The sequence below is a fragment of the Chrysoperla carnea genome, unplaced genomic scaffold (genome assembly GCF_905475395.1).
Source record: "Chrysoperla carnea unplaced genomic scaffold, inChrCarn1.1, whole genome shotgun sequence".
Taxonomy (NCBI): Eukaryota; Metazoa; Arthropoda; class Insecta; order Neuroptera; family Chrysopidae; genus Chrysoperla; species Chrysoperla carnea.
In genome coordinates, this window is record NW_025408233.1 from 650094 (window position 1) to 722182 (window position 72089).

A 72089-nucleotide genomic window follows, 5' to 3' on the forward strand; every position below is an offset into this window, starting at 1 on the left:
TCATAAAAGACCTATATATATGCATATCGACTTACCTGGATCAAAATTTCACTCTTTTGTATAGTCCTGGCACTCTAGATTCGACATCGAAAATTTTCAAAAAATTTGTTTTTTATCAAAAAATGTCAAATTATGATCATTTTTGGCTTATTTAGACTGGGACCAATCATAAAAGACCTATATATATGAATATCGACTTACCTGGATCAAAATTTCACTCTTTTGTATAGTCCTGGCACTCTAGATTCGACATCAAAAATTTTCAAAAAATTTGTTTTTTATCAAAAAATGTCAAATTATGATCATTTTTGGCTTATTTAGACTGGGACCAATCATAAAAGACCTATATATATGCATATCGACTTACCTGGATCAAAATTTCACTCTTTTGTATAGTCCTGGCACTCTAGATTCGACATCGAAAATTTTCAAAAAATTTGTTTTTTATCAAAAAATGTCAAATTATGATCATTTTTGGCTTATTTAGACTGGGACCAATCATAAAAGACCTATATATATGCATATCGACTTACCTGGATCAAAATTTCACTCTTTTGTATAGTCCTGGCACTCTAGATTCGACATCGAAAATTTTCAAAAAAATTTTTTTTTTATCAAAAAATGTCAAATTATGATCATTTTTGGCTCATTTAGACTGGGACCAATCATAAAAGACCTATATATATGCATATCGACTTACCTGGATCAAAATTTCACTCTTTTGTATAGTCCTGGCACTCTAGATTCGACATCGAAAATTTTCAAAAAATTTGTTTTTTATCAAAAAATGTCAAATTATGATCATTTTTGGCTTATTTAGACTGGGACCAATCATAAAAGACCTATATATATGCATATCGACTTACCTGGATCAAAATTTCACTCTTTTGTATAGTCCTGGCACTCTAGATTCGACATCGAAAATTTTCAAAAATTTGTTTTTTATCAAAAAATGTCAAATTATGATCATTTTTGGCTTATTAAGATTGGGACCAATCATAAAAGACCTATATATATGCATATCGACTTACCTGGATCAAAATTTCATTCTTTTGTATAGTCCTGGCCCTCTAGATTCGACATCGAAAATTTTCAAAAAATTTGTTTTTTATCAAAAAATGTCAAATTATGATCATTTTTGGCTTATTTAGACTGGGACCAATCATAAAAGACCTATATATATGCATATCGACTTACCTGGATCAAAATTTCACTCTTTTGTATAGTCCTGGCACTCTAGATTCGACATCGAAAATTTTCAAAAAAATTTTTTTTTTATCAAAAAATGTCAAATTATGATCATTTTTGGCTTATTTAGACTGGAACCAATCATAAAAGACCTATATATATGCATATCGACTTACCTGGATCAAAATTTCACTCTTTTGTATAGTCCCGGCACTCTAGATTCGACATCGAAAATTTTCAAAAAAATTTTTTTTTATCAAAAAATGTCAAATTATGATCATTTTTGGCTTATTTAGACTGGGACCAATCATAAAAGACCTATATATATGCATATCGACTTACCTGGATCAAAATTTCACTCTTTTGTATAGTCCTGGCACTCTAGATTCGACATCGAAAATTTTCAAAAAATTTGTTTTTTATCAAAAAATGTCAAATTATGATCATTTTTGGCTTATTTAGACTGGGACCAATCATAAAAGACCTATATATATGCATATCGACTTACCTGGATCAAAATTTCACTATTTTGTATAGTCCTGGCACTCTAGATTCGACATCGAAAATTTAAAAAAAAATTTTTTTTTTTCAAAAAATGCCAAATTATGATCATTTTTGGCTATTTAGACTGGGACCAATCATAAAGGCCTATATATATGCATATCGACTTACCTGGATCAAAATTTCACTCTTTTGTATAGTCCTGGCTCTCTAGATTCGACATCGAAAATTTTCAAAAAATTTGTTTTTTATCAAAAAATGTCAAATTATGATCATTTTTGGCTTATTTAGACTGGCACCAATCATAAAAGACCTATATATATGCATATCGACTTACCTGGATCAAAATTTTACTCTTTTGTATAGTCCTGGCACTCTAGATTCGACATCGAAAATTTTCAAAAAATTTGTTTTTTATCAAAAAATGACAAATTATGATCATTTTTGGCTTATTTAGACTGGGACCAATCATAAAAGACCTATATATATGCATATCGACTTACCTGGATCAAAATTTAACTCTTTTGTATAGTCCTGGCACTCTAGATTCGACATCGAAACCTTTCAAAAAATTTATTTTTAACAAAAAAATTTCAAATTATGATCATTTTTGGCTTATTTAGACTGGGAGCAATCATAAAAGACCTATATATATGCATATCGACTTACCTGGATCAAAATTTCACTCTTTTGTATAGTCCTGGCACTCTAGATTCGACATCGAAAATTTTCAAAAAATTTGTTTTTTATCAAAAAATGTCAAATTATGATCATTTTTGGCTTATTTAGACTGGGACCAATCATAAAAGACCTATATATATGCAAATCGACTTATCTGGATCAAAATTTCACTCTTTTGTATAGTCCTGGCACTCTAGATTCGACATCGAAAATTTTCAAAAAATTTGTTTTTTATCAAAAAATGTCAAATTATGATCATTTTTGGCTTATTTAGACTGGGACCAATCATAAAAGACCTATATATATGCATATCGACTTACCTGGATCAAAATTTCACTCTTTTGTATAGTCCTGGCACTCTAGATTCGACATCGAAAATTTTCAAAAAAATTTTTTTTTTATCAAAAAATGTCAAATTATGATCATTTTTGGCTTATTTAGACTGGGACCAATCATAAAAGACCTATATATATGCATATCGACTTACCTGGATCAAAATTTCACTCTTTTGTATAGTCCTGGCACTCTAGATTCGACATCGAAAATTTTCAAAAATTTGTTTTTTATCAAAAAATGTCAAATTATGATCATTTTTGGCTTATTTAGATTGGGACCAATCATAAAAGACCTATATATATGCATATCGACTTACCTGGATCAAAATTTCACTCTTTTGTATAGTCCTGGCCCTCTAGATTCGACATCGAAAATTTTCAAAAAATTTGTTTTTTATCAAAAAATGTCAAATTATGATCATTTTTGGCTTATTTAGACTGGGACCAATCATAAAAGACCTATATATATGCATATCGACTTACCTGGATCAAAATTTCACTCTTTTGTATGGTCCTGGCACTCTAGATTCGACATCGAAAATTTTTTCAAAATATTGTTTTTTATCAAAAAATGTCAAATTATGATCATTTTTGGCTTATTTAGACTGGGACCAATCATAAAAGACCTATATATATGCATATCGACTTACCTGGTTCAAAATTTCACTCTTTTGTATAGTCCTGGCACTCTAGATTCGACATCGAAAATTTTCAAAAAATTTGTTTTTTATCAAAAAATGTCAAATTATGATCATTTTTGGCTTATTTAGACTGGGACCAATCATAAAAGACCTATTTATATGCAAATCGACTTACCTGGATCAAAATTTCACTCTTTTGTATAGTCCTGGTACTCTAGATTCGACATCGAAAATTTTCAAAAAATTTGTTTTTTATCAAAAAATGTTAAATTATGATCATTTTTGGCTTATTTAGACTGGGACCAATCATAAAAGACCTATATATATGCATATCGACTTACCTGGATCAAAATTTCACTCTTTTGTATAGTCCTGGCACTCTAGATTCGACATCGAAAATTTTCAAAAAATTTGTATTTTATCAAAAAATGTCAAATTATGATTATTTTTGGCTTATTTAGACTGGGACCAATCATAAAAGACCTATATATATGCATATCGACTTACCTGGATCAAAATTTCACTCTTTTGTATAGTCCTGGCACTCTAGATTCGACATCGAAAATTTTCAAAAAATTTGTTTTTTATCAAAAAATGTCAAATTATGATCATTTTTGGCTTATTTAGACTGGGACCAATCATAAAAGACCTATTTATATGCATTTCGACTTACCTGGATCAAAATTTCACTCTTTTGTATAGTCCTGGCACTCTAGATTCGACATCGAAAATTTTCAAAAAATTTGTATTTTATCAAAAAATGTCAAATTATGATCATTTTTGGCTTATTTAGACTGGGAGCAATCATAGAAGACCTATATATATGCATATCGACTTACCTGGATCAAAATTTCACTCTTTTGTATAGTCCTGGCACTCTAGATTCGACATCGAAAATTTTCAAAAAATTTGTATTTTATCAAAAAATGTCAAATTATGATTATTTTTGGCTTATTTAGACTGGGACCAATCATAAAAGACCTATATATATGCATATCGACTTACCTGGATCAAAATTTCACTCTTTTGTATAGTCCTGGCCCTCTAGATTCGACATCGAAAATTTTCAAAAAATTTGTTTTTTATCAAAAAATGTCAAATTATGATCATTTTTGGCTTATTTAGACTGGGACCAATCATAAAAGACCTATATATATGCATATCGACTTACCTGGATCAAAATTTCACTCTTTTGTATGGTCCTGGCACTCTAGATTCGACATCGAAAATTTTTTCAAAATATTGTTTTTTATCAAAAAATGTCAAATTATGATCATTTTTGGCTTATTTAGACTGGGACCAATCATAAAAGACCTATATATATGCATATCGACTTACCTGGATCAAAATTTCACTCTTTTGTATAGTCCTGGCACTCTAGATTCGACATCGAAAATTTTTAAAAAATTTGTTTTTTATCAAAAAATGTTAAATTATGATCATTTTTGGCTTATTTAGACTGGGACCAATCATAAAAGACCTATATATATGCATATCGACTTACCTGGATCAAAATTTCACTCTTTTGTATAGTCCTGGCACTCTAGATTCGACATCGAAAATTTTCAAAAAATTTGTATTTTATCAAAAAATGTCAAATTATGATCATTTTTGGCTTATTTAGACTGGCACCAATCATAAAAGACTATATATATGCATATCGACTTACCTGGATCAAAATTTCACTCTTTTGTATAGTCCTGGCACTCTAGATTCGACATCGAAAATTTTCAAAAAATTTGTATTTTATCAAAAAATGTCAAATTATGATCATTTTTGGCTTATTTAGACTGGGACCAATCATAAAAGACCTATATATATGCATATCGACTTACCTGGATCAAAATTTCACTCTATTGTATAGTCCTGGCACTCTAGATTCGACATCGAAAATTTTCAAAAAATTTGTTTTTTATCAATAAATGTCAAATTATGATCATTTTTGGCTTATTTAAACTGGGACCAATCATAAAAGACCTATATATATGCATATCGACTTACATGGATCAAAATTTCACTCTTTTGTATAGTCCTGGCACTCTAGATTCGACATCGAAAATTTTCAAAAAATTTGTATTTTATCAAAAAATGTCAAATTATGATCAATTTTGGCTTATTTAGACTGGAACCAATCATAAAAGACCTATATATATGCATATCGACTTACCTGGATAAAAATTTCACTCTTTTGTATAGTCCTGGCACTCTAGATTCGACATCGAAAATTTTCAAAAAATTTGTTTTTTATCAAAAAATGTCAAATTATGATCATTTTTGGCTTATTTAGACTGGGACCAATCATAAAAGACCTATATATATGCAAATCGACTTACCTGGATCAAAATTTCACTCTTTTGTATTGTCCTGGCACTCTAGATTCGACATCGAAAATTTTCAAAAAAATTAGTTTTTTATCAAAAAATGTCAAATTATGATCATTTTTGGCTTATTTAGACTGGGACCAATCATAAAAGACCTATATATATGCATATCGACTTACCTGGATCAAAATTTCACTCTTTTGTATAGTCCTGGCACTCTAGATTCGACATCGAAAATTTTCAAAAAATTTGTTTTTTATCAAAAAATGTCAAATTATGATCATTTTTGGCTTATTTAGACTGGGACCAATCATAAAAGACCTATATATATGCATATCGACTTACCTGGATCAAAATTTCACTCTTTTGTATAGTCCTGGCACTCTAGATTCGACATCGAAAATTTTCAAAAAATTTGTTTTTTATCAAAAAATGTCAAATTATGATCATTTTTGGCTTATTTAGACTGGGACCAATCATAAAAGACCTATTTATATGCATTTCGACTTACCTGGATCAAAATTTCACTCTTTTGTATAGTCCTGGCACTCTAGATTCGACATCGAAAATTTTCAAAAAATTTGTATTTTATCAAAAAATGTCAAATTATGATCATTTTTGGCTTATTTAGACTGGGAGCAATCATAGAAGACCTATATATATGCATATCGACTTACCTGGATCAAAATTTCACTCTTTTGTATAGTCCTGGCACTCTAGATTCGACATCGAAAATTTTCAAAAAATTTGTATTTTATCAAAAAATGTCAAATTATGATTATTTTTGGCTTATTTAGACTGGGACCAATCATAAAACACCTATATATATGCATATCGACTTACCTGGATCAAAATTTCACTCTTTTGTATAGTCCTGGCCCTCTAGATTCGACATCGAAAATTTTCAAAAAATTTGTTTTTTATCAAAAAATGTCAAATTATGATCATTTTTGGCTTATTTAGACTGGGACCAATCATAAAAGACCTATATATATGCATATCGACTTACCTGGATCAAAATTTCACTCTTTTGTATGGTCCTGGCACTCTAGATTCGACATCGAAAATTTTTTCAAAATATTGTTTTTTATCAAAAAATGTCAAATTATGATCATTTTTGGCTTATTTAGACTGGGACCAATCATAAAAGACCTATATATATGCATATCGACTTACCTGGATCAAAATTTCACTCTTTTGTATAGTCCTGGCACTCTAGATTCGACATCGAAAATTTTCAAAAAATTTGTTTTTTATCAATAAATGTCAAATTATGATCATTTTTGGCTTATTTAAACTGGGACCAATCATAAAAGGCCTATATATATGCATATCGACTTACATGGATCAAAATTTCACTCTTTTGTATAGTCCTGGCACTCTAGATTCGACATCGAAAATTTTCAAAAAATTTGTATTTTATCAAAAAATGTCAAATTATGATCATTTTTGGCTTATTTAGACTGGAACCAATCATAAAAGACCTATATATATGCATATCGACTTACCTGGATAAAAATTTCACTCTTTTGTATAGTCCTGGCACTCTAGATTCGACATCGAAAATTTTCAAAAAATTTGTTTTTTATCAAAAAATGTCAAATTATGATCATTTTTGGCTTATTTAGACTGGGACCAATCATAAAAGACCTATATATATGCATATCGACTTACCTGGATCAAAATTTCACTCTTTTGTATAGTCCTGGCACTCTAGATTCGACATCGAAAATTTTCAAAAAAATTAGTTTTTTATCAAAAAATGTCAAATTATGATCATTTTTGGCTTATTTAGACTGGGACCAATCATAAAAGACCTATATATATGCATATCGACTTACCTGGATCAAAATTTCACTCTTTTGTATAGTCCTGGCACTCTAGATTCGACATCGAAAATTTTCAAAAAATTTGTTTTTTATCAAAAAATGTCAAATTATGATCATTTTTGGCTTATTTAGACTGGGACCAATCATAAAAGACCTATATATATGCATATCGACTTACCTGGATCAAAATTTCACTCTTTTGTATAGTCCTGGCACTCTAGATTCGACATCGAAAATTTTCAAAAAATTTGTTTTTTATCAAAAAATGTCAAATTATGATCATTTTTGGCTTATTTAGACTGGGACCAATCATAAAAGACCCATATATATGCATATCGACCTACCTGGATCAAAATTTCACTCTTTTGTATAGTCCTGGCCCTCTAGATTCGACATCGAAAATTTTCAAAAAATTTGTATTTTATCAAAAAATGTCAAATTATGATCATTTTTGGCTTATTTAGACTGGGACCAATCATAAAAGACCTATATATATGCATATCGACTTACATGGATCAAAATTTCACTCTTTTGTATAGTCCTGGCACTCTAGATTCGACATCGAAAATTTTCAAAAAATTTGTATTTTATCAAAAAATGTCAAATTATAATCATTTTTGGCTTATTTAGACTGGAACCAATCATAAAAGACCTATATATATGCATATCGACTTACCTGGATCAAAATTTCACTCTTTTGTATAGTCCTGGCACTCTAGATTCGACATCGAAAATTTTCAAAAAATTTGTTTTTTATCAAAAAATGTCAAATTATGATCATTTTTGGCTTATTTAGACTGGGACCAATCATAAAAGACCTATATATATGCATATCGACTTACCTGGATCAAAATTTCACTCTTTAGTATAGTCCTGGCACTCTAGATTCGACATCGAAAATTTTCAAAAAAATTTGTTTTTTATCAAAAAATGTCAAATTATGATCATTTTTGGCTTATTTAGACTGGGACCAGTCATAAAAGACCTATATATATGCATATCGACTTACCTGGATCAAAATTTCACTCTTTTGTATAGTCCTGGCACTCTAGATTCGACATCGAAAATTTTCAAAAAATTTGTTTTTTATCAAAAAATGTCAAATTATGATCATTTTTGGCTTATTTAGACTGGGACCAATCATAAAAGACCTATATATATGCATATCGACTTACCTGGATCAAAATTTCACTCTTTTGTATAGTCCTGGCACTCTAGATTCGACATCGAAAATTTTCAAAAAATTTGTTTTTTATCAAAAAATGTTAAATTATGATCATTTTTGGCTTATTTAGACTGGGACCAATCATAAAAGACCTATATATATGCATATCGACTTACCTGGATCAAAATTTCACTCTTTTGTATAGTCCTGGCACTCTAGATTCGACATCGAAAATTTTCAAAAAATTTGTTTTTTATCAAAAAATGTCAAATTATGATCATTTTTGGCTTATTTAGACTGGGACCAATCATAAAAGACCCATATATATGCATATCGACTTACCTGGATCAAAATTTCACTCTTTTGTATAGTCCTGGCACTCTAGATTCGACATCGAAAATTTTCAAAAAATTTTTTTTTTATCAAAATATGTCAAATTATGATCATTTTTGGCTTATTTAGACTGGGACCAATCATAAAAGACCTATATATATGCATATCGACTTACCTGGATCAAAATTTCACTCTTTTGTATAGTCCTGGCACTCTAGATTCGACATCGAAAATTTTCAAAAAATTTGTTTTTTATCAAAAAATGCCAAATTCTGATCAACTTTGGCTTATTTAGACTGGGACCAATCATAAAAGACCTATATATATGCATATCGACTTACCTGGATCAAAATGTCACTCTTTTGTATAGTCCTGGCACTCTAGATTCGACATCGAAAATTTTCAAAAAATTTGTTTTTTATCAAAAAATGACAAATTATGATCATTTTTGGCTTATTTAGACTGGGACCAATCATAAAAGACCTATATATATGCATATCGACTTACCTGGATAAAAATTTCACTCTTTTGTATAGTCCTGGCACTCTAGATTCGACAACGAAAATTTTCAAAAAATTTGTTTTTTATCAAAAAATGTCAAATTATGATCATTTTTGGCTTATTTTGACTGGGACCAATCATAAAAGACCTATATATATGCATATCGACTTACCTGGATCAAAATTTCACTCTTTTGTATAGTCCTGGCACTCTAGATTCGACATCGAAAATTGTCAAAAAATTTTTTTTTTATCAAAAAATGTCAAATTATGATCATTTTTGGCTTATTTAGACTGGGACCAATCATAAAAGACGTATATATATGCATATCGACTTACCTGGATCAAAATTTCACTCTTTTGTATAGTCCTGGCACTCTAGATTCGACATCGAAAATTTTCAAAAAATTTGTTTTTTATAAAAAAATGTCAAATTATGATCATTTTTGGCTTATTTAGACTGGGACCAATCATAAAAGACCTATATATATGCATATCGACTTACCTGGATCAAAATTTCACTCTTTTGTATAGTCCTGGCACTCTAGATTCGACATCGAAAATTTTCAAAAAATTTGTTTTTTATCAAAAATTGTCAAATTATGATTATTTTTGGATTATTTAGACTGGGACCAATCATAAAAGACCTATATATATGCATATCGACTTACCTGGATCAAAATTTCACTCTTTTGTATAGTTCTGGCACTCTAGATTCGACATCGAAAAGTTTCAAAAAATTAGTTTTTTATCAAAAAATGTCAAATTATGATCATTTTTGGCTTATTTAGACTGGGACCAATCATAAAAGACCTATATATATGCATATCGACTTACCTGGATCAAAATTTCACTCTTTTGTATAGTCCTGGCACTCTAGATTCGACATCGAAAATTTTCAAAAAATTTGTTTTTCATCAAAAAATGTCAAATTATGATCATTTTTGGCTTATTTAGACTGGGACTAATCATAAAAGACCTATATATATATGCATACCGACTTACCTGGATCAAAATTTCACTCTTTTGTATAGTCCTGGCACTCTAGATTCGACATCGAAAATTTTCAAAAAATTTGTTTTTTATCAAAAAATGTCAAATTATGATCATTTTTGGCCCATTTAGACTGGGACCAATCATAAAAGACCTATATATATGCATATCGACTTACCTGGATCAAAATTTCACTCTTTCGTATAGTCCTGGCACTCTAGATTCGACATCGAAAATTTTCAAAAAATTTGTTTTTTATCAAAAAATGTCAAATTATGATTATTTTTGGCTTATTTAGACTGGGACCAATCATAAAAGACCTATATATATGCATATCGACTTACCTGGATCAAAATTTCACTCTTTTGTATAGTCCTGGCACTCTAGATTCGACATCGAAAATTTTCAAAAAATTTGTTTTTTATGAAAAAATGTCAAATTATGATCATTTTTGGCTTATTTAGACTGGGACAAATCATAAAAGACCTATATATATGCAAATCGACTTACCTGGATCAAAATTTCACTCTTTTGTATAGTCCTGGCACTCTAGATTCGACATCGAAAATTTTCAAAAAAATTTGTTTTTTATCAAAAAATGTCAAATTATGATAATTTTTTGCTTATTTAAACTGGGACCAATCATAAAAGAAATATATACATGCATATCGACTTACCTGGATCAAAATTTCACTCTTTTGTAAAGTCCTGGCACTCTAGATTCGACATCGAAAATTTTCAAAAAATTTGTTTTTTATCAAAAAATGTCAAATTATGATCATTTTTTGCTTATTTAGACTGGGACCAATCATAAAAGACCTATATATATGCTCATCGACTTACCTGGATCAAAATTTCACTCTTTTGCATAGTCCTGGCACTCTAGATTCGACATCGAAAATTTTCAAAAAATTTGTTTTTTATCAAAAAATGTCAAATTATGATCATTTTTGGCTTATTTAGACTGGGACCAATCATAAAAGACCTTAATATATGCATATCGACTTACCTGGATCAAAATTTCACTCTTTTGTATAGTCCTGGCACTCTAGATTCGACATCGAAAATTTTCAAAAAGTTTGTTTTTTATCAAAAAATGTCAAATTATGATCATTTTTGGCTTATTTAGACTGGGACCAATCATAAAAGACCTAAATATATGCATATCGACTTACCTGGATCAAAATTTCACTCTTTTGTATAGTCCTGGCACTCTAGATTCGACATCGAAAATTTTCAAAAAATTTGTTTTTTATCAAAAAATGTCAAATTATGATCATTTTTGGCTTATTTAGACTGGGACCAATCATAAAAGACCTATATATATGCTTATCGACTTACCTGGATCAAAATTTCACTCTTTTGCATAGTCCTGGCACTCTAGATTCGACATCGAAAATTTTCAAAAAATTTGTTTTTTATCAAAAAATGTCAAATTATGATCATTTTTGGCTTATTTCTTATTTAGACTGGGACCAATCATAAAAGACCTATATATAAGCATATCGACTTACCTGGATCAAAATTTCACTCTTTTGTATAGTCCTGGCACTCTAGATTCGACATCGAAAATTTTCAAAAAATTTGTTTTTTATCAAAAAATGTCAAATTATGATCATTTTTGGCTTATTTAGACTGGGACCAATCATAAAAGACCTATATATATGCATATCGACTTACCTGGATCAAAATTTCACTATTTTGTATAGTCCTGGCACTCTAGATTCGACATCGAAAATTTAAAAAAAAATTTTTCTTTTTCAAAAAATGCCAAATTATGATCATTTTTGGCTTATTTAGACTGGGACCAATCATAACGGCCTATATATATGCATATCGACTTACCTGGATCAAAATTTCACTCTTTTGTATAGTCCTGGCTCTCTAGATTCGACATCGAAAATTTTCAAAAAATTTGTTTTTTATCAAAAAATGTCAAATTATGATCATTTTTGGCTTATTTAGACTGGCACCAATCATAAAAGACCTCTATATATGCATATCGACTTACCTGGATCAAAATTTTACTCTTTTGTATAGTCCTGGCACTCTAGATTCGACATCGAAAATTTTCAAAAAATTTGTTTTTTATCAAAAAATGACAAATTATGATCATTTTTGGCTTATTTAGACTGGGACCAATCATAAAAGACCTATATATATGCATATCGACTTACCTGGATCAAAATTTAACTCTTTTGTATAGTCCTGGCACTCTAGATTCGACATCGAAAATTTTCAAAAAATTTATTTTTAACAAAAAAATTTCAAATTATGATCATTTTTGGGTTATTTAGACTGGGAGCAATCATAAAAGACCTATATATATGCATATCGACTTACCTGGATCAAAATTTCACTCTTTTGTATAGTCCTGGCACTCTAGATTCGACATCGAAAATTTTCAAAAAATTTGTTTTTTATCAAAAAATGTCAAATTATGATCATTTTTGGCTTATTTAAACTGGGACCAATCATAAAAGACCTATATATATGCATATCGACTTACCTGGATCAAAATTTCACTCTTTTGTATAGTCCTGGCACTCTAGATTCGACATCGAAAATTATCAAAAAATTTGTATTTTATCAAAAAATGTCAAATTATGATCATTTTTGGCTTATTTAGACTGGGACCAATCATAAAAGACCTATATATATATGCATATCGACTTACTTGGATCAAAATTTCACTCTTTTGTATAGTCCTGGCACTCTAGATTCGACATCGAAAATTTTCAAAAAATTTGTTTTTTATCAAAAAATGTCAAATTATGATCATTTTTGGCTTATTTAGACTGGGACCAATCATAAAAGACCTATATATATGAATATCGACTTACCTGGATCAAAATTTCACTCTTTTGTATAGTCCTGGCACTCTAGATTCGACATCAAAAATTTTCAAAAAATTTGTTTTTTATCAAAAAATGTCAAATTATGATCATTTTTGGCTTATTTAGACTAGGACCAATCATAAAAGACCTATATATATGCATATCGACTTACCTGGATCAAAATTTCACTCTTTTGTATAGTCCTGGCACTTTAGATTCGACATCGAAAATTTTCAAAAAATTTGTTTTTTATCAAAAAATGTCAAATTATGATCATTTTTGGCTTATTTAAACTGAGACCAATCATAAAAGACCTATATACATGCATATCGACTTACCTGGATCAAAATTTCACTCTTTTGTAAAGTCCTGGCACTCTAGATTCGACATCGAAAATTTTCAAAAAATTTGTTTTTTATCAAAAAATGTCAAATTATGATCATTTTTAGCTCATTTAAACTGGGACCAATCATAAAAGACCTATATATATGCATATCGACTTACCTGGATCAAAATTTCACTCTTTTGTATAGTCCTGGCACTCTAGATTCGACATCGAAAATTTTCAAAAAATTTTTTTTTAATCAAAAAATGTCAAATTATGATCATTTTTTTCTTATTTAGACTGGGACCAATCATAAAAGACCTGTATATATGCATATCGACTTACCTGGATCAAAATTTCACTCTTTTGTATAGTCCCGGCACTCTAGATTCGACATCGAAAATTTGCAAAAAATTTTTTTTTTATCAAAAAATGTCAAATTATGATCATTTTTGGCTTATTTAGACTGGGACCAATCATAAAAGACCTATATATATGCATATCGACTTACCTGGATCAAAATTTCACTCTTTTGTATAGTCCTGGCACTCTAGATTCAACATCGAAAATTTTCAAAAAATTTGTTTTTTATCAAAAAATGTCAAATTATGATCATTTTTGGCTTATTTAGACTGGGACCAATCATAAAAGACCTATATATATGCATATCGACTTACTTGGATCAAAATTTCACTATTTTGTATAGTCCTGGCACTCTAGATTCGACATCGAAAATTTAAAAAAAAATTTTTTTTTTTCAAAAAATGCCAAATTATGATCATTTTTGGCTTATTTAGACTGGGACCAATCCTAAAGGCCTATATATATGCATATCGACTTACCTGGATCAAAATTTCACTCTTTTGTATAGTCTTGGCTCTCTAGATTCGACATCGAAAATTTTCAAAAAATTTGTTTTTTATCAAAAAATGTCAAATTATGATCATTTTTGGCTTATTTAGACTGGCACCAATCATAAAAGACCTATATATATGCATATCGACTTACCTGGATCAAAATTTTACTCTTTTGTATAGTCCTGGCACTCTAGATTCGACATCGAAAATTTTCAAAAAATTTGTTTTTTATCAAAAAATGACAAATTATGATCATTTTTGGCTTATTTAGACTGGGACCAATCATAAAAGACCTATATATATGCATATCGACTTACCTGGATCAAAATTTAACTCTTTTGTATAGTCCTGGCACTCTAGATTCGACATCGAAAATTTTCAAAAAATTTATTTTTAACAAAAAAATTTCAAATTATGATCATTTTTGGGTTATTTAGACTGGGAGCAATCATAAAAGACCTATATATATGCATATCGACTTACCTGGATCAAAATTTCACTCTTTTGTATAGTCCTGGCACTCTAGATTCGACATCGAAAATTTTCAAAAAATTTGTTTTTCATCAAAAAATGTCAAATTATGATCATTTTTTGCTTATTTAGACTGGGACCAATCATAAAAGACCTATATATATGCTCATCGACTTACCTGGATCAAAATTTCACTCTTTTGCATAGTCCTGGCACTCTAGATTCGACATCGAAAATTTTCAAAAAATTTGTTTTTTATCAAAAAATGTCAAATTATGATCATTTTTGGCTTATTTAGACTGGGACCAATCATAAAAGACCTTAATATATGCATATCGACTTACCTGGATCAAAATTTCACTCTTTTGTATAGTCCTGGCACTCTAGATTCGACATCGAAAATTTTCAAAAAGTTTGTTTTTTATCAAAAAATGTCAAATTATGATCATTTTTGGCTTATTTAGACTGGGACCAATCATAAAAGACCTAAATATATGCATATCGACTTACCTGGATCAAAATTTCACTCTTTTGTATAGTCCTGGCACTCTAGATTCGACATCGAAAATTTTCAAAAAATTTGTTTTTTATCAAAAAATGTCAAATTATGATCATTTTTGGCTTATTTAGACTGGGACCAATCATAAAAGACCTATATATATGCTTATCGACTTACCTGGATCAAAATTTCACTCTTTTGCATAGTCCTGGCACTCTAGATTCGACATCGAAAATTTTCAAAAAATTTGTTTTTTATCAAAAAATGTCAAATTATGATCATTTTTGGCTTATTTAGACTGGGACCAATCATAAAAGACCTATATATAAGCATATCGACTTACCTGGATCAAAATTTCACTCTTTTGTATAGTCCTGGCACTCTAGATTCGACATCGAAAATTTTCAAAAAATTTGTTTTTTATCAAAAAATGTCAAATTATGATCATTTTTGGCTTATTTAGACTGGGACCAATCATAAAAGACCTATATATATGCATATCGACTTACCTGGATCAAAATTTCACTATTTTGTATAGTCCTGGCACTCTAGATTCGACATCGAAAATTTAAAAAAAAATTTTTCTTTTTCAAAAAATGCCAAATTATGATCATTTTTGGCTTATTTAGACTGGGACCAATCATAACGGCCTATATATATGCATATCGACTTACCTGGATCAAAATTTCACTCTTTTGTATAGTCCTGGCTCTCTAGATTCGACATCGAAAATTTTCAAAAAATTTGTTTTTTATCAAAAAATGTCAAATTATGATCATTTTTGGCTTATTTAGACTGGCACCAATCATAAAAGACCTCTATATATGCATATCGACTTACCTGGATCAAAATTTTACTCTTTTGTATAGTCCTGGCACTCTAGATTCGACATCGAAAATTTTCAAAAAATTTGTTTTTTATCAAAAAATGACAAATTATGATCATTTTTGGCTTATTTAGACTGGGACCAATCATAAAAGACCTATATATATGCATATCGACTTACCTGGATCAAAATTTAACTCTTTTGTATAGTCCTGGCACTCTAGATTCGACATCGAAAATTTTCAAAAAATTTATTTTTAACAAAAAAATTTCAAATTATGATCATTTTTGGGTTATTTAGACTGGGAGCAATCATAAAAGACCTATATATATGCATATCGACTTACCTGGATCAAAATTTCACTCTTTTGTATAGTCCTGGCACTCTAGATTCGACATCGAAAATTTTCAAAAAATTTGTTTTTTATCAAAAAATGTCAAATTATGATCATTTTTGGCTTATTTAAACTGGGACCAATCATAAAAGACCTATATATATGCATATCGACTTACCTGGATCAAAATTTCACTCTTTTGTATAGTCCTGGCACTCTAGATTCGACATCGAAAATTATCAAAAAATTTGTATTTTATCAAAAAATGTCAAATTATGATCATTTTTGGCTTATTTAGACTGGGACCAATCATAAAAGACCTATATATATATGCATATCGACTTACTTGGATCAAAATTTCACTCTTTTGTATAGTCCTGGCACTCTAGATTCGACATCGAAAATTTTCAAAAAATTTGTTTTTTATCAAAAAATGTCAAATTATGATCATTTTTGGCTTATTTAGACTGGGACCAATCATAAAAGACCTATATATATGAATATCGACTTACCTGGATCAAAATTTCACTCTTTTGTATAGTCCTGGCACTCTAGATTCGACATCAAAAATTTTCAAAAAATTTGTTTTTTATCAAAAAATGTCAAATTATGATCATTTTTGGCTTATTTAGACTAGGACCAATCATAAAAGACCTATATATATGCATATCGACTTACCTGGATCAAAATTTCACTCTTTTGTATAGTCCTGGCACTTTAGATTCGACATCGAAAATTTTCAAAAAATTTGTTTTTTATCAAAAAATGTCAAATTATGATCATTTTTGGCTTATTTAAACTGAGACCAATCATAAAAGACCTATATACATGCATATCGACTTACCTGGATCAAAATTTCACTCTTTTGTAAAGTCCTGGCACTCTAGATTCGACATCGAAAATTTTCAAAAAATTTGTTTTTTATCAAAAAATGTCAAATTATGATCATTTTTAGCTCATTTAGACTGGGACCAATCATAAAAGACCTATATATATGCATATCGACTTACCTGGATCAAAATTTCACTCTTTTGTATAGTCCTGGCACTCTAGATTCGACATCGAAAATTTTCAAAAAATTTTTTTTTAATCAAAAAATGTCAAATTATGATCATTTTTTTCTTATTTAGACTGGGACCAATCATAAAAGACCTGTATATATGCATATCGACTTACCTGGATCAAAATTTCACTCTTTTGTATAGTCCCGGCACTCTAGATTCGACATCGAAAATTTGCAAAAAATTTTTTTTTTATCAAAAAATGTCAAATTATGATCATTTTTGGCTTATTTAGACTGGGACCAATCATAAAAGACCTATATATATGCATATCGACTTACCTGGATCAAAATTTCACTCTTTTGTATAGTCCTGGCACTCTAGATTCGACATCGAAAATTTTCAAAAAATTTGTTTTTTATCAAAAAATGTCAAATTATGATCATTTTTGGCTTATTTAGACTGGGACCAATCATAAAAGACCTATATATATGCATATCGACTTACTTGGATCAAAATTTCACTATTTTGTATAGTCCTGGCACTCTAGATTCGACATCGAAAATTTAAAAAAAAATTTTTTTTTTTCAAAAAATGCCAAATTATGATCATTTTTGGCTTATTTAGACTGGGACCAATCCTAAAGGCCTATATATATGCATATCGACTTACCTGGATCAAAATTTCACTCTTTAGTATAGTCCTGGCTCTCTAGATTCGACATCGAAAATTTTCAAAAAATTTGTTTTTTATCAAAAAATGTCAAATTATGATCATTTTTGGCTTATTTAGACTGGCACCAATCATAAAAGACCTATATATATGCATATCGACTTACCTGGATCAAAATTTTACTCTTTTGTATAGTCCTGGCACTCTAGATTCGACATCGAAAATTTTCAAAAAATTTGTTTTTTATCAAAAAATGACAAATTATGATCATTTTTGGCTTATTTAGACTGGGACCAATCATAAAAGACCTATATATATGCATATCGACTTACCTGGATCAAAATTTAACTCTTTTGTATAGTCCTGGCACTCTAGATTCGACATCGAAAATTTTCAAAAAATTTATTTTTAACAAAAAAATTTCAAATTATGATCATTTTTGGGTTATTTAGACTGGGAGCAATCATAAAAGACCTATATATATGCATATCGACTTACCTGGATCAAAATTTCACTCTTTTGTATAGTCCTGGCACTCTAGATTCGACATCGAAAATTTTCAAAAAATTTGTTTTTTATCAAAAAATGTCAAATTATGATCATTTTTGGCTTATTTAGACTGGGACCAATCATAAAAGACCTATATATATGCATATCGACTTACCTGGATCAAAATTTCACTCTTTTGTATAGTCCTGGCACTCTAGATTCGACATCGAAAATTATCAAAAAATTTGTATTTTATCAAAAAATGTCAAATTATGATCATTTTTGGCTTATTTAGACTGGGACCAATCATAAAAGACCTATATATATATGCATATCGACTTACTTGGATCAAAATTTCACTCTTTTGTATAGTCCTGGCACGCTAGATTCGACATCGAAAATTTTCAAAAAATTTGTTTTTTATAAAAAAATGTCAAATTATGATCATTTTTGGCTTATTTAGACTGGGACCAATCATAAAAGACCTATATATATGAATATCGACTTACCTGGATCAAAATTTCACTCTTTTGTATAGTCCTGGCACTCTAGATTCGACATCAAAAATTTTCAAAAAATTTGTTTTTTATCAAAAAATGACAAATTATGATCATTTTTGGCTTATTTAGACTGGGACCAATCATAAAAGACCTATATATATGCATATCGACTTACCTGGATCAAAATTTAACTCTTTTGTATAGTCCTGGCACTCTAGATTCGACATCGAAAATTTTCAAAAAATTTATTTTTAACAAAAAAATTTCAAATTATGATCATTTTTGGGTTATTTAGACTGGGAGCAATCATAAAAGACCTATATATATGCATATCGACTTACCTGGATCAAAATTTCACTCTTTTGTATAGTCCTGGCACTCTAGATTCGACATCGAAAATTTTCAAAAAATTTGTTTTTTATCAAAAAATGACAAATTATGATCATTTTTGGCTTATTTAAACTGGGACCAATCATAAAAGACCTATATATATGCATATCGACTTACCTGGATCAAAATTTCACTCTTTTGTATAGTCCTGGCACTCTAGATTCGACATCGAAAATTATCAAAAAATTTGTATTTTATCAAAAAATGTCAAATTATGATCATTTTTGGCTTATTTAGACTGGGACCAATCATAAAAGACCTATATATATATGCATATCGACTTACTTGGATCAAAATTTCACTCTTTTGTATAGTCCTGGCACTCTAGATTCGACATCGAAAATTTTCAAAAAATTTGTTTTTTTATCAAAAAATGTCAAATTATGATCATTTTTGGCTTATTTAGACTGGGACCAATCATAAAAGACCTATATATATGAATATCGACTTACCTGGATCAAAATTTCACTCTTTTGTATAGTCCTGGCACTCTAGATTCGACATCAAAAATTTTCAAAAAATTTGTTTTTTATCAAAAAATGACAAATTATGATCATTTTTGGCTTATTTAGACTGGGACCAATCATAAAAGACCTATATATATGCATATCGACTTACCTGGATCAAAATTTCACTCTTTTGTATAGTCCTGGCACTCTAGATTCGACATCGAAAATTTTCAAAAAATTTATTTTTAACAAAAAAATTTCAAATTATGATCATTTTTGGGTTATTTAGACTGGGAGCAATCATAAAAGACCTATATATATGCATATCGACTTACCTGGATCAAAATTTCACTCTTTTGTATAGTCCTGGCACTCTAGATTCGACATCGAAAATTTTCAAAAAATTTTTTTTTTATCAAAAAATGTCAAATTATGATCATTTTTGGCTTATTTAAACTGGGACCAATCATAAAAGACCTATATATATGCATATCGACTTACCTGGATCAAAATTTCACTCTTTTGTATAGTCCTGGCACTCTAGATTCGACATCGAAAATTATCAAAAAATTTTTTTTTAATCAAAAAATGTCAAATTATGATCATTTTTGGCTTATTTAGACTGGGACCAATCATAAAAGACCTATATATATATGCATATCGACTTACTTGGATCAAAATTTCACTCTTTTGTATAGTCCCGGCACTCTAGATTCGACATCGAAAATTTGCAAAAAATTTTTTTTTTATCAAAAAATGTCAAATTATGATCATTTTTGGCTTATTTAGACTGGGACCAATCATAAAAGACCTATATATATGCATATCGACTTACCTGGATCAAAATTTCACTCTTTTGTATAGTCCTGGCACTCTAGATTCGACATCGAAAATTTTCAAAAAATTTGTTTTTTATCAAAAAATGTCAAATTATGATCATTTTTGGCTTATTTAGACTGGGACCAATCATAAAAGACCTATATATATGCATATCGACTTACCTGGATCAAAATTTCACTATTTTGTATAGTCCTGGCACTCTAGATTCGACATCGAAAATTTAAAAAAAAATTTTTTTTTTTCAAAAAATGCCAAATTATGATCATTTTTGGCTTATTTAGACTGGGACCAATCATAAAGGCCTATATATATGCATATCGACTTACCTGGATCAAAATTTCACTCTTTTGTATAGTCCTGGCTCTCTAGATTCGACATCGAAAATTTTCAAAAAATTTGTTTTTTATCAAAATATGTCAAATTATGATCATTTTTGGCTTATTTAGACTGGCACCAATCATAAAAGACCTATATATATGCATATCGACTTACCTGGATCAAAATTTTACTCTTTTGTATAGTCCTGGCACTCTAGATTCGACATCGAAAATTTTCAAAAAATTTGTTTTTTATCAAAAAATGACAAATAATGATCATTTTTGGCTTATTTAGACTGGGACCAATCATAAAAGACCTATATATATGCATATCGACTTACCTGGATCAAAATTTAACTCTTTTGTATAGTCCTGGCACTCTAGATTCGACATCGAAAATTTTCAAAAAATTTATTTTTAACAAAAAAATTTCAAATTATGATCATTTTTGGGTTATTTAGACTGGGATCAATCATAAAAGACCTATATATATGCATATCGACTTACCTGGATCAAAATTTCACTCTTTTGTATAGTCCTGGCACTCTAGATTCGACATCGAAAATTTTCAAAAAATTTGTTTTTTATCAAAAAATGTCAAATTATGATCATTTTTGGCTTATTTAAACTGGGACCAATCATAAAAGACCTATATATATGCATTTCGACTTACCTGGATCAAAATTTCACTCTTTTGTATAGTCCTGGCACTCTAGATTCGACATCGAAAATTTTCAAAAAATTTGTTTTTTATCAAAAAATGTCAAATTATGATCATTTTTGGCTTATTTAGACTGGGACCAATCATAAAAGACCTATATATATGCATATCGACTTACCTGGATCAAAATTTCACTCTTTTGTATAGTCCTGGCACTCTAGATTCGACATCGAAAATTTTCAAAAAAATTTGTTTTTTATCAAAAAATGTCAAATTATGATCATTTTTGGCTTATTTAGACTGGGACCAATCATAAAAGACCTATATATATGCATATCGACTTACCTGGATCAAAATTTCACTCTTTTGTATAGTCCTGGCACTCTAGATTCGACATCGAAAATTTTCAAAAAATTTGTTTTTTTATCAAAAAATGTCAAATTATGATCATTTTTAGCTCATTTAGACTGGGACCAATCATAAAAGACCTATATATATGCATATCGACTTACCTGGATCAAAATTTCACTCTTTTGTATAGTCCTGGCACTCTAGATTCGACATCGAAAATTTTCAAAAAATTTTTTTTTAATCAAAAAATGTCAAATTATGATCATTTTTTTCTTATTTAGACTGGGACCAATCATAAAAGACCTGTATATATGCATATCGACTTACCTGGATCAAAATTTCACTCTTTTGTATAGTCCCGGCACTCTAGATTCGACATCGAAAATTTGCAAAAAATTTTTTTTTTATCAAAAAATGTCAAATTATGATCATTTTTGGCTTATTTAGACTGGGACCAATCATAAAAGACCTATATATATGCATATCGACTTACCTGGATCAAAATTTCACTCTTTTGTATAGTCCTGGCACTCTAGATTCGACATCGAAAATTTTCAAAAAATTTGTTTTTTATCAAAAAATGTCAAATTATGATCATTTTTGGCTTATTTAGACTGGGACCAATCATAAAAGACCTATATATATGCATATCGACTTACTTGGATCAAAATTTCACTATTTTGTATAGTCCTGGCACTCTAGATTCGACATCGAAAATTTAAAAAAAAATTTTTTTTTTTCAAAAAATGCCAAATTATGATCATTTTTGGCTTATTTAGACTGGGACCAATCCTAAAGGCCTATATATATGCATATCGACTTACCTGGATCAAAATTTCACTCTTTTGTATAGTCCTGGCTCTCTAGATTCGACATCGAAAATTTTCAAAAAATTTGTTTTTTATCAAAAAATGTCAAATTATGATCATTTTTGGCTTATTTAGACTGGCACCAATCATAAAAGACCTATATATATGCATATCGACTTACCTGGATCAAAATTTTACTCTTTTGTATAGTCCTGGCACTCTAGATTCGACATCGAAAATTTTCAAAAAATTTGTTTTTTATCAAAAAATGACAAATTATGATCATTTTTGGCTTATTTAGACTGGGACCAATCATAAAAGACCTATATATATGCATATCGACTTACCTGGATCAAAATTTAACTCTTTTGTATAGTCCTGGCACTCTAGATTCGACATCGAAAATTTTCAAAAAATTTATTTTTAACAAAAAAATTTCAAATTATGATCATTTTTGGGTTATTTAGACTGGGAGCAATCATAAAAGACCTATATATATGCATATCGACTTACCTGGATCAAAATTTCACTCTTTTGTATAGTCCTGGCACTCTAGATTCGACATCGAAAATTTTCAAAAAATTTGTTTTTTATCAAAAAATGTCAAATTATGATCATTTTTGGCTTATTTAAACTGGGACCAATCATAAAAGACCTATATATATGCATATCGACTTACCTGGATCAAAATTTCACTCTTTTGTATAGTCCTGGCACTCTAGATTCGACATCGAAAATTATCAAAAAATTTGTATTTTATCAAAAAATGTCAAATTATGATCATTTTTGGCTTATTTAGACTGGGACCAATCATAAAAGACCTATATATATATGCATATCGACTTACTTGGATCAAAATTTCACTCTTTTGTATAGTCCTGGCACGCTAGATTCGACATCGAAAATTTTCAAAAAATTTGTTTTTTATAAAAAAATGTCAAATTATGATCATTTTTGGCTTATTTAGACTGGGACCAATCATAAAAGACCTATATATATGAATATCGACTTACCTGGATCAAAATTTCACTCTTTTGTATAGTCCTGGCACTCTAGATTCGACATCAAAAATTTTCAAAAAATTTGTTTTTTATCAAAAAATGACAAATTATGATCATTTTTGGCTTATTTAGACTGGGACCAATCATAAAAGACCTATATATATGCATATCGACTTACCTGGATCAAAATTTCACTCTTTTGTATAGTCCTGGCACTCTAGATTCGACATCGAAAATTTTCAAAAAATTTATTTTTAACAAAAAAATTTCAAATTATGATCATTTTTGGGTTATTTAGACTGGGAGCAATCATAAAAGACCTATATATATGCATATCGACTTACCTGGATCAAAATTTCACTCTTTTGTATAGTCCTGGCACTCTAGATTCGACATCGAAAATTTTCAAAAAATTTGTTTTTTATCAAAAAATGTCAAATTATGATCATTTTTGGCTTATTTAAACTGGGACCAATCATAAAAGACCTATATATATGCATATCGACTTACCTGGATCAAAATTTCACTCTTTTGTATAGTCCTGGCACTCTAGATTCGACATCGAAAATTATCAAAAAATTTGTATTTTATCAAAAAATGTCAAATTATGATCATTTTTGGCTTATTTAGACTGGGACCAATCATAAAAGACCTATATATATATGCATATCGACTTACTTGGATCAAAATTTCACTCTTTTGTATAGTCCTGGCACTCTAGATTCGACATCGAAAATTTTCAAAAAATTTGTTTTTTATCAAAAAATGTCAAATTATGATCATTTTTGGCTTATTTAGACTGGGACCAATCATAAAAGACCTATATATATGAATATCGACTTACCTGGATCAAAATTTCACTCTTTTGTATAGTCCTGGCACTCTAGATTCGACATCAAAAATTTTCAAAAAATTTGTTTTTTATCAAAAAATGACAAATTATGATCATTTTTGGCTTATTTAGACTGGGACCAATCATAAAAGACCTATATATATGCATATCGACTTACCTGGATCAAAATTTAACTCTTTTGTATAGTCCTGGCACTCTAGATTCGACATCGAAAATTTTCAAAAAATTTATTTTTAACAAAAAAATTTCAAATTATGATCATTTTTGGGTTATTTAGACTGGGAGCAATCATAAAAGACCTATATATATGCATATCGACTTACCTGGATCAAAATTTCACTCTTTTGTATAGTCCTGGCACTCTAGATTCGACATCGAAAATTTTCAAAAAATTTGTTTTTTATCAAAAAATGTCAAATTATGATCATTTTTGGCTTATTTAAACTGGGACCAATCATAAAAGACCTATATATATGCATATCGACTTACCTGGATCAAAATTTCACTCTTTTGTATAGTCCTGGCACTCTAGATTCGACATCGAAAATTATCAAAAAATTTTTTTTTAATCAAAAAATGTCAAATTATGATCATTTTTGGCTTATTTAGACTGGGACCAATCATAAAAGACCTATATATATATGCATATCGACTTACTTGGATCAAAATTTCACTCTTTTGTATAGTCCCGGCACTCTAGATTCGACATCGAAAATTTGCAAAAAATTTTTTTTTTATCAAAAAATGTCAAATTATGATCATTTTTGGCTTATTTAGACTGGGACCAATCATAAAAGACCTATATATATGCATATCGACTTACCTGGATCAAAATTTCACTCTTTTGTATAGTCCTGGCACTCTAGATTCGACATCGAAAATTTTCAAAAAATTTGTTTTTTATCAAAAAATGTCAAATTATGATCATTTTTGGCTTATTTAGACTGGGACCAATCATAAAAGACCTATATATATGCATATCGACTTACCTGGATCAAAATTTCACTATTTTGTATAGTCCTGGCACTCTAGATTCGACATCGAAAATTTAAAAAAAAATTTTTTTTTTTCAAAAAATGCCAAATTATGATCATTTTTGGCTTATTTAGACTGGGACCAATCATAAAGGCCTATATATATGCATATCGACTTACCTGGATCAAAATTTCACTCTTTTGTATAGTCCTGGCTCTCTAGATTCGACATCGAAAATTTTCAAAAAATTTGTTTTTTATCAAAATATGTCAAATTATGATCATTTTTGGCTTATTTAGACTGGCACCAATCATAAAAGACCTATATATATGCATATCGACTTACCTGGATCAAAATTTTACTCTTTTGTATAGTCCTGGCACTCTAGATTCGACATCGAAAATTTTCAAAAAATTTGTTTTTTATCAAAAAATGACAAATAATGATCATTTTTGGCTTATTTAGACTGGGACCAATCATAAAAGACCTATATATATGCATATCGACTTACCTGGATCAAAATTTAACTCTTTTGTATAGTCCTGGCACTCTAGATTCGACATCGAAAATTTTCAAAAAATTTATTTTTAACAAAAAAATTTCAAATTATGATCATTTTTGGGTTATTTAGACTGGGATCAATCATAAAAGACCTATATATATGCATATCGACTTACCTGGATCAAAATTTCACTCTTTTGTATAGTCCTGGCACTCTAGATTCGACATCGAAAATTTTCAAAAAATTTGTTTTTTATCAAAAAATGTCAAATTATGATCATTTTTGGCTTATTTAAACTGGGACCAATCATAAAAGACCTATATATATGCATTTCGACTTACCTGGATCAAAATTTCACTCTTTTGTATAGTCCTGGCACTCTAGATTCGACATCGAAAATTTTCAAAAAATTTGTTTTTTATCAAAAAATGTCAAATTATGATCATTTTTGGCTTATTTAGACTGGGACCAATCATAAAAGACCTATATATATGCATATCGACTTACCTGGATCAAAATTTCACTCTTTTGTATAGTCCTGGCACTCTAGATTCGACATCGAAAATTTTCAAAAAAATTTGTTTTTTATCAAAAAATGTCAAATTATGATCATTTTTGGCTTATTTAGACTGGGACCAATCATAAAAGACCTATATATATGCATATCGACTTACCTGGATCAAAATTTCACTCTTTTGTATAGTCCTGGCACTCTAGATTCGACATCGAAAATTTTCAAAAAATTTGTTTTTTATCAAAAAATGTCAAATTATGATCATTTTTGGCTTATTTAGACTGGGACCAATCATAAAAGACCTATATATATGAATATCGACTTACCTGGATCAAAATTTCACTCTTTTGTATAGTCCTGGCACTCTAGATTCGACATCAAAAATTTTCAAAAAATTTGTTTTTTATCAAAAAATGTCAAATTATGATCATTTTTGGCTTATTTAGACTGAGACCAATCATAAAAGACCTATATATATGCATATCGACTTACCTGGATCAAAATTTCACTCTTTTGTATAGTCCTGGCACTCTAGATTCGACATCGAAAATTTTCAAAAAATTTGTTTTTTATCAAAAAATGTCAAATTATGATCATTTTTGGCTTATTTAGACTGGGACCAATCAAAAAAGACCTATATATATGCATATCGACTTACCTGGATCAAAATTTCACTCTTTTGTATAGTCCTGGCACTCTAGATTCGACATCGAAAATTTTCAAAAAAAATTTTTTTTTATCAAAAAATGTCAAATTATGATCATTTTTGGCTCATTTAGACTGGGACCAATCATAAAAGACCTATATATATGCATATCGACTTACCTGGATCAAAATTTCACTCTTTTGTATAGTCCTGGCACTCTAGATTCGACATCGAAAATTTTCAAAAAATTTGTTTTTTATCAAAAAATGTCAAATTATGATCATTTTTGGCTTATTTAGACTGGGACCAATCATAAAAGACCTATATATATGCATATCGACTTACCTGGATCAAAATTTCACTCTTTTGTATAGTCCTGGCACTCTAGATTCGACATCCAAAATTTTCAAAAAATTTGTTTTTTATCAAAAAATGTCAAATTATGATCATTTTTGGCATATTTAGACTGGGACCAATCATAAAAGACCTATATATATGAATATCGACTTACCTGGATCAAAATTTCACTCTTTTGTATAGTCCTGGCACTCTAGATTCGACATCAAAAATTTTCAAAAAATTTGTTTTTTATCAAAAAATGTCAAATTATGATCATTTTTGGCTTATTTAGACTGGGACCAATCATAAAAGACCTATATATATGCATATCGACTTACCTGGATCAAAATTTCACTCTTTTGTATAGTCCTGGCACTCTAGATTCGACATCGAAAATTTTCAAAAAATTTGTTTTTTATCAAAAAATGTCAAATTATGATCATTTTTGGCTTATTTAGACTGGGACCAATCAAAAAAGACCTATATATATGCATATCGACTTACCTGGATCAAAATTTCACTCTTTTGTATAGTCCTGGCACTCTAGATTCGACATCGAAAATTTTCAAAAAAAATTTTTTTTTATCAAAAAATGTCAAATTATGATCATTTTTGGCTCATTTAGACTGGGACCAATCATAAAAGACCTATATATATGCATATCGACTTACCTGGATCAAAATTTCACTCTTTTGTATAGTCCTGGCACTCTAGATTCGACATCGAAAATTTTCAAAAAATTTGTTTTTTATCAAAAAATGTCAAATTATGATCATTTTTGGCTTATTTAGACTGGGACCAATCATAAAAGACCTATATATATGAATATCGACTTACCTGGATCAAAATTTCACTCTTTTGTATAGTCCTGGCACTCTAGATTCGACATCAAAAATTTTCAAAAAATTTGTTTTTTATCAAAAAATGTCAAATTATGATCATTTTTGGCTTATTTAGACTGGGACCAATCATAAAAGACCTATATATATGCATATCGACTTACCTGGATCAAAATTTCACTCTTTTGTATAGTCCTGGCACTCTAGATTCGACATCGAAAATTTTCAAAAAATTTGTTTTTTATCAAAAAATGTCAAATTATGATCATTTTTGGCTTATTTAAACTGAGACCAATCATAAAAGACCTATATACATGCATATCGACTTACCTGGATCAAAATTTCACTCTTTTGTAAAGTCCTGGCACTCTAGATTCGACATCGAAAATTTTCAAAAAATTTGTTTTTTATCAAAAAATGTCAAATTATGATCATTTTTAGCTCATTTAGACTGGGACCAATCATAAAAGACCTATATATATGCATATCGACTTACCTGGATCAAAATTTCACTCTTTTGTATAGTCCTGGCACTCTAGATTCGACATCGAAAATTTTCAAAAAATTTTTTTTTAATCAAAAAATGTCAAATTATGATCATTTTTGGCTTATTTAGACTGGGACCAATCATAAAAGACCTGTATATATGCATATCAACTTACCTGGATCAAAATTTCACTCTTTTGTATAGTCCCGGCACTCTAGATTCGACATCGAAAATTTGCAAAAAATTTTTTTTTTATCAAAAAATGTCAAATTATGATCATTTTTGGCTTATTTAGACTGGGACCAATCATAAAAGACCTATATATATGCATATCGACTTACCTGGATCAAAATTTCACTCTTTTGTATAGTCCTGGCACTCTAGATTCGACATCGAAAATTTTCAAAAAATTTGTTTTTTATCAAAAAATGTCAAATTATGATCATTTTTGGCTTATTTAGACTGGGACCAATCATAAAAGACCTATATATATGCATATCGACTTACCTGGATCAAAATTTCACTATTTTGTATAGTCCTGGCACTCTAGATTCGACATCGAAAATTTAAAAAAAAATTTTTTTTTTCAAAAAATGCCAAATTATGATCATTTTTGGCTTATTTAGACTGGGACCAATCATAAAGGCCTATATATATGCATATCGACTTACCTGGATCAAAATTTCACTCTTTTGTATAGTCCTGGCTCTCTAGATTCGACATCGAAAATTTTCAAAAAATTTGTTTTTTATCAAAAAATGTCAAATTATGATCATTTTTGGCTTATTTAGACTGGCACCAATCATAAAAGACCTATATATATGCATATCGACTTACCTGGATCAAAATTTTACTCTTTTGTATAGTCCTGGCACTCTAGATTCGACATCGAAAATTTTCAAAAAATTTGTTTTTTATCAAAAAATGACAAATAATGATCATTTTTGGCTTATTTAGACTGGGACCAATCATAAAAGACCTATATATATGCATATCGACTTACCTGGATCAAAATTTAACTCTTTTGTATAGTCCTGGCACTCTAGATTCGACATCGAAAATATTCAAAAAATTTATTTTTAACAAAAAAATTTCAAATTATGATCATTTTTGGGTTATTTAGACTGGGATCAATCATAAAAGACCTATATATATGCATATCGACTTACCTGGATCAAAATTTCACTCTTTTGTATAGTCCTGGCACTCTAGATTCGACATCGAAAATTTTCAAAAAATTTGTTTTTTATCAAAAAATGTCAAATTATGATCATTTTTGGCTTATTTAAACTGGGACCAATCATAAAAGACCTATATATATGCATTTCGACTTACCTGGATCAAAATTTCACTCTTTTGTATAGTCCTGGCACTCTAGATTCGACATCGAAAATTTTCAAAAAATTTGTTTTTTATCAAAAAATGTCAAATTATGATCATTTTTGGCTTATTTAGACTGGGACCAATCATAAAAGACCTATATATATGCATATCGACTTACCTGGATCAAAATTTCACTCTTTTGTATAGTCCTGGCACTCTAGATTCGACATCGAAAATTTTCAAAAAAATTTGTTTTTTATCAAAAAATGTCAAATTATGATCATTTTTGGCTTATTTAGACTGGGACCAATCATAAAAGACCTATATATATGCATATCGACTTACCTGGATCAAAATTTCACTCTTTTGTATAGTCCTGGCACTCTAGATTCGACATCGAAAATTTTCAAAAAATTTGTTTTTTATCAAAAAATGTCAAATTATGATCATTTTTGGCTTATTTAGACTGGGACCAATCATAAAAGACCTATATATATGAATATCGACTTACCTGGATCAAAATTTCACTCTTTTGTATAGTCCTGGCACTCTAGATTCGACATCAAAAATTTTCAAAAAATTTGTTTTTTATCAAAAAATGTCAAATTATGATCATTTTTGGCTTATTTAGACTGGGACCAATCATAAAAGACCTATATATATGCATATCGACTTACCTGGATCAAAATTTCACTCTTTTGTATAGTCCTGGCACTCTAGATTCGACATCGAAAATTTTCAAAATATTTGTTTTTTATCAAAAAATGTCAAATTATGATCATTTTTGGCTTATTTCGACTAGGACCAATCAAAAAAGACCTATATATATGCATATCGACTTACCTGGATCAAAATTTCACTCTTTTGTATAGTCCTGGCACTCTAGATTCGACATCGAAAATTTTCAAAAAAAATTTTTTTTTATCAAAAAATGTCAAATTATGATCATTTTTGGCTCATTTAGACTGGGACCAATCATAAAAGACCTTTATATATGCATATCGACTTACCTGGATCAAAATTTCACTCTTTTGTATAGTCCTGGCACTCTAGATTCGACATCGAAAATTTTCAAAAAATTTGTTTTTTATCAAAAAATGTCAAATTATGATCATTTTTGGCTTATTTAGACTGGGACCAATCATAAAAGACCTATATATATGCATATCGACTTACCTGGATCAAAATTTCACTCTTTTGTATAGTCCTGGCACTCTAGATTCGACATCCAAAATTTTCAAAAAATTTGTTTTTTATCAAAAAATGTCAAATTATGATCATTTTTGGCATATTTAGACTGGGACCAATCATAAAAGACCTATATATATGAATATCGACTTACCTGGATCAAAATTTCACTCTTTTGTATAGTCCTGGCACTCTAGATTCGACATCAAAAATTTTCAAAAAATTTGTTTTTTATCAAAAAATGTCAAATTATGATCATTTTTGGCTTATTTAGACTGGGACCAATCATAAAAGACCTATATATATGCATATCGACTTACCTGGATCAAAATTTCACTCTTTTGTATAGTCCTGGCACTCTAGATTCGACATCGAAAATTTTCAAAAAATTTGTTTTTTATCAAAAAATGTCAAATTTTGATCATTTTTGGCTTATTTAGACTGGGACCAATCAAAAAAGACCTATATATATGCATATCGACTTACCTGGATCAAAATTTCACTCTTTTGTATAGTCCTGGCACTCTAGATTCGACATCGAAAATTTTCAAAAAAAATTTTTTTTTATCAAAAAATGTCAAATTGTGATCATTTTTGGCTCATTTAGACTGGGACCAATCATAAAAGACCTATATATATGCATATCGACTAACCTGGATCAAAATTTCACTCTTTTGTATAGTCCTGGCACTCTAGATTCGACATCGAAAATTTTCAAAAAATTTGTTTTTTATCAAAAAATGTCAAATTATGATCATTTTTGGCTTATTTAGACTGGGACCAATCATAAAAGACCTATATATATGCATATCGACTTACCTGGATCAAAATTTCACTCTTTTGTATAGTCCTGGCACTCTAGATTCGACATCGAAAATTTGCAAAAATTTGTTTTTTATCAAAAAATGTCAAATTATGATCATTTTTGGCTTATTTAGATTGGGACCAATCATAAAAGACCTATATATATGCATATCGACTTACCTGGATCAAAATTTCACTCTTTTGTATAGTCCCGGCACTCTAGATTCGACATCGAAAATTTTCAAAAAATTTTTTTTTTATCAAAAAATGTCAAATTATGATAATTTTTGGCTTATTTAGACTGGGACCAATCATAAAAGACCTATATATATGCATATCGACTTACCTGGATCAAAATTTCACTCTTTTGTATAGTCCTGGCACTCTAGATTCGACATCGAAAATTTTCAAAAAATTTGTTTTTTATCAAAAAATGTCAAATTATGATCATTTTTGGCTTATTTAGACTGGGACCAATCATAAAAGACCTATATATATGCATATCGACTTACCTGGATCAAAATTTCACTCTTTTGTATAGTCCTGGCACTCTAGATTCGACATCGAAAATTTTCAAAAAATTTGTTTTTTATCAAAAAATGTCAAATTATGATCATTTTTGGCTTATTTAGACTGGGACCAATCATAAAAGACCTATATATATGCATATCGACTTACCTGGATCAAAATTTCACTCTCTTGTATAGTCCTGGCCCTCTAGATTCGACATCGAAAATTTTCAACAAATTTGTTTTTTTATCAAAAAATGTCAAATTATGATCATTTTTGGCTTATTTAGACTGGAACCAATCATATAAGACCTATATATATGCATATCGACTTACCTGGATCAAAATTTCACTCTTTTGTATAGTCCTGGCACTCTAGATTCGACATCGAAAATTTTCAAAAAATTTGTTTTTTATCAAAAAATGTCAAATTATGATCATTTTTGGCTTATTTAGACTGGGACCAATCATAAAAGACATATATATATGCATATCGACTTACCTGGATCAAAATTTCACTCTTTTGTATAGTCCTGGCACTCTAGATTCGACATCGAAAATTTTCAAAAAATTTGTTTTTTATCAAAAAATATCAAATTATGATCATTTTTGGCTTATTTAGACTGGGACCAATCATAAAAGACCTATATATATGCATATCGACTTACCTGGATCAAAATTTCACTCTTTTGTATAGTCCTGGCACTCTAGATTCGACATCGAAAATTTTCAAAAAATTTGTTTTTTATCAAAAAATGTCAAATTATGATCATTTTTGGCTTATTTAGACTGGGACCAATCATAAAAGACCTATATATATGCATATCGACTTACCTGGATCAAAATTTCACTCTTTTGTATAGTCCTGGCACTCTAGATTCGACATCGAAAATTTTCAAAAAATTTGTTTTTTATCAAAAAATGTCAAATTATGATCATTTTTGGCTTATTTAGACTGGAACCAATCATAAAAGACCTATATATATGCATATCGACTTACCTATATCAAAATTTCACTCTTTTGTATAGTCCTGGCACTCTAGATTCGACATCGAAAATTTTCAAAAAATTTGTTTTTTATCAAAAAATGTCAAATTATGATCATTTTTGGTTTATTTAGACTGGGACCAATCATAAAAGACCTATATATATGCATATCGACTTACCTGGATCAAAATTTCACTCTTTTGTATAGTCCTGGCACTCTAGATTCGACATCGAAAATTTTCAAAAATTTGTTTTTTATCAAAAAATGTCAAATTATGATCATTTTTGGCTTATTTAGATTGGGACCAATCATAAAAGACCTATATATATGCATATCGACTTACCTGGATCAAAATTTCACTCTTTTGTATAGTCCTGGCCCTCTAGATTCGACATCGAAAATTTTCAAAAAATTTGTTTTTTATCAAAAATTGTCAAATTATGATCATTTTTGGCTTATTTAGACTGGGACCAATCATAAAAGACCTATATATATGCATATCGACTTACCTGGATCAAAATTTCACTCTTTTGTATAGTCCTGGCACTCTAGATTTGACATCGAAAATTTTCAAAAAAATTTTTTTTTATCAAAAAATGTCAAATTATGATCATTTTTTACTTATTTAGACTGGAACCAATCATAAAAGACCTATATATATGCATATCGACTTACCTGGATCAAAATTTCACTCTTTTGTATAGTCCCGGCACTCTAGATTCGACATCGAAAATTTTCAAAAAATTTTTTTTTTATCAAAAAATGTCAAATTATGATCATTTTTGGCTTATTTAGACTGGGACCAATCATAAAAGACCTATATATATGCATATCGACTTACCTGGATCAAAATTTCACTCTTTTGTATAGTCCTGGCACTCTAGATTCGACATCGAAAATTTTCAAAAAATTTGTTTTTTATCAAAAAATGTCAAATTATGATCATTTTTGGCTTATTTAGACTGGGACCAATCATAAAAGACCTATGTATATGCATATCGACTTACCTGGATCAAAATTTCACTATTTTGTATAGTCCTGGCACTCTAGATTCGACATCGAAAATTTAAAAAAAAATTTTTTTTTTTCAAAAAATGCCAAATTATGATCATTTTTGGCTATTTAGACTGGGACCAATCATAAAGGCCTATATATATGCATATCGACTTACCTGGATCAAAATTTCACTCTTTTGTATAGTCCTGGCTCTCTAGATTCGACATCGAAAATTTTCAAAAAATTTGTTTTTTATCAAAAAATGTCAAATTATGATCATTTTTGGCTTATTTAGACTGGCACCACTCATAAAAGACCTATATATATGCATATCGACTTACCTGGATCAAAATTTTACTCTTTTGTATAGTCCTGGCACTCTAGATTCGACATCGAAAATTTTCAAAAAATTTGTTTTTTATCAAAAAATGACAAATTATGATCATTTTTGGCTTATTTAGACTGGGACCAATCATAAAAGACCTATATATATGCATATCGACTTACCTGGATCAAAATTTAACTCTTTTGTATAGTCCTGGCACTCTAGATTCGACATCGAAAACTTTCAAAAAATTTATTTTTAACAAAAAAATTTCAAATTATGATCATTTTTGGCTTATTTAGACTGGGAGCAATCATAAAAGAAATATATATATGCATATCGACTTACCTGGATCAAAATTTCACTCTTTTGTATAGTCCTGGCACTCTAGATTCGACATCGAAAATTTTCAAAAAATTTGTTTTTTATCAAAAAATGTCAAATTATGATCATTTTTGGCTTATTTAGACTGGAACCAATCATAAAAGACCTATATATATGCATATCGACTTACCTGGATCAAAATTTCACTCTTTTGTATAGTCCCGGCACTCTAGATTCGACATCGAAAATTTTCAAAAAAATTTTTTTTTATCAAAAAATGTCAAATTATGATCATTTTTGGCTTATTTAGACTGGGACCAATCATAAAAGACCTATATATATGCATATCGACTTACCTGGATCAAAATTTCACTCTTTTGTATAGTCCTGGCACTCTAGATTCGACATCGAAAATTTTCAAAAAATTTGTTTTTTATCAAAAAATGTCAAATTATGATCATTTTTGGCTTATTTAGACTGGGACCAATCATAAAAGACCTATATATATGCATATCGACTTACCTGGATCAAAATTTCACTATTTTGTATAGTCCTGGCACTCTAGATTCGACATCGAAAATTTAAAAAAAAATTTTTTTTCTTCAAAAAATGTCAAATTATGATCATTTTTGGCTTATTTAGACTGGGACCAATCATAAAAGACCTATATATATGAATATCGACTTACCTGGATCAAAATTTCACTCTTTTGTATAGTCCTGGCACTCTAGATTCGACATCAAAAATTTTCAAAAAATTTGTTTTTTATCAAAAAATGTCAAATTATGATCATTTTTGGCTTATTTAGACTGGGACCAATCATAAAAGACCTATATATATGCATATCGACTTACCTGGATCAAAATTTCACTCTTTTGTATAGTCCTGGCACTCTAGATTCGACATCGAAAATTTTCAAAAAATTTGTTTTTTATCAAAAAATGTCAAATTATGATCATTTTTGGCTTATTTAGACTAGGACCAATCAAAAAAGACCTATATATATGCATATTGACTTACCTGGATCAAAATTTCACTCTTTTGTATAGTCCTGGCACTCTAGATTCGACATCGAAAATTTTCAAAAAAAATTTTTTTTTATCAAAAAATGTCAAATTATGATCATTTTTGGCTCATTTAGACTGGGACCAATCATAAAAGACCTATATATATGCATATCGACTTACCTGGATCAAAATTTCACTCTTTTGTATAGTCCTGGCACTCTAGATTCGACATCGAAAATTTTCAAAAAATTTATTTTTTATCAAAAAATGTCAAATTATGATCATTTTTGGCTTATTTAGACTGGGACCAATCATAAAAGACCTATATATATGCATATCGACTTACCTGGATCAAAATTTCACTCTTTTGTATAGTCCTGGCACTCTAGATTCGACATCCAAAATTTTCAAAAAATTTGTTTTTTATCAAAAAATGTCAAATTATGATCATTTTTGGCATATTTAGACTGGGACCAATCATAAAAGACCTATATATATGAATATCGACTTACCTGGATCAAAATTTCACTCTTTTGTATAGTCCTGGCACTCTAGATTCGACATCAAAAATTTTCAAAAAATTTGTTTTTTATCAAAAAATGTCAAATTATGATCATTTTTGGCTTATTTAGACTGGGACCAATCATAAAAGACCTATATATATGCATATCGACTTACCTGGATCAAAATTTCACTCTTTTGTATAGTCCTGGCACTCTAGATTCGACATCGAAAATTTTCAAAAAATTTGTTTTTTATCAAAAAATGTCAAATTTTGATCATTTTTGGCTTATTTAGACTGGGACCAATCAAAAAAGACCTATATATATGCATATCGACTTACCTGGATCAAAATTTCACTCTTTTGTATAGTCCTGGCACTCTAGATTCGACATCGAAAATTTTCAAAAAAAATTTTTTTTTATCAAAAAATGTCAAATTATGATCATTTTTGGCTCATTTAGACTGGGACCAATCATAAAAGACCTATATATATGCATATCGACTAACCTGGATCAAAATTTCACTCTTTTGTATAGTCCTGGCACTCTAGATTCGACATCGAAAATTTTCAAAAAATTTGTTTTTTATCAAAAAATGTCAAATTATGATCATTTTTGGCTTATTTAGACTGGGACCAATCATAAAAGACCTATATATATGCATATCGACTTACCTGGATCAAAATTTCACTCTTTTGTATAGTCCTGGCACTCTAGATTCGACATCGAAAATTTGCAAAAATTTGTTTTTTATCAAAAAATGTCAAATTATGATCATTTTTGGCTTATTTAGATTGGGACCAATCATAAAAGACCTATATATATGCATATCGACTTACCTGGATCAAAATTTCACTCTTTTGTATAGTCCCGGCACTCTAGATTCGACATCGAAAATTTTCAAAAAATTTTTTTTTTATCAAAAAATGTCAAATTATGATAATTTTTGGCTTATTTAGACTGGGACCAATCATAAAAGACCTATATATATGCATATCGACTTACCTGGATCAAAATTTCACTCTTTTGTATAGTCCTGGCACTCTAGATTCGACATCGAAAATTTTCAAAAAATTTGTTTTTTATCAAAAAATGTCAAATTATGATCATTTTTGGCTTATTTAGACTGGGACCAATCATAAAAGACCTATATATATGCATATCGACTTACCTGGATCAAAATTTCACTCTTTTGTATAGTCCTGGCACTCTAGATTCGACATCGAAAATTTTCAAAAAATTTGTTTTTTATCAAAAAATGTCAAATTATGATCATTTTTGGCTTATTTAGACTGGGACCAATCATAAAAGACCTATATATATGCATATCGACTTACCTGGATCAAAATTTCACTCTCTTGTATAGTCCTGGCCCTCTAGATTCGACATCGAAAATTTTCAAAAAATTTGTTTTTTTATCAAAAAATGTCAAATTATGATCATTTTTGGCTTATTTAGACTGGAACCAATCATATAAGACCTATATATATGCATATCGACTTACCTGGATCAAAATTTCACTCTTTTGTATAGTCCTGGCACTCTAGATTCGACATCGAAAATTTTCAAAAAATTTGTTTTTTATCAAAAAATGTCAAATTATGATCATTTTTGGCTTATTTAGACTGGGACCAATCATAAAAGACATATATATATGCATATCGACTTACCTGGATCAAAATTTCACTCTTTTGTATAGTCCTGGCACTCTAGATTCGACATCGAAAATTTTCAAAAAATTTGTTTTTTATCAAAAAATATCAAATTATGATCATTTTTGGCTTATTTAGACTGGGACCAATCATAAAAGACCTATATATATGCATATCGACTTACCTGGATCAAAATTTCACTCTTTTGTATAGTCCTGGCACTCTAGATTCGACATCGAAAATTTTCAAAAAATTTGTTTTTTATCAAAAAATGTCAAATTATGATCATTTTTGGCTTATTTAGACTGGGACCAATCATAAAAGACCTATATATATGCATATCGACTTACCTGGATCAAAATTTCACTCTTTTGTATAGTCCTGGCACTCTAGATTCGACATCGAAAATTTTCAAAAAATTTGTTTTTTATCAAAAAATGTCAAATTATGATCATTTTTGGCTTATTTAGACTGGAACCAATCATAAAAGACCTATATATATGCATATCGACTTACCTATATCAAAATTTCACTCTTTTGTATAGTCCTGGCACTCTAGATTCGACATCGAAAATTTTCAAAAAATTTGTTTTTTATCAAAAAATGTCAAATTATGATCATTTTTGGCTTATTTAGACTGGGACCAATCATAAAAGACCTATATATATGCATATCGACTTACCTGGATCAAAATTTCACTCTTTTGTATAGTCCTGGCACTCTAGATTCGACATCGAAAATTTTCAAAAAATTTGTTTTTTATCAAAAAATGTCAAATTATGATCATTTTTGGCTTATTTAGACTGGGACCAATCAAAAAAGACCTATATATATGCATATCGACTTACCTGGATCAAAATTTCACTCTTTTGTATAGTCCTGGCACTCTAGATTCGACATCGAAAATTTTCAAAAAAAATTTTTTTTTATCAAAAAATGTCAAATTATGATCATTTTTGGCTCATTTAGACTGGGACCAATCATAAAAGACCTATATATATGCATATCGACTTACCTGGATCAAAATTTCACTCTTTTGTATAGTCCTGGCACTCTAGATTCGACATCGAAAATTTTCAAAAAATTTGTTTTTTATCAAAAAATGTCAAATTATGATCATTTTTGGCTTATTTAGACTGGGACCAATCATAAAAGACCTATATATATGCATATCGACTTACCTGGATCAAAATTTCACTCTTTTGTATAGTCCTGGCACTCTAGATTCGACATCGAAAATTTTCAAAAATTTGTTTTTTATCAAAAAATGTCAAATTATGATCATTTTTGGCTTATTTAGATTGGGACCAATCATAAAAGACCTATATATATGCATATCGACTTACCTGGATCAAAATTTCACTCTTTTGTATAGTCCTGGCCCTCTAGATTCGACATCGAAAATTTTCAAAAAATTTGTTTTTTATCAAAAATTGTCAAATTATGATCATTTTTGGCTTATTTAGACTGGGACCAATCATAAAAGACCTATATATATGCATATCGACTTACCTGGATCAAAATTTCACTCTTTTGTATAGTCCTGGCACTCTAGATTTGACATCGAAAATTTTCAAAAAAATTTTTTTTTATCAAAAAATGTCAAATTATGATCATTTTTTACTTATTTAGACTGGAACCAATCATAAAAGACCTATATATATGCATATCGACTTACCTGGATCAAAATTTCACTCTTTTGTATAGTCCCGGCACTCTAGATTCGACATCGAAAATTTTCAAAAAATTTTTTTTTTATCAAAAAATGTCAAATTATGATCATTTTTGGCTTATTTAGACTGGGACCAATCATAAAAGACCTATATATATGCATATCGACTTACCTGGATCAAAATTTCACTCTTTTGTATAGTCCTGGCACTCTAGATTCGACATCGAAAATTTTCAAAAAATTTGTTTTTTATCAAAAAATGTCAAATTATGATCATTTTTGGCTTATTTAGACTGGGACCAATCATAAAAGACCTATGTATATGCATATCGACTTACCTGGATCAAAATTTCACTATTTTGTATAGTCCTGGCACTCTAGATTCGACATCGAAAATTTAAAAAAAAATTTTTTTTTTTCAAAAAATGCCAAATTATGTTCATTTTTGGCTATTTAGACTGGGACCAATCATAAAGGCCTATATATATGCATATCGACTTACCTGGATCAAAATTTCACTCTTTTGTATAGTCCTGGCTCTCTAGATTCGACATCGAAAATTTTCAAAAAATTTGTTTTTTATCAAAAAATGTCAAATTATGATCATTTTTGGCTTATTTAGACTGGCACCACTCATAAAAGACCTATATATATGCATATCGACTTACCTGGATCAAAATTTTACTCTTTTGTATAGTCCTGGCACTCTAGATTCGACATCGAAAATTTTCAAAAAATTTGTTTTTTATCAAAAAATGACAAATTATGATCATTTTTGGCTTATTTAGACTGGGACCAATCATAAAAGACCTATATATATGCATATCGACTTACCTGGATCAAAATTTAACTCTTTTGTATAGTCCTGGCACTCTAGATTCGACATCGAAAACTTTCAAAAAATTTATTTTTAACAAAAAAATTTCAAATTATGATCATTTTTGGCTTATTTAGACTGGGAGCAATCATAAAAGACCTATATATATGCATATCGACTTACCTGGATCAAAATTTCACTCTTTTGTATAGTCCTGGCACTCTAGATTCGACATCGAAAATTTTCAAAAAATTTGTTTTTTATCAAAAAATGTCAAATTATGATCATTTTTGGCTTATTTAGACTGGAACCAATCATAAAAGACCTATATATATGCATATCGACTTACCTGGATCAAAATTTCACTCTTTTGTATAGTCCCGGCACTCTAGATTCGACATCGAAAATTTTCAAAAAAATTTTTTTTTATCAAAAAATGTCAAATTATGATCATTTTTGGCTTATTTAGACTGGGACCAATCATAAAAGACCTATATATATGCATATCGACTTACCTGGATCAAAATTTCACTCTTTTGTATAGTCCTGGCACTCTAGATTCGACATCGAAAATTTTCAAAAAATTTGTTTTTTATCAAAAAATGTCAAATTATGATCATTTTTGGCTTATTTAGACTGGGACCAATCATAAAAGACCTATATATATGCATATCGACTTACCTGGATCAAAATTTCACTATTTTGTATAGTCCTGGCACTCTAGATTCGACATCGAAAATTTAAAAAAAAAATTTTTTTCTTCAAAAAATGCCAAATTATGATCATTTTTGGCTATTTAGACTGGGACCAATCATAAAGGCCTATATATATGCATATCGACTTACCTGGATCAAAATTTCACTCTTTTGTATAGTCCTGGCTCTCTAGATTCGACATCGAAAATTTTCAAAAAATTTGTTTTTTATCAAAAAATGTCAAATTATGATCATTTTTGGCTTATTTAGACTGGCACCACTCATAAAAGACCTATATATATGCATATCGACTTACCTGGATCAAAATTTTACTCTTTTGTATAGTCCTGGCACTCTAGATTCGACATCGAAAATTTTCAAAAAATTTGTTTTTTATCAAAAAATGACAAATTATGATCATTTTTGGCTTATTTAGACTGGGACCAATCATAAAAGACCTATATATATGCATATCGACTTACCTGGATCAAAATTTAACTCTTTTGTATAGTCCTGGCACTCTAGATTCGACATCGAAAACTTTCAAAAAATTTATTTTTAACAAAAAAATTTCAAATTATGATCATTTTTGGCTTATTTAGACTGGGAGCAATCATAAAAGACCTATATATATGCATATCGACTTACCTGGATCAAAATTTCACTCTTTTGTATAGTCCTGGCACTCTAGATTCGACATCGAAAATTTTCAAAAAATTTGTTTTTTATCAAAAAATGTCAAATTATGATCATTTTTGGCTTATTTAGACTGGGACCAATCATAAAAGACCTATATATATGCAAATCGACTTACCTGGATCAAAATTTTACTCTTTTGTATAGTCCTGGCACTCTAGATTCGACATCGAAAATTTTCAAAAAATTTGTTTTTTATCAAAAAATGACAAATTATGATCATTTTTGGCTTATTTAGACTGGGACCAATCATAAAAGACCTATATATATGCATATCGACTTACCTGGATCAAAATTTAACTCTTTTGTATAGTCCTGGCACTCTAGATTCGACATCGAAAACTTTCAAAAAATTTATTTTTAACAAAAAAATTTCAAATTATGATCATTTTTGGCTTATTTAGACTGGGAGCAATCATAAAAGACCTATATATATGCATATCGACTTACCTGGATCAAAATTTCACTCTTTTGTATAGTCCTGGCACTCTAGATTCGACATCGAAAATTTTCAAAAAATTTGTTTTTTATCAAAAAATGTCAAATTATGATCATTTTTGGCTTATTTAGACTGGAACCAATCATATAAGACCTATATATATGCATATCGACTTACCTGGATCAAAATTTCACTCTTTTGTATAGTCCTGGCACTCTAGATTCGACATCGAAAATTTTCAAAAAATTTGTTTTTTATCAAAAAATGACAAATTATGATCATTTTTGGCTTATTTAGACTGGGACCAATCATAAAAGACCTATATATATGCATATCGACTTACCTGGATCAAAATTTAACTCTTTTGTATAGTCCTGGAACTCTAGATTCGACATCGAAAACTTTCAAAAAATTTATTTTTAACAAAAAAATTTCAAATTATGATCATTTTTGGCTTATTTAGACTGGGAGCAATCATAAAAGACCTATATATATGCATATCGACTTACCTGGATCAAAATTTCACTCTTTTGTATAGTCCTGGCACTCTAGATTCGACATCGAAAATTTTCAAAAAATTTGTTTTTTATCAAAAAATGTCAAATTATGATCATTTTTGGCTTATTTAGACTGGAACCAATCATAAAAGACCTATATATATGCATATCGACTTACCTGGATCAAAATTTCACTCTTTTGTATAGTCCCGGCACTCTAGATTCGACATCGAAAATTTTCAAAAAAATTTTTTTTTATCAAAAAATGTCAAATTATGATCATTTTTGGCTTATTTAGACTGGGACCAATCATAAAAGACCTATATATATGCATATCGACTTACCTGGATCAAAATTTCACTCTTTTGTATAGTCCTGGCACTCTAGATTCGACATCGAAAATTTTCAAAAAATTTGTTTTTTATCAAAAAATGTCAAATTATGATCATTTTTGGCTTATTTAGACTGGGACCAATCATAAAAGACCTATATATATGCATATCGACTTACCTGGATCAAAATTTCACTATTTTGTATAGTCCTGGCACTCTAGATTCGACATCGAAAATTTAAAAAAAAATTTTTTTTCTTCAAAAAATGCCAAATTATGATCATTTTTGGCTATTTAGACTGGGACCAATCATAAAGGCCTATATATATGCATATCGACTTACCTGGATCAAAATTTCACTCTTTTGTATAGTCCTGGCTCTCTAGATTCGACATCGAAAATTTTCAAAAAATTTGTTTTTTATCAAAAAATGTCAAATTATGATCATTTTTGGCTTATTTAGACTGGCACCACTCATAAAAGACCTATATATATGCATATCGACTTACCTGGATCAAAATTTTACTCTTTTGTATAGTCCTGGCACTCTAGATTCGACATCGAAAATTTTCAAAAAATTTGTTTTTTATCAAAAAATGACAAATTATGATCATTTTTGGCTTATTTAGACTGGGACCAATCATAAAAGACCTATATATATGCATATCGACTTACCTGGATCAAAATTTAACTCTTTTGTATAGTCCTGGCACTCTAGATTCGACATCGAAAACTTTCAAAAAATTTATTTTTAACAAAAAAATTTCAAATTATGATCATTTTTGGCTTATTTAGACTGGGACCAATCATAAAAGACCTATATATATGCATATCGACTTACCTGGATCAAAATTTCACTCTTTTGTATAGTCCTGGCACTCTAGATTCGACATCGAAAATTTTCAAAAAATTTGTTTTTTATCAAAAAATGTCAAATTATGATCATTTTTGGCTTATTTAGACTGGGACCAATCATAAAAGACATATATATATGCATATCGACTTACCTGGATCAAAATTTCACTCTTTTGTATAGTCCTGGCACTCTAGATTCGACATCGAAAATTTTCAAAAAATTTGTTTTTTATCAAAAAATATCAAATTATGATCATTTTTGGCTTATTTAGACTGGGACCAATCATAAAAGACCTATATATATGCATATCGACTTACCTGGATCAAAATTTCACTCTTTTGTATAGCCCTGGCACTCTAGATTCGACATCGAAAATTTTCAAAAAATTTGTTTTTTATCAAAAAATGTCAAATTATGATCATTTTTGGCTTATTTAGACTGGGACCAATCATAAAAGACCTATATATATGCATATCGACTTACCTGGATCAAAATTTCACTCTTTTGTATAGTCCTGGCACTCTAGATTCGACATCGAAAATTTTAAAAAAATTTGTTTTTTATCAAAAAATGTCAAATTATGATCATTTTTGTCTTATTTAGACTGGGACCAATCATAAAAGACCTATATATATGCATATCGACTTACCTGGATCAAAATTTCACTCTTTTGTATAGTCCTGGCCCTCTAGATTCGACATCGAAAATTTTCAAAAAATTTGTTTTTTTATCAAAAAATGTCAAATTATGATCATTTTTGGCTTATTTAGACTGGAACCAATCATATAAGACCTATATATATGCATATCGACTTACCTGGATCAAAATTTCACTCTTTTGTATAGTCCTGGCACTCTAGATTCGACATCGAAAATTTTCAAAAAATTTGTTTTTTATCAAAAAATGTCAAATTATGATCATTTTTGGCTTATTTAGACTGGGACCAATCATAAAAGACATATATATATGCATATCGACTTACCTGGATCAAAATTTCACTCTTTTGTATAGTCCTGGCACTCTAGATTCGACATCGAAAATTTTCAAAAAATTTGTTTTTTATCAAAAAATATCAAATTATGATCATTTTTGGCTTATTTAGACTGGGACCAATCATAAAAGACCTATATATATGCATATCGACTTACCTGGATCAAAATTTCACTCTTTTGTATAGTCCTGGCACTCTAGATTCGACATCGAAAACTTTCAAAAAATTTGTTTTTTATCAAAAAATGTCAAATTATGATCATTTTTGGCTTATTTAGACTGGGACCAATCATAAAAGACCTATATATATGCATATCGACTTACCTGGATCAAAATTTCACTCTTTTGTATAGTCCTGGCACTCTAGATTCGACATCGAAAATTTTCAAAAAATTTGTTTTTTATCAAAAAATGTCAAATTATGATCATTTTTGGCTTATTTAGACTGGGACCAATCATAAAAGACCTATATATATGCATATCGACTTACCTGGATCAAAATTTCACTCTTTTGTATAGTCCTGGCACTCTAGATTCGACATCGAAAATTTTCAAAAAATTTGTTTTTTATCAAAAAATGTCAAATTATGATCATTTTTGGCTTATTTAGACTGGGACCAATCATAAAAGACCTATATATATGCATATCGACTTACCTGGATCAAAATTTCACTCTTTTGTATAGTCCTGGCCCTCTAGATTCGACATCGAAAATTTTCAAAAATTTGTTTTTTATCAAAAAATGTCAAATTATGATCATTTTTGGCTTATTTAGACTGGGACCAATCATAAAAGACCTATATATATGCATATCGACTTACTTGGATCAAAATTTCACTCTTTTGTATAGTCCTGGCACTCTAGATTCGACATCGAAAATTTTCAAAAAATTTGTTTTTTATCAAAAAATGTCAAATTATGATCATTTTTGGCTTATTTAGACTGGGACCAATCATAAAAGACCTATATATATGCATATCGACTTACCTGGATCAAAATTTCACTCTTTTGTATAGTCCTGGCACTCTAGATTCGACATCGAAAATTTTCAAAAAATTTGTATTTTATCAAAAAATGTCAAATTATGATCATTTTTGGCTTATTTAGACTGGGACCAATCATAAAAGACCTATATATATGCATATCGACTTACCTGGATCAAAATTTCACTCTTTTGTATAGCCCTAGCACTCTAGATTCGACATCGAAAATTTTCAAAAAATTTGTTTTTTATCAAAAAATGTCAAATTATGATCATTTTTGGCTTATTTAAACTGGGACCAATCATAAAAGACCTATATATATGCATATCGACTTACCTGGATCAAAATTTCACTCTTTTGTATAGTCCTGGCACTCTAGATTCGACATCGAAAATTTTCAAAAAAAATTTTTTTTTTTTTTAAAATGGCAAATTATGATCATTTTCGGCTTATTTAGACTGGGATCAATCATAAAAGACCTATATATATGCATATCGACTTACCTGGATCAAAATTTCACTCTTTTGTATAGTCCTGGCACTCTAGATTCGACATCGAAAATTTTCAAAAAATTTGTTTTTTATCAAAAAATGTCAAATTATGATCATTTTTGGCTTATTTAGACTGGGACCAATCATAAAAGACCTATATATATGCATATCGACTTACCTGGATCAAAATTTCACTCTTTTGTATAGTCCTGGCACTCTAGATTCGACATCGAAAATTTTCAAAAAATTTGTTTTTTATCAAAAAATGTCAAATTATGATCATTTTTGGCTTATTTAGACTGGGACCAATCATAAAAGACCTATATATATGCATATCGACTTACCTGGATCAAAATTTCACTCTTTCGTATAGTCCTGGCACTCTAGATTCGACATCGAAAATTTTCAAAAAAAAATTTTTTTTATCAAAAAATGTCAAATTATGATCATTTTTGGCTTATTTAGACTGGGTCCAATCATTAAAGACCTATATATATGCATATCGACTTACCTGGATCAAAATTTCACTCTTTTGTATAGTCCTGGCCCTCTAGATTCGACATCGAAAATTTTCAAAAAATTTGTTTTTTATCAAAAAATGTCAAATTATGATCATTTTTGGCTTATTTAGACTGGGACCAATCATAAAAGACCTATATATATGCATATCGACTTACCTGGATCAAAATTTCACTCTTTTGTATAGTCCTGGCACTCTAGATTCGACATCGAAAATTTTAAAAAAATTTGTTTTTTATCAAAAAATGTCAAATTATGATCATTTTTGGCTTATTTAGACTGGGACCAATCATAAAAGACCTATATATATGCATATCGACTTACCTGGATCAAAATTTCACTCTTTTGTATAGTCCTGGCCCTCTAGATTCGACATCGAAAATTTTCAAAAAATTTGTTTTTTTATCAAAAAATGTCAAATTATGATCATTTTTGGCTTATTTAGACTGGAACCAATCATATAAGACCTATATATATGCATATCGACTTACCTGGATCAAAATTTCACTCTTTTGTATAGTCCTGGCACTCTAGATTCGACATCGAAAATTTTCAAAAAATTTGTTTTTTATCAAAAAATGTCAAATTATGATCATTTTTGGCTTATTTAGACTGGGACCAATCATAAAAGACATATATATATGCATATCGACTTACCTCGATCAAAATTTCACTCTTTTGTATAGTCCTGGCACTCTAGATTCGACATCGAAAATTTTCAAAAAATTTGTTTTTTATCAAAAAATATCAAATTATGATCATTTTTGGCTTATTTAGACTGAGACCAATCATAAAAGACCTATATATATGCATATCGACTTACCTGGATCACAATTTCACTCTTTTGTATAGTCCTGGCACTCTAGATTCGACATCGAAAATTTTCAAAAAATTTGTTTTTTATCAAAAAATGTCAAATTATGATCATTTTTGGCTTATTTAGACTGGGACCAATCATAAAAGACCTATATATATGCATATCGACTTACCTGGATCAAAATTTCACTCTTTTGTATAGTCCTGGCACTCTAGATTCGACATCGAAAATTTTCAAAAAATTTGTTTTTTATCAAAAAATGTCAAATTATGATCATTTTTGGCTTATTTAGACTGGGACCAATCATAAAAGACCTATATATATGCATATCGACTTACCTGGATCAAAATTTCACTCTTTTGTATAGTCCTGGCACTCTAGATTCGACATCGAAAATTTTCAAAAAATTTGTTTTTTATCAAAAAATGTCAAATTATGATCATTTTTGGCTTATTTAGACTGGGACCAATCATAAAAGACCTATATATATGCATATCGACTTACCTGGATCAAAATTTCACTCTTTTGTATAGTCCTGGCCCTCTAGATTCGACATCGAAAATTTTCAAAAAATTTGTTTTTTATCAAAAAATGTCAAATTATGATCATTTTTGGCTTATTTAGACTGGGACCAATCATAAAAGACCTATATATATGCATATCGACTTACTTGGATCAAAATTTCACTCTTTTGTATAGTCCTGGCACTCTAGATTCGACATCGAAAATTTTCAAAAAATTTGTTTTTTATCAAAAAATGTCAAATTATGATCATTTTTGGCTTATTTAGACTGGGACCAATCATAAAAGACCTATATATATGCATATCGACTTACCTGGATCAAAATTTCACTCTTTTGTATAGTCCTGGCACTCTAGATTCGACATCGAAAATTTTCAAAAAATTTGTTTTTTATCAAAAAATGTCAAATTATGATCATTTTTGGCTTATTTAGACTGGGACCAATCATAAAAGACCTATATATATGCATATCGACTTACCTGGATCAAAATTTCACTCTTTCGTATAGTCCTGGCACTCTAGATTCGACATCGAAAATTTTCAAAAAAAAATTTTTTTTATCAAAAAATGTCAAATTATGATCATTTTTGGCTTATTTAGACTGGGTCCAATCATTAAAGACCTATATATATGCATATCGACTTACCTGGATCAAAATTTCACTCTTTTGTATAGTCCTGGCCCTCTAGATTCGACATCGAAAATTTTCAAAAAAAAATTTTTTTTATCAAAAAATGTCAAATTATGATCATTTTTGGCTTATTTAGACTGGGTCCAATCATTAAAGACCTATATATATGCATATCGACTTACCTGGATCAAAATTTCACTCTTTTGTATAGTCCTGGCCCTCTAGATTCGACATCGAAAATTTTCAAAAAATTTGTTTTTTATCAAAAAATGTCAAATTATGATCATTTTTGGCTTATTTAGACTGGGACCAATCATAAAAGACCTATATATATGCATATCGACTTACCTGGATCAAAATTTCACTCTTTTGTATAGTCCTGGCACTCTAGATTCGACATCGAAAATTTTCAAAAAATTTGTATTTTATCAAAAAATGTCAAATTATGATCATTTTTGGCTTATTTAGACTGGGACCAATCATAAAAGACCTATATATATGCATATCGACTTACCTGGATCAAAATTTCACTTTTTGTATAGTCCTGGCACTCTAGATTCGACATCGAAAATTTTCAAAAAATTTGTTTTTTATCAAAAAATGTCAAATTATGATCATTTTTGGCTTATTTAGACTGGGACCAATCATAAAAGACCTATATATATGCATATCGACTTACCTGGATCAAAATTTCACTCTTTTGTATAGTCCTGGCCCTCTAGATTCGACATCGAAAATTTTCAAAAAATTTGTTTTTTTATCAAAAAATGTCAAATTATGATCATTTTTGGCTTATTTAGACTGGAACCAATCATATAAGACCTATATATATGCATATCGACTTACCTGGATCAAAATTTCACTCTTTTGTATAGTCCTGGCACTCTAGATTCGACATCGAAAATTTTCAAAAAATTTGTTTTTTATCAAAAAATGTCAAATTATGATCATTTTTGGCTTATTTAGACTGGGACCAATCATAAAAGACATATATATATGCATATCGACTTACCTGGATCAAAATTTCACTCTTTTGTATAGTCCTGGCACTCTAGATTCGACATCGAAAATTTTCAAAAAATTTGTTTTTTATCAAAAAATATCAAATTATGATCATTTTTGGCTTATTTAGACTGGGACCAATCATAAAAGACCTATATATATGCATATCGACTTACCTGGCTCACAATTTCACTCTTTTGTATAGTCCTGGCACTCTAGATTCGACATCGAAAATTTTCAAAAAATTTGTTTTTTATCAAAAAATGTCAAATTATGATCATTTTTGGCTTATTTAGACTGGGACCAATCATAAAAGACCTATATATATGCATATCGACTTACCTGGATCAAAATTTCACTCTTTTGTATAGTCCTGGCACTCTAGATTCGACATCGAAAATTTTCAAAAAATTTGTTTTTTATCAAAAAATGTCAAATTATGATCATTTTTGGCTTATTTAGACTGGGACCAATCATAAAAGACCTATATATACGCATATCGACTTACCTGGATCAAAATTTCACTCTTTTGTATAGTCCTGGCACTCTAGATTCGACATCGAAAATTTTCAAAAAATTTGTTTTTTATCAAAAAATGTCAAATTATGATCATTTTTGGCTTATTTAGACTGGGACCAATCATAAAAGACCTATATATATGCATATCGACTTACCTGGATCAAAATTTCACTCTTTTGTATAGTCCTGGCCCTCTAGATTCGACATCGAAAATTTTCAAAAAATTTGTTTTTTATCAAAAAATGTCAAATTATGATCATTTTTGGCTTATTTAGACTGGGACCAATCATAAAAGACCTATATATATGCATATCGACTTACTTGGATCAAAATTTCACTCTTTTGTATAGTCCTGGCACTCTAGATTCGACATCGAAAATTTTCAAAAAATTTGTTTTTTATCAAAAAATGTCAAATTATGATCATTTTTGGCTTATTTAGACTGGGACCAATCATAAAAGACCTATATATATGCATATCGACTTACCTGGATCAAAATTTCACTCTTTTGTATAGTCCTGGCACTCTAGATTCGACATCGAAAATTTTCAAAAAATTTGTATTTTATCAAAAAATGTCAAATTATGATCATTTTTGGCTTATTTAGACTGGGACCAATCATAAAAGACCTATATATATGCATATCGACTTACCTGGATCAAAATTTCACTCTTTTGTATAGCCCTGGCACTCTAGATTCGACATCGAAAATTTTCAAAAAATTTGTTTTTTATCAAAAAATGTCAAATTATGATCATTTTTGGCTTATTTAAACTGGGACCAATCATAAAAGACCTATATATATGCATATCGACTTACCTGGATCAAAATTTCACTCTTTTGTATAGTCCTGGCACTCTAGATTCGACATCGAAAATTTTCAAAAAATTTTTTTTTTTTTTAAAAATGGCAAATTATGATCATTTTCGGCTTATTTAGACTGGGATCAATCATAAAAGACCTATATATATGCATATCGACTTACCTGGATCAAAATTTCACTCTTTTGTATAGTCCTGGCACTCTAGATTCGACATCGAAAATTTTCAAAAAATTTGTTTTTTATCAAAAAATGTCAAATTATGATCATTTTTGGCTTATTTAGACTGGGACCAATCATAAAAGACCTATATATATGCATATCGACTTACCTGGATCAAAATTTCACTCTTTTGTATAGTCCTGGCACTCTAGATTCGACATCGAAAATTTTCAAAAAATTTGTTTTTTATCAAAAAATGTCAAATTATGATCATTTTTGGCTTATTTAGACTGGGACCAATCATAAAAGACCTATATATATGCATATCGACTTACCTGGATCAAAATTTCACTCTTTCGTATAGTCCTGGCACTCTAGATTCGACATCGAAAATTTTCAAAAAAAAATTTTTTTTATCAAAAAATGTCAAATTATGATCATTTTTGGCTTATTTAGACTGGGTCCAATCATTAAAGACCTATATATATGCATATCGACTTACCTGGATCAAAATTTCACTCTTTTGTATAGTCCTGGCCCTCTAGATTCGACATCGAAAATTTTCAAAAAATTTGTTTTTTATCAAAAAATGTCAAATTATGATCATTTTTGGCTTATTTAGACTGGGACCAATCATAAAAGACCTATATATATGCATATCGACTTACCTGGATCAAAATTTCACTCTTTTGTATAGTCCTGGCACTCTAGATTCGACATCGAAAATTTTCAAAAAATTTGTATTTTATCAAAAAATGTCAAATTATGATCATTTTTGGCTTATTTAGACTGGGACCAATCATAAAAGACCTATATATATGCATATCGACTTACCTGGATCAAAATTTCACTTTTTGTATAGTCCTGGCACTCTAGATTCGACATCGAAAATTTTCAAAAAATTTGTTTTTTATCAAAAAATGTCAAATTATGATCATTTTTGGCTTATTTAGACTGGGACCAATCATAAAAGACCTATATATATGCATATCGACTTACCTGGATCAAAATTTCACTCTTTTGTATAGTCCTGGCACTCTAGATTCGACATCGAAAATTTTCAAAAAATTTGTATTTTATCAAAAAATGTCAAATTATGATCATTTTTGGCATATTTAGACTGGGACCAATCATAAAAGACCTATATATGCATATAGACTTACCTGGATCAAAATTTCACTCTTTTGTATAGTCCTGGCACTCTAGATTCGACATCAAAAATTTTCAAAAAATTTGTATTTTATCAATAAATGTCAAATTATGATCATTTTTGGCTTATTTAGACTGGGACCAATCATAAAAGACCTATATATATGCATATCGACTTACCTGGATCAAAATTTCACTCTTTTGTATAGTCCTGGCACTCTAGATTCGACATCGAAAATTTTCAAAAAATTTGTATTTTATCAAAAAATGTCAAATTATGATCATTTTTGGCTTATTTAGACTAGGACCAATCATAAAAGACCTATATATATGCATATCGACTTACCTGGATCAAAATTGCACTCTTTTGTATAGTCCTGGCACTCTAGATTCGACATCGAAAATTTTCAAAAAATTTGTTTTTTATCAAAAAATGTCAAATTATCATCATTTTTGGCTTATTTAGACTGGGACCAATCATAAAAGACCTATATATATGCATATCGACTTACCTGGATCAAAATTTCACTCTTTTGTATAGTCCTGGCACTCAAGATTCGACATCGAAAATTTTCAAAAAATTTTTTTTTATCAAAAAATGTCAAATTATGATCATTTTTGGCTTATTTAGACTCGGACCAATCATAAAAGACCTATATATATGCATATCGACTTACCTGGATCAAAATTTCACTCTTTTGTATAGTCCTGGCACTCTAGATTCGACATCGAAAATTTTCAAAAAATTTTTTTTTTTATCAAAAAATGTCAAATTATGATCATTTTTGGCTTATTTAGACTAGGACCAATCATAAAAGACGTATATATATGCATATCGACTTACCTAGATCAAAATTTCACTCTTTTGTATAGTCCTGGCACTCTAGATTCGACATCGGAAATTTTCAAAAAATTTGTTTTTTATAAAAAAATGTCAAATTATGATCATTTTTGGCTTATTTAGACTGGGACCAATCATAAAAGACATATATATATGCATATCGACTTACCTGGATCAAAATTTCACTCTTTGATATAGTCCTGGCACTCTAGATTCGACATCGAAAATTTTCAAAAAATTTTTTTTTTATCAAAAAATGTCAAATTATGATCATTTTTGGCTTATTTAGACTGGGACCAATCATAAAAGACCTATATATATGCATATCGACTAACCTGGATCAAAATTTCACTCTTGTGTATAGTACTGGCACTCTAGATTCGACATCGAAAATTTTCAAAAAATTTGTTTTTTATCAAAAAATGTCAAATTATGATCATTTTTGGCTTATTTAGAATGGGACAAATCATAAAAGACCTATATATATGCATGTCGACTTACCTGGATCAAAATTTCACTCTTTTGTATAGTCCTGGCACTCTAGATTCGACATCAAAAATTTTCAAAAAATTTGTTTTTTATCAAAAAATGTCAAATTATGATCATTTTTGGCTTATTTAGACTGAGACCAATCATAAAAGACCTATATATATGCATGTCGACTTTCCTGGATCAAAATTTCACTCTTTTGTATAGTCCTGGAACTCTAGATTCGACATCGAAAATTTTCAAAAAATTTGTTTTTTATCAAAAAATGTCAAATTATGATCATTTTTGGCTTATTTAGACTGGGACCAATCATAAAAGACCTATATATATGCATATTGACTTATCTGGATAAAAATTTCACTCTTTTGTATAGTCCTGGCACTCTAGATTCGACATCGAAAATTTTCAAAAAAATTTTTTTTTATCAAAATACGCCAAATTATGATCATTTTTGGTTTATTTAGACTGGGACCAATCATAAAAGACCTATATATATGCATATCGACTTACCTGGATCAAAATTTCACTCTTTTGTATAGTCCTGGCACTCTAGATTCGACATCGAAAATTTTCAAAAAATTTGTATTTTATCAAAAAATGTCAAATTATGATCATTTTTGGCTTATTTAGACTTGGACCAATCATAAAAGACCTATATATATGCATATCGACTTACCTGGATCAAAATTTCACTCTTTTGTATAGTCCTGGCACTCTAGATTCGACATCGAAAATTTTCAAAAAATTTGTTTTTTATCAAAAAATGTCAAATTATGATCATTTTTGGCTTATTTAGACTGGGACCAATCATAAAAGACCTATATATATGCATATCGACTTACCTGGATCAAAATTTCACTCTTTTGTATAGTCCTGGCACTCAAGATTCGACATCGAAAATTTTCAAAAAATTTTTTTTTTATCAAAAAATGTCAAATTATGATCATTTTTGGCTTATTTAGACTGGGACCAATCATATAAGACGTATATATATGCATATCGACTTACCTAGATCAAAATTTCACTCTTTTGTATAGTCCTGGCACTCTAGATTCGACATCGAAAATTTTCAAAGAATTTGTTTTTTATAAAAAAATGTCAAATTATGATCATTTTTGGCTTATTTAGACTGGGACCAATCATAAAAGACATATATATATGCATATCGACTTACCTGGATCAAAATTTCACTCTTTTGTATAGTCCTGGCACTCTAGATTCGACATCGAAAATTTTCAAAAAATTTTTTTTTTATCAAAATATGCCAAATTATGATCATTTTTGGCTTATTTAGACTGGGACCAATCATAAAAGACCTATATATATGCATGTCGACTTACCTGGATCAAAATTTCACTCTTTTGTATAGTCCTGGCACTCTAGATTCGACATCGAAAATTTTCAAAAAATTTTTTTTTTATCAAAATATGCCAAATTATGATCATTTTTGGTTTATTTAGACTGGGACCAATCATAAAAGACCTATATATATGCATATCGACTTACCTGGATCAAAATTGCACTCTTTTGTATAGTCCTGGAACTCTAGATTCGACATCGAAAATTTTCAAAAAATTTGTTTTTTATCAAAAAATGTCAAATTATGATCATTTTTGGCTTATTTAGACTGGGACCAATCATAAAAGACCTATATATATGCATATTGACTTACCTGGATCAAAATTTCACTCTTTTGTATAGTCCTGGCACTCTAGATTCGACATCGAAAATTTTCAAAAAATTTTTTTTTTATCAAAAAATGTCAAATTTTGATCATTTTTGGCTTATTTGGACTGGGACCAATCATAAAAGACCTATATATATGCATATCGACTTACCTGGATCAAAATTTCACTCTTTTGTATAGTTCTGGCACTCTAGATTCGACATCGAAAATTTGCAAAAAATTTGTTTATTATCAAAAAATGTCAAATTATGATCATATTTGGCCTATTTAGACTGGGACCAATCATAAAAGACCTATATATATGCATATCGACTTACCTGGATCAAAATTTCGCTCTTTTGTATAGTCCTGGCACTCTAGATTCGACATCGAAAATTTAAAAAAAATTTTTTTTTATCAAAAAATGCCAAATTATGATCATTTTTGGCTTATTTAGACTAGGACCAATCATAAAAGACCTATATATATGCATATCGACTTACCTGGATCAAAATTTCACTCTTTTGTATAGTCCTGGCACTCTAGATTCGACATCGAAAACTTTCAAAAAATGTCAAATTATGATCATTTTTGGCTTATTTAGACTGGGACCAATCATAAAAGACCTATATATATGCATATCGACTTACCTGGATCAAAATTTCACTCTTTTGTATAGTCCTGGCACTCTAGATTCGACATCGAAAATTTTCAAAAAATTTTTTTTTTATCAAAAAATGCCAAATTATGATCATTTTTGGCTTATTTAGACTGGGACCAATCATAAAAGACCTATATATATGCATATCGACTTACCTGGATCAAAATTGCACTCTTTTGTATAGTCCTGGAACTCTAGATTCGACATCGAAAATTTTCAAAAAATTTGTTTTTTATCAAAAAATGTCAAATTATGATCATTTTTGGCTTATTTAGACTGGGACCAATCACAAAAGACCTATATATATGCATATCGACTTACCTGGATCAAAATTTCACTCTTTTGTATAGTCCTGGCACTCTAGATTCGACATCGAAAATTTTCAAAAAATTTGTTTTTTATCAAAAAATGTCAAATTATGATCATTTTTGGCTTATTTAGACTGGGACCAATCATAAAAGACCTATATATATATGCATATCGACTTACCTGGATCAAAATTTCACTCCTTTGTATAGTCCCGCCACTCTAGATTCGACATCGAAAATTTAAAAAAAATTTTTTTTTTATCAAAAAATGCCAAATTATGATCATTTTTGGCTTATTTAGACTGGGACCAATCATAAAAGACCTATATATATGCATATCGACTTACCTGGATCAAAATTTCACTCTTTTGTATAGTCCTGGCACTCTAGATTCGACATCGAAAATTTTCAAAAAATTTGTTTTTTATCAAAAAATGTCAAATTATGATCATTTTTGGCTTATTTAGACTGGGACCAATCATAAAAGACCTATATATATGCATATCGACTTACCTGGATCAAAATTTCACTCTTTTGTATAGTCCTGGCACTCAAGATTCGACATCGAAAATTTTCAAAAAATTTTTTTTTTATCAAAAAATGTCAAATTATGATCATTTTTGGCTTATTTAGACTGGGACCAATCATAAAAGACCTATATATATGCATATCGACTTACTTGGATCAAAATTTCACTCTTTTGTATAGTCCTGGCACTCTAGATTCGACATCGAAAATTTTCAAAAAATTTTTTTTTTTATCAAAAAATGTCAAATTATGATCATTTTTGGCTTATTTAGACTGGGACCAATCATATAAGACGTATATATATGCATATCGACTTACCTAGATCAAAATTTCACTCTTTTGTATAGTCCTGGCACTCTAGATTCGACATCGAAAATTTTCAAAAAATTTGTTTTTTATAAAAAAATGTCAAATTATGATCATTTTTGGCTTATTTAGACTGGGACCAATCATAAAAGACATATATATATGCATATCGACTTACCTGGATCAAAATTTCACTCTTTTGTATAGTCCTGGCACTCTAGATTCGACATCGAAAATTTTCAAAAAATTTTTTTTTTATCAAAAAGTGTCAAATTATGATCATTTTTGGCTTATTTAGACTGGGACCAATCATAAAAGACCTATATATATGCATATCGACTTACCTGGATCAAAATTTCACTCTTGTGTATAGTACTGGCACTCTAGATTCGACATCGAAAATTTTCAAAAAATTTGTTTTTTATCAAAAAATGTCAAATTATGATCATTTTTGGCTTATTTAGAATGGGACAAATCATAAAAGACCTATATATATGCATGTCGACTTACCTGGATCAAAATTTCACTCTTTTGTATAGTCCTGGCACTCTAGATTCGACATCAAAAATTTTCAAAAAATTTGTTTTTTATCAAAAAATGTCAAATTATGATCATTTTTGGCTTATTTAGACTGGGACCAATCATAAAAGACCTATATATATGCATGTCGACTTACCTGGATCAAAATTTCACTCTTTTGTATAGTCCTGGCACTCTAGATTCGACATCGAAAATTTTCAAAAAATTTTTTTTTTTATCAAAATATGCCAAATTATGATCATTTTTGGTTTATTTAGACTGGGACCAATCATAAAAGACCTATATATATGCATATCGACTTACCTGGATCAAAATTGCACTCTTTTGTATAGTCCTGGAACTCTAGATTCGACATCGAAAATTTTCAAAAAATTTGTTTTTTATCAAAAAATGTCAAATTATGATCATTTTTGGCTTATTTAGACTGGGACCAATCATAAAAGACCTATATATATGCATATTGACTTACCTGGATCAAAATTTCACTCTTTTGTATAGTCCTGGCACTCTAGATTCGACATCGAAAATTTTCAAAAAATTTTTTTTTTATCAAAAAATGTCAAATTATGATCATTTTTGGCTTATTTGGACTGGGACCAATCATAAAAGACCTATATATATGCATATCGACTTACCTGGATCAAAATTTCACTCTTTTGTATAGTTCTGGCACTCTAGATTCGACATCGAAAATTTGCAAAAAATTTGTTTTTTATCAAAAAATGTCAAATTATGATCATATTTGGCCTATTTAGACTGGGACCAATCATAAAAGACCTATATATATGCATATCGACTTACCTGGATCAAAATTTCGCTCTTTTGTATAGTCCTGGCACTCTAGATTCGACATCGAAAATTTAAAAAAAAATTTTTTTTTATCAAAAAATGCCAAATTATGATCATTTTTGGCTTATTTAGACTAGGACCAATCATAAAAGACCTATATATATGCATATCGACTTACCTGGATCAAAATTTCACTCTTTTGTATAGTCCTGGCACTCTAGATTCGACATCGAAAATTTTCAAAAAATTTGTTTTTTATCAAAAAATGTCAAATTATGATCATTTTTGGCTTATTTAGACTATCATCAATCATAAAAGACCTATAAATATGCATATCGACTTACCTGGATCAAAATTTCACTCTTTTGTATAGTCCTGGCACTCTAGATTCGACATCGAAAATTTTCAAAAAATTTGTTTTTTATCAAAAAATGCCAAATTATGATCATTTTTGGCTTATTTAGACTGGGACCAATCATAAAAGACCTATATATATGCATATCGACTTACCTGGATCAAAATTTCACTCTTTTGTATAGTGCTGGCACTCTAGATTCGACATCGAAAATTTTCAAAAAATTTGTTTTTTATCAAAAAATGTCAAATTATGATCATTTTTGGCTTATTTAGACTGGGACCAATCATAAAAGACCTATATATATGCATATCGACTTACCTGGATCAAAATTTCACTCTTTTGTATAGTCCTGGCACTCTAGATTCGACATCGAAAATTTTCAAAAAATTTGTATTTTATCAAAAAATGTCAAATTATGATCATTTTTGGCTTATTTAGACTGGGACCAATCATAAAAGACCTATATATATGCATATCGACTTACCTGGATCAAAATTTCACTCTTTTGTATAGTCCTGGCACTCTAGATTCGACATCGAAAATTTTCAAAAAATTTGTTTTTTATCAAAAAATGTCAAATTATGATCATTTTTGGCTTATTTAGACTGGGACCAATCATAAAAGACCTATATATATGCATATCGACTAACCTGGATCAAAATTTCACTCTTTTGTATAGTCCTGGCACTCTAGATTCGACATCGAAAATTTTCAAAAAATTTTTTTTTTATCAAAAAATGTCAAATTGTGATCATTTTTGGCTTATTTAGACTGGGACCAATCATAAAAGACCTATGTATATGCATATCGACTTACCTGGATAAAAATTTAACTCTTTTGTATAGTCCTGGCACTCTAGATTCGACATCGAATTTTTTCAAAAAATTTGTTTTTTATCAAAAAATGTCAAATTATGATCATTTTTGGCTTATTTAGACTGGGACCAATCATAAAAGACCTATATATATGCATATCGACTTACCTGGATCAAAATTTCACTCTTTTGTATAGTCCTGGCACTTTAGATTCGACATCGAAAATTTTCAAAAAATTTTTTTTTTATCAAAAAATGTCAAATTATGATCATTTTTGGCTTATTTAGACTGGGACCAATCATAAAAGACCTATATATATGCATATCGACTTACCTGGATAAAAATTTCACTCTTTTGTATAGTCCTGGCACTCTAGATTCGAAATCGAAAATTTTCAAAAAATGTCAAATTATGATCATTTTTGGCTTATTTAGACTGGGACCAATCATAAAAGACCTATATATATGCATATCGACTTACCTGGATCAAAATTTCACTCTTTTGTATTGTCCTGGCACTCTAGATTCGACATCGAAAATTTTCAAAAAATTTTTTTTTTATCAAAAAATGCCAAATTATGATCATTTTTGGCTTATTTAGACTGGGACCAATCATAAAAGACCTATATATATGCATATCGACTTACCTGGATCAAAATTGCACTCTTTTGTATAGTCCTGGAACTCTAGATTCGACATCGAAAATTTTCAAAAAATTTGTTTTTTATCAAAAAATGTCAAATTATGATCATTTTTGGCTTATTTAGACTGGGACCAATCATAAAAGACCTATATATATGCATATTGACTTACCTGGATCAAAATTTCACTCTTTTGTATAGTCCTGGCACTTTAGATTCGACATCGAAAATTTTCAAAAAAATTTTTTTTTATCAAAAAATGTCAAATTATGATCATTTTTGGCTTATTTAGACTGGGACCAATCATAAAAGACCTATATATATGCATATCGACTTACCTGGATAAAAATTTCACTCTTTTGTATAGTCCTGGCACTCTAGATTCGAAATCGAAAATTTTCAAAAAATGTCAAATTATGATCATTTTTGGCTTATTTAGACTGGGACCAATCATAAAAGACCTATATATATGCATATCGACTTACCTGGATCAAAATTTCACTCTTTTGTATTGTCCTGGCACTCTAGATTCGACATCGAAAATTTTCAAAAAATTTTTTTTTTATCAAAAAATGCCAAATTATGATCATTTTTGGCTTATTTAGACTGGGACCAATCATAAAAGACCTATATATATGCATATCGACTTACCTGGATCAAAATTGCACTCTTTTGTATAGTCCTGGAACTCTAGATTCGACATCGAAAATTTTCAAAAAATTTGTTTTTTATCAAAAAATGTCAAATTATGATCATTTTTGGCTTATTTAGACTGGGACCAATCATAAAAGACCTATATATATGCATATTGACTTACCTGGATCAAAATTTCACTCTTTTGTATAGTCCTGGCACTTTAGATTCGACATCGAAAATTTTCAAAAAAATTTTTTTTTATCAAAAAATGTCAAATTATGATCATTTTTGGCTTATTTAGACTGGGACCAATCATAAAAGACCTATATATATGCATATCGACTTACCTGGATAAAAATTTCACTCTTTTGTATAGTCCTGGCACTCTAGATTCGACATCGAAAATTTTCAAAAAATTTTTTTTTTATCAAAAAATGCCAAATTATGATCATTTTTGGCTTATTTAGACTGGGACCAATCATAAAAGACCTATATATATGCATATCGACTTACCTGGATCAAAATTGCACTCTTTTGTATAGTCCTGGAACTCTAGATTCGACATCGAAAATTTTCAAAAAATTTGTTTTTTATCAAAAAATGTCAAATTATGATCATTTTTGGCTTATTTAGACTGGGACCAATCATAAAAGACCTATATATATGCATATTGACTTACCTGGATCAAAATTTCACTCTTTTGTATAGTCCTGGCACTTTAGATTCGACATCGAAAATTTTCAAAAAAATTTTTTTTTATCAAAAAATGTCAAATTATGATCATTTTTGGCTTATTTAGACTGGGACCAAACATAAAAGACCTATATATATGCATATCGACTTACCTGGATAAAAATTTCACTCTTTTGTATAGTCCTGGCACTCTAGATTCGACAACGAAAATTTTCAAAAAATTTGTTTTTTATCAAAAAATGTCAAATTATGATCATTTTTGGCTTATTTAGACTGGGACCAATCATAAAAGACCTATATATATGCATATCGACTTACCTGGATCAAAATTTCACTCTTTTGTATAGTCCTGGCACTCTAGATTCGATATCGAAAATTTTCAAAAATTTTTTTTTTTATCAAAAAATGTCAAATTATGATCATTTTTGGCTTGTTTAGACTGGGACCAATCATAAAAGACCTATATATATGCATATCGACTTACCTAGATCAAAATTTCACTCTTTTGTATAGTCCTGGCACTCTAGATTCGACATCGAAAATTTTCAAAAAATTTGTTTTTTATCAAAAAATGTCAAATTATGATCATTTTTGGCTTATTTAGACTGGGACCAATCATAAAAGACCTATATATATGCATATCGACTTACCTGGATCAAAATTTCACTCTTTTGTATAGTCCTGGCACTCTAGATTCGACATCGAAAATTTTCAAAAAATTTGTATTTTATCAAAAAGTGTCAAATTATGATCATTTTTGGCTTATTTAGACTGGGACCAATCATAAAAGACTATAAATATGCATATCGAATTACCTGGATCAAAATTTCACTCTTTTGTATAGTCCTGGCAATCTAGATTCGACATCGAAAATTTTCAAAAAATTTGTATTTTATCAAAAAATGTCAAATTATGATCATTTTTGGCTTATTTAGACTGGGACCAATCATAAAAGACCTATATATATGCATATCGACTTACCTGGATCAAACTTTCACTCTTTTGTATAGGTATGGCACTCTAGATTCGACATCGAAAATTTTCAAAAAATTTTTTTTATATCAAAAAATGTCAAATTATGATCATTTTTGGCATATTTAGACTGGGACCAATCATAAAAGACCTATATATATGCATATCGACTTACCTGGATCAAAATTTCACTCTTTTGTATAGTCCTGGCACTCTAGATTCGACATCGATAATTTTCAAAAAATTTGTTTTTTATCAAAAAATGTCAAATTATGATCATTTTTGGCTTATTTAGACAGGGACCAATCATAAAAGACCTATATATATGCATATCGACTTACCTGGATCAAAATTTCACTCTTTTGTATAGTCCTGGCACTCTAGATTCGAAATCGAAAATTTTCAAAAAATGTCAAATTATGATCATTTTTGGCTTATTTAGACTGAGACCAATCATAAAAGACCTATATATATGCATATCGACTTACCTGGATCAAAATTTCACTCTTTTGTATAGTCCTGGCACTCTAGATTCGACATCGAAAATTTTCAAAAAATTTGTTTTTTATCAAAAAATGTCAAATTATGATCATTTTTGGCTTATTTAGACTGGGACCAATCATAAAAGACCTATATATATGCATGTCGACTTACCTGGATCAAAATTTCACTCTTTTGTATAGTCCTGGCACTCTAGATTCGACATCGAAAATTTTCAAAAAATTTATTTTTTTATCAAAATATGCCAAATTATGATCATTTTTGGTTTATTTAGACTGGGACCAATCATAAAAGACCTATATATATGCATATCGACTTACCTGGATCAAAATTGCACTCTTTTGTATAGTCCTGGCACTCTAGATTCGACATCGAAAATTAAAAAAAAATTTTTTTTTTATCAAAAAATGCCAAATTATGATCATTTTTGGCTTATTTAGACTAGGACCAATCATAAAAGACCTATATATATGCATATCGACTTACCTGGATCAAAATTTCACTCTTTTGTATAGTCCTGGCACTCTAGATTCGACATCGAAAATTTTCAAAAAATGTCAAATTATGATCATTTTTGGCTTATTTAGACTGGGACCAATCATAAAAGACCTATATATATGCATATCGACTTACCTGGATCAAAATTTCACTCTTTTGTATAGTCCTGGCACTCTAGATTCGACATCGAAAATTTTCAAAAAATTTTTTTTTAATCAAAATTGCCAAATTATGATCATTTTTGGCTTATTTAGACTGGGACCAATCATAAAAGACCTATATATATGCATATCGACTTACCTGGATCAAAATTGCACTCTTTTGTATAGTCCTGGAACTCTAGATTCGACATGGAAAATTTTCAAAAAATTTGTTTTTTATCAAAAAATGTCAAATTATGATCATTTTTGGCTTATTTAGACTGGGACCAATCATAAAAGACCTATATATATGCATATTGACTTACCTGGATCAAAATTTCACTCTTTTGTATAGTCCTGGCACTCTAGATTCGACATCGAAAATTTTCAAAAAATTTTTTTTTTATCAAAAAATGTCAAATTATGATCATTTTTGGCTTATTTAGACTGGGACCAATCATAAAAGACCTATATATATGCATATCGACTTACCTGGATCAAAATTTCACTCTTTTGTATAGTCCTGGCACTCTAGATTCGACATCGATAATTTTCAAAAAATTTGTTTTTTATCAAAAAATGTCAAATTATGATCATTTTTGGCTTATTTAGACAGGGACCAATCATAAAAGACCTATATATATGCATATCGACTTACCTGGATCAAAATTTCACTCTTTTGTATAGTCCTGGCACTCTAGATTCGACTTCGAAAATTTTCAAAAAATTTGTTTTTTATCAAAAAATGTCAAATTATGATCATTTTTGGCATATTTAGACTGGGACCAATCATAAAAGACCTATATATATGCATATCGACTTACCTGGATCAAAATTTCACTCTTTTGTATAGTCCTGGCACTCTAGATTCGACATCGAAAATTTTCAAAAAATTTGTTTTTTATCAAAAAATGTCAAATTATGATCATTTTTGGCTTATTTAGACAGGGACCAATCATAAAAGACCTATATATATGCATATCGACTTACCTGGATCAAAATTTCACTCTTTTGTATAGTCCTGGCACTCTAGATTCGAAATCGAAAATTTTCAAAAAATGTCAAATTATGATCATTTTTGGCTTATTTAGACTGGGACCAATCATAAAAGACCTATATATATGCATATCGACTTACCTGGATCAAAATTTCACTCTTTTGTATAGTCCTGTTACTCTAGATTCGACATCGAAAATTTTCAAAAAATTTGTTTTTTATCTAAAAATGTCAAATTATGATCATTTTTGGCTTATTTAGACTGGGACCAATCATAAAAGACCTATGTATATGCATATCGACTTACCTGGATCAAAATTTCACTCTTTTGTATAGTCCTGGCACTCTAGATTCGACGTCGAAAATTTTCAAAAAATTTGTTTTTTATCAAAAAATGTCAAATTATGATCATTTTTGGCTTATTTAGACTGGGACCAATCATAAAAGACCTATATATATGCATATCGACTAACCTGGATCAAAATTTCACTCTTTTGTATAGTCCTGGCACTCTAGATTCGACATCGAAAATTTTCAAAAAATTTTTTTTTTATCAAAAAATGTCAAATTGTGATCATTTTTGGCTTATTTAGACTGGGACCAATCATAAAAGACCTATGTATATGCATATCGACTTACCTGGATAAAAATTTCACTCTTTTGTATAGTCCTGGCACTCTAGATTCGACATCGAATTTTTTCAAAAAATTTGTTTTTTATCAAAAAATGTCAAATTATGATCATTTTTGGCTTATTTAGACTGGGACCAATCATAAAAGACCTATATATATGCATATCGACTTACCTGGATCAAAATTTCACTCTTTTGTATAGTCCTGGCACTTTAGATTCGACATCGAAAATTTTCAAAAAATTTTTTTTTTATCAAAAAATGTCAAATTATGATCATTTTTGGCTTATTTAGACTGGGACCAATCATAAAAGACCTATATATATGCATATCGACTTACCTGGATAAAAATTTCACTCTTTTGTATAGTCCTGGCACTCTAGATTCGACATCGAAAATTTTCAAAAAATTTGTTTTTTATCAAAAAATGTCAAATTATGATCATTTTTGGCTTATTTAGACTGGGACCAATCATAAAAGACCTATATATATGCATATCGACTTACCTGGATCAAAATTTCACTCTTTTGTATAGTCCTGGCACTCTAGATTCGATATCGAAAATTTTCAAAAATTTTTTTTTTTATCATAAAATGTCAAATTATGATCATTTTTGGCTTGTTTAGACTGGGACCAATCATAAAAGACCTATATATATGCATATCGACTTACCTAGATCAAAATTTCACTCTTTTGTATAGTCCTGGCACTCTAGATTCGACATCGAAAATTTTCAAAAAATTTGTTTTTTATCAAAAAATGTCAAATTATGATCATTTTTGGCTTATTTAGACTGGGACCAATCATAAAAGACCTATATATATGCATATCGACTTACCTGGATCAAAATTTCACTCTTTTGTATAGTCCTGGCACTCTAGATTCGACATCGAAAATTTTCAAAAAATTTGTATTTTATCAAAAAGTGTCAAATTATGATCATTTTTGGCTTATTTAGACTGGGACCAATCATAAAAGACTATATATATGCATATCGACTTACCTGGATCAAAATTTCACTCTTTTGTATAGTCCTGGCACTCTAGATTCGACATCGAAAATTTTCAAAAAATTTGTATTTTATCAAAAAATGTCAAATTATGATCATTTTTGGCTTATTTAGACTGGGACCAATCATAAAAGACCTATATATATGCATATCGACTTACCTGGATCAAACTTTCACTCTTTTGTATAGGTATGGCACTCTAGATTCGACATCGGAAATTTTCAAAAAATTTTTTTTTTTTTTCAAAAAATGTCAAATTATGATCATTTTTGGCATATTTAGACTGGGACCAATCATAAAAGACCTATATATATGCATATCGACTTACCTGGATCAAAATTTCACTCTTTTGTATAGTCCTGGCACTCTAGATTCGACATCGAAAATTTTCAAAAAATTTGTTTTTTATCAAAAAATGTCAAATTATGATCATTTTTGGCTTATTTAGACAGGGACCAATCATAAAAGACCTATATATATGCATATCGACTTACCTGGATCAAAATTTCACTCTTTTGTATAGTCCTGGCACTCTAGATTCGAAATCGAAAATTTTCAAAAAATGTCAAATTATGATCATTTTTGGCTTATTTAGACTGGGACCAATCATAAAAGACCTATATATATGCATATCGACTTACCTGGATCAAAATTTCACTCTTTTGTATAGTCCTGGCACTCTAGATTCGACATCGAAAATTTTCAAAAAATGTCAAATTATGATCATTTTTGGCTTATTTAGACTGGGACCAATCATAAAAGACCTATATATATGCATATCGACTTACCTGGATCAAAATTTCACTCTTTTGTATAGTCCTGTTACTCTAGATTCGACATCGAAAATTTTCAAAAAATTTGTTTTTTATCTAAAAATGTCAAATTATGATCATTTTTGGCTTATTTAGACTGGGACCAATCATAAAAGACCTATGTATATGCATATCGACTTACCTGGATCAAAATTTCACTCTTTTGTATAGTCCTGGCACTCTAGATTCGACGTCGAAAATTTTCAAAAAATTTGTTTTTTATCAAAAAATGTCAAATTATGATCATTTTTGGCTTATTTAGACTGGGACCAATCATAAAAGACCTATATATATGCATATCGACTAACCTGGATCAAAATTTCACTCTTTTGTATAGTCCTGGCACTCTAGATTCGACATCGAAAATTTTCAAAAAATTTTTTTTTTATCAAAAAATGTCAAATTGTGATCATTTTTGGCTTATTTAGACTGGGACCAATCATAAAAGACCTATGTATATGCATATCGACTTACCTGGATAAAAATTTCACTCTTTTGTATAGTCCTGGCACTCTAGATTCGACATCGAATTTTTTCAAAAAATTTGTTTTTTATCAAAAAATGTCAAATTATGATCATTTTTGGCTTATTTAGACTGGGACCAATCATAAAAGACCTATATATATGCATATCGACTTACCTGGATCAAAATTTCACTCTTTTGTATAGTCCTGGCACTTTAGATTCGACATCGAAAATTTTCAAAAAATTTTTTTTTTATCAAAAAATGTCAAATTATGATCATTTTTGGCTTATTTAGACTGGGACCAATCATAAAAGACCTATATATATGCATATCGACTTACCTGGATAAAAATTTCACTCTTTTGTATAGTCCTGGCACTCTAGATTCGACATCGAAAATTTTCAAAAAATTTGTTTTTTATCAAAAAATGTCAAATTATGATCATTTTTGGCTTATTTAGACTGAGACCAATCATAAAAGACCTATATATATGCATATCGACTTACCTGGATCAAAATTTCACTCTTTTGTATAGTCCTGGCACTCTAGATTCGATATCGAAAATTTTCAAAAATTTTTTTTTTTATCATAAAATGTCAAATTATGATCATTTTTGGCTTGTTTAGACTGGGACCAATCATAAAAGACCTATATATATGCATATCGACTTACCTAGATCAAAATTTCACTCTTTTGTATAGTCCTGGCACTCTAGATTCGACATCGAAAATTTTCAAAAAATTTGTTTTTTATCAAAAAATGTCAAATTATGATCATTTTTGGCTTATTTAGACTGGGACCAATCATAAAAGACCTATATATATGCATATCGACTTACCTGGATCAAAATTTCACTCTTTTGTATAGTCCTGGCACTCTAGATTCGACATCGAAAATTTTCAAAAAATTTGTATTTTATCAAAAAGTGTCAAATTATGATCATTTTTGGCTTATTTAGACTGGGACCAATCATAAAAGACTATATATATGCATATCGACTTACCTGGATCAAAATTTCACTCTTTTGTATAGTCCTGGCACTCTAGATTCGACATCGAAAATTTTCAAAAAATTTGTATTTTATCAAAAAATGTCAAATTATGATCATTTTTGGCTTATTTAGACTGGGACCAATCATAAAAGACCTATATATATGCATATCGACTTACCTGGATCAAACTTTCACTCTTTTGTATAGGTATGGCACTCTAGATTCGACATCGGAAATTTTCAAAAAATTTTTTTTTTTTTCAAAAAATGTCAAATTATGATCATTTTTGGCATATTTAGACTGGGACCAATCATAAAAGACCTATATATATGCATATCGACTTACCTGGATCAAAATTTCACTCTTTTGTATAGTCCTGGCACTCTAGATTCGACATCGAAAATTTTCAAAAAATTTGTTTTTTATCAAAAAATGTCAAATTATGATCATTTTTGGCTTATTTAGACAGGGACCAATCATAAAAGACCTATATATATGCATATCGACTTACCTGGATCAAAATTTCACTCTTTTGTATAGTCCTGGCACTCTAGATTCGAAATCGAAAATTTTCAAAAAATGTCAAATTATGATCATTTTTGGCTTATTTAGACTGGGACCAATCATAAAAGACCTATATATATGCATATCGACTTACCTGGATCAAAATTTCACTCTTTTGTATAGTCCTGGCACTCTAGATTCGACATCGAAAATTTTCAAAAAATTTGTTTTTTATCTAAAAATGTCAAATTATGATCATTTTTGGCTTATTTAGACTGGGACCAATCATAAAAGACCTATGTATATGCATATCGACTTACCTGGATCAAAATTTCACTCTTTTGTATAGTCCTGGCACTCTAGATTCGACATCGAAAATTTTCAAAAAATTTGTTTTTTATCAAAAAATGTCAAATTATGATCATTTTTGGCTTATTTAGACTGGGACCAATCATAAAAGACCTATATATATGCATATCGACTTACCTGGATCAAAATTTCACTCTTTTGTATAGTCCTGGCACTCTAGATTCGACATCGGAAATTTTCAAAAAATTTGTTTTTTATCAAAAAATGTCAAATTATGATCATTTTTGGCTTATTTAGACTGGGACCAATCATAAAAGACTATATATATGCATATCGAATTACCTGGATCAAAATTTCACTCTTTTGTATAGTCCTGGCATTCTAGATTCGACATCGAAAATTTTCAAAAAATTTGTATTTTATCAAAAAATGTCAAATTATGATCATTTTTGGCTTATTTAGACTGGGACCAATCATAAAAGACCTATATATATGCATATCGACTTACCTGGATCAAACTTTCACTCTTTTGTATAGGTATGGCACTCTAGATTCGACATCGAAAATTTTCAAAAAATTTTTTTTTTATCAAAAAATGTTAAATTAGGATCATTTTTGGCATATTTAGACTGGGACCAATCATAAAAGACCTATATATATGCATATCGACTTACCTGGATCAAAATTTCACTCTTTTGTATAGTCCTGGCACTCTAGATTCGACATCGATAATTTTCAAAAAATTTGTTTTTTATCAAAAAATGTCAAATTTTGATCATTTTTGGCTTATTTAGACAGGGACCAATCATAAAAGACCTATATATATGCATATCGACTTACCTGGATCAAAATTTCACTCTTTTGTATAGTCCTGGCACTCTAGATTCGAAATCGAAAATTTTCAAAAAATGTCAAATTATGATCATTTTTGGCTTATTTAGACTGAGACCAATCATAAAAGACCTATATATATGCATATCGACTTACCTGGATCAAAATTTCACTCTTTTGTATAGTCCTGGCACTCTAGATTCGACATCGAAAATTTTCAAAAAATTTGTTTTTTATCAAAAAATGTCAAATTATGATCATTTTTGGCTTATTTAGACTGGGACCAATCATAAAAGACCTATATATATGCATGTCGACTTACCTGGATCAAAATTTCACTCTTTTGTATAGTCCTGGCACTCTAGATTCGACATCGAAAATTTTCAAAAAAATTTTTTTTTTATCAAAATATGCCAAATTATGATCATTTTTGGTTTATTTAGACTGGGACCAATCATAAAAGACCTATATATATGCATATCGACTTACCTGGATCAAAATTGCACTCTTTTGTATAGTCCTGGAACTCTAGATTCGACATCGAAAATTTTCAAAAAATTTGTTTTTTATCAAAAAATGTCAAATTATGATCATTTTTGGCTTATTTAGACTGGGACCAATCATAAAAGACCTATGTATATGCATATTGACTTACCTGGA